The following is a 56,143-nucleotide window of genomic DNA, read 5'->3' as shown; positions in this document are numbered from 1 at the left end:
AGGAAATTCCTCTGTTTGGTTGCTGAGAAAATCTTTGCAATAAGATAAACAAAAAAATTTAATCTATTTATCCACTAAGTTTTTTAATCTATTTAATCCTACTTAAATAGGAGGAAACCGAATAGAATTGAAATCTTTGCAATAAGATAAATAAAGTTTTAGGATTTCTTTATCTTATTGTAAATAGAGGAAGTAGAATGAAATTGAAATATTTGTTTGCATTAATTATATATATATATATATATATATATATATATATATATATGGTATCGTTATTGTAATATACGGGAATTTACTTTTTCTCTGGTTTTGGCTGAGAGAGAATGTTTGCAAAGAAAAGAAATTAAGTACAATTTTGATATATAGTATGTGAATCTCAAATTGACCCTTGACATTGACATAGTATATGTAACACATTGCCAAAGACATGCACTCTAATGATTGGAACATATATACATATGCAAGGTTTTTGTTTGTGTGTGTGAGAGAGAGAGAAAGTGAGTTTACATATGACCCACTGTGCCTAAATGAGATTCAAACCCTTAACCTCCACGTGGGAAGGATGAGGAGATACAACTTGAGCTTAAGACTCAATGGTGTGTTTATATTTACATTTTTAATGTTAATGAACTCAGTAACTTGGTTGGAGAAAATTTGATGTGAGAGCGAAGTGAGAAGAAAGAGAAAACAGAGTATGATATCGAATGCTTACACGTCAGTTGTTAAATCTGCTAGTGTATACCCATTATTGGGAAATTGGAAAGAGTTATAGATGGGTTTGGTAACTAATAGATTAAATAACAATGGTGTTTAATGTATTAAACAACAAAGAAAACCGATAAGTATAATACAAATTACATAAAAACATCTAATGTGAAGAGCTTCCCTAAAAGCTTATTTCAAGGTGTAATTGAATTTCTTAAGTGAAGCATGCTTAAAGATAATTCTCATAGTGTCATTGTTGTTCGGTTGCCTTCATATCAAAAATTATTATACTGAAAATTTGTTATACAGAAGTCAAAATAATGCCATCTTTGCTACAAAATAGATTTAATGTTTTTTTCTATCAGAAACTCCATGGCTCTATTCTTATTTAGGAATTTCACGTCTTCAGAGTGAATTAAGGTCCAATAATTCTCTTGATCTTAGTCTGAAGACATTAGACAAAATGAGAAATTTAGAAGCACTAATACTTAATTTTTTTGCTAATTTGGAAATTATTTATATGAATTGTGTAGTGTAATCGAGGTAGATTTAGTGGGATAATTCACCATTTTTGGGTGCTATCGAATGGCTCTATTAGCAGGTTTGAAGAGTAATTGGGGTAGATTAAAAAACTTGTTCCTTTTGAAATTTTATTATTATTATGAACAGATTAAAGATCTAACAAAAGAGGTGTAAGATTAGGAATCATGGCATGGACCGCATAGCCAAGGTAATAAAGGGACAACACTGTGTACTAATGGAGACAAATTGAGGGCCTGTTTGAATGCCATGTAAAATATGATTGTGGCCATCCAAATTCAAGGGACAGTCAATCAGATTACCTATTGGTTCTAAGGTTGCCTTATGGGGATTTTCATTTTTGATCTTTTAATACTTGGGGAATATATTGTCATTAGTTTCATCATTCCACCTCTAACATTATGATTTTATTCATTAATTATTTATACTTGTTCAAATTTTATGTGATTCACACATATTTAATGGCAATTTTCAAATGTTTCATAACCAATGAAAATGGAAGAGAATATTACAAAATGGTGGCATTTATCATACTTGGTATAATTCATTGTTGTCATAACTTTATGTGGACAATTGGGTAATATTGTTGTACTCCTCTTTTGCATATGGTTGTTGCAATGTAATGAGGATGCTATGATCAAATTCATTTTGAGGTCATCTTCTCAAAATACTGAGAAAGCTTCCATACTGCAAGTTTCTAAAGATAGATGATGCATTTTGGTTGAAGAAAAGTCTTTGCTATTGTTGTGCATCAAGGATGCTATCTTAAGTTTTTCATCCTGGCATTTCCATAGCTAAAGACCTCATAAGTGGCATTCTGGATGCTGCTCAGTTGTATCATCCTTGTAATCTTCATTCTGTATTTCTAGCGTCATCCTTGTAATCAATGAGGCTAGCTCACTTGTATCACCTTTGTAATCTTCAAAAATGGCATTCTGCATTATGTATTTTCACTACTCAGTTGTATCATCTTTGTAATATTCATTTGTATAACTCACTAGATTATGCATTTTGCTCTCTCACACAATGTTTGTAAGTGATTATTTACCTTGAGAGCTTTGTTGCCAGTATATATATTAGAATAGATGGTTATTATTTACCTTCATAGCATAGATGTTATTACCTTGGTATAATTGTAAAACAAGTGGTCGCAAATTAGTGTTTCAAATACTGTCTTTGTATATTTTAACTTGTATTAATTATTGTACTTCATCACTTTAAGAAGGCTAAAAAAACAGTAAATGACTTGCAAGTTTAATAAATTTGTTGGTTGAATATTTAAGCACTTGTAAATGGCATACCCTCTATTCGACTTATGCTTGCAGTCGAGTTTTGTTTTTATTTTTAATATTGTGTCCGACTGTATAAGTAATAGGATAACAAAATTGAAGCAAGTTATTGCAAACAACTTGTAAATAGGTTATTGCAAAAATTAATATATATGTGTGTGTGTGTGTGTTTGTGTGTTCAAATTTCTCCACATCTATTAAAAATATGATGACTATTTATATAGAAATAAATTTATAAATATACTTAAATTTATAAAAACAAATTAAAAACAATGATAACCAAACATGTTTTTCTTGTTTCGGTTTTTTTTTTTTTGGTAATAATTGGAGTGATCAAACATGTTTTGTTTTCAAAATTCTGGAAACCCGTGGCCTACCAAACATGTTTTGCGTGTTTCTGTTTTTGATATTTTCACAGCAAAAAATCGTTCCCAAACATGCTTCTGATTTTTTTCCAAAACACCATAAAGCAAAAACATTGTTTCTGTTTTAGCCAAAAACAAAACACCTAAAACAAAACGGACCCTTATTCAAATCCACCCAATTTAATATATGTTAATGAACATATCAAGGCTTAATTTAATAGCATGCCACAATTTGATTCCAAGCTATAGACAATGTGATACCCCTCGAATCCGAGACACCGGTTGATCAGGCCCGGGCCCAAAACCCGAGGGTATCAAACAATTAATATGTAATTAAACACAGAATACAAGATGAAATAAATAATAATAATAGTAAACTGAAAGAATGCTAATTGAAAATCCTTAAAATAATATAATTATTAAAAACTGTTCAATCCCAAACTCCATAGGTTTACAACTCGGGAATCCATCCATTAGACCCCTTATTAAAATTCTCCAAAAAATACTGAAAAATAATCAAAATAAAATCCAAAACTAACATGGAGAAGATTCCTACATAATCGGAGGAATGAATAGTTGTATCTGCTTTGCACGTTCAAACTCTAACCCTAGAACTGACGAGCACCTGAAAAATAAAGAAGTGGGTCAAGCCCACATGCAAGTCCTGATCTACTACAATCCAAACAGTAATTTGATACGCAGATACATCCTAGGAAGACTCAACAATATCTAGAATAGTCCATATATGTATATAGTACACACTATAGGATGTTCACTTGTCCAAAAAGGATTGTCTCAGCCTGAATAGAGATACCATGCAAATCGCATATACTGTGGTCATGTGTATCTAGACCTACCAGGGAACAACACCTCTGTCCAGCTATCCATCCTAGGCGATATACGCACCCTAACCATGGTCATGAGACTCAAGCTCATACCACGGTACCATATAATATATATATAAAGTCCATACTCCTCCTAATACAAAATACTATCCATCTGTGTAGTGGTCTGATATATGTATAACCAAGCCATTCTGAAACCAAAGTAGGTCATTCAATTCTCAATTGATATGACACAAGTAGGTGATGGACTTAACCTATATGATTAATCCATATCTTAATCCATGTTGGATGGGACTTAGTATTTAATCTAGTCCATATCTAGTATGTCACCGTCCCATACCGGTACATACCATCCTCCAGTTAATACGGTTGATAATACAGTATTAAATAGTCATCAACCAATCCCAAAGCAAGCACAAATACAGTTTAACGTATATATAACCAATTTATGCATCCAATATAAGTATTTGAATCCCAATTACAGTCCATTAGTATGGCAAAGTAAAACTATACACTTAACTCCTCCGAATAGTGTCATAATCGATACAATTGATAACATATTTAATCATCAGTTAATCCCCACTAAGCATGCATATTATTAAACAACAGTATGCTTATAACACAGCTACAAAACATGATTTATAATTCTAAGACATGCAGAGAAACCAACTTACTAAAACAATGAGCAATTACCAATTTATGTTTAACCTTACTCCATACAGGTTTACTTTGAAACCTAGGCTAATTCCATCCCAAATTCCTAATTATAAGCTTGCTTCTCAATTCATATATAAGTCTTAAGCAGTGTATTACATCATTCAGTAGCCTTGAAACAGTTTCAGAAACTCAGTCTCAGCCAAACAGTCCATTCAAACTCAGTATGCGAAAAAACAAAAGAGAGAGAAGGCTCTGAAACTTTGAGAGCCTTCTCCATTAAAGGGGAGCCGGCTCCCCACCCTTGGGAGCCGGCTCTAGGCTATTGAGAGCCGGCTCTCAACCCTAGAGAGCCGGCTCTAGCTTTGTGGGAGGCGGTTCCCTCCTTTTGGGAGCCGTCTCTCACACCCTTAAGAGCCGTTTCCCCTTGTACTACTTTTCTTCTCCGACCCCGGTGGTTTCCCGACACTGAATACAGTTTTAATAAATGTATTAAGGTTCCATCCTCATCCCAGATTGATCATAAGGCAGAATTATACAACTTAGAATTGAATTAAACATCAATTTTTAAAGCAACGATAACAAAATTCAATACTGAACTGTTAAAACAATTGAAACCGGATTTATTCAATGCTTCAATATTCTGATTAAACATGTTTAAAAGATGTAATTACAACTTAGTTTAATCCTTGGAGTCTTCCTAAGCATGCACAGAACACAAATGAAAGGGATAGAGAAGAACAGAGACTTGCCTTGAATTTCAGACTTTGAAACTCTAATTCCACAGTTTCTGTAGTCTTCCTTGAACTGCTTTGCCAATTCCCCAAGTTCACGCTCTGTTTCTTAGCAGCCCTTGGTGATACAGACGTAGCTTTATGTTTTCTAAAACCATAAACCCTAGTATGTACATGTATATATAGGCTTCAATTTACCAAACCCTATTCCAACTCTGACTATAAGTCGGCCTACGATAAATCCTAAAACCCTAAATTTAAATAAATAAAATAATTACCCCGTGAAAAATTAAACATTTAAATTAAACCAATTAAGTTAAATAAATTAAATTAAGTCAATTTAAAACAACCCATTAACATAAAAATGAAAATACTCAATTAATCAATTAAATAACAATTAAATAAAATCACAATTAATTCAAACATTCCAGCAAGCAAATAATCAATAAAATAAAATAAAATGCAATTAAACAAATAAATAAATACCAGGACTATCCTTTAAAAATTGGGGGTATCACAGACAATCATCTGAATTGAATCTTATACAAAGAAATAATTAAATTAAATTTATAGATTTAATATAAAGGCATGTATACAAGTTATATAAGTATCAATAGCATATAAGACAACAAAAATATGAACCTATAGCATCCCCTACCTCAATTTGAGATGAAAATCTCAAAAGCCACCAAACGGAAACCGCCCCGAATCCGACGATACTTTGGGGTTTTGTCAGGGATAACAAGGTGAACATTAAACACTAAAAAGGTCATACCAAAATCCAAACTTGGCTTTAAACCCGAACTCGAAAAATGGCCAAAACGGAATTCCAATCGGTTTGAATCGAAGGCCTCACCAAGGCAAAAATTAAACACTAAGGCACTACGGTGTTTCACTAAAGGGATGAGGTTCAAAAGAGGAGAGAGAAGGTGGCAACCCAATGGAATCCGGTCAAGAAAGGGGAGAGAGATAAAGAAATATGACTTTTTCATTTTAGACCCCATATTTAGAGAAAAACTCAAAAAGTGTCCCGAACGGGCCCCGCCGGGTCTGAAAAAATAGAATTTGCGCAGACGCTTTCAAACGGTAAAACACTGTGAACGAAAAAGAACCGCAATGAGAAAAAATGAACAACGAAAGAAACGGCATCAAAAACTGAGTCCCAAGCAAGAGTACGTGACTCGATGAAAAGTGAAAATGAATCCCATACAAGGATCCAGGTTCAAAACGAGGCATTTTGTAACAATACTGCAAAACTGGCCCAGAATGAAAATATCTTTTAGAAGATATTTTCTTAAAAACCCCTGAAATAAATATCTTCAAAAGATATTTATGAAAAACACCCCAAGAAACAAAAATGTTTCTGATTTCATCCACGCCCCTGCAGAAAAGGAAACAACCGGCGAGCTTTTCTTCAAAAGTAAAGCTACGCGTCTCGAGGAAATCAACTGGAATGAAAACTCATGAAGTCAAAACTTAACTCCAAACATGAAAAGTAAGGTTGTTCCAACAAAGTGACAAATGAGAAAAAGACGAAAAGTGAATAGTGTCCAAAAAAATGAAAATGTGGAAATGACTCGGTTCTTAACGGAAATTGTCAATCCAAAGGAAAGAGTCTCGGAAACCATTCCCAAGCTCTCAAGTCAACACTAAGTGACAAGAAACTGAACTCAGAAAAGAAAAGATCAACGGAAAAAAAAAAATATCCGTAAAAATCTGAGAAAAAGGAAAGGAATGAAAATGACTAGGTTATTACAACCTTCCCACCTTAAAGGGATTTAGTCCCCGAAATCCGACCCAGACAAAACAAAAGGCGAAACCAAGATAACTATGGAGTACATCTTCGAGTATCCCACACAACATGCTACGAAAGCAATCTCAGAACTAAAAGACAACATACAAACCTATTCGCACCCACGTGCTCATGACAGGATAACCTCTCAAAAGAAAAGTGACCACATAGCCACACGACAAGTCGAAACTCATACATAGAACCCAAGGTCTGACAAAGGAACAGAAGACAACAACCGTAGGCATCCCTCTTGATGAACCATCATAAGGAACCAAAAATAACTACCAAAAGAACTCCAAAATAACCACGTATCAAATTAGGGTACTGGATAAAGACGACGTGGCAGTACGAATAGCAACTAGAACCCGCCCACGACGTACTCAAATATGTGGTAGCAAAGACAGTACCTAGTGTCCGCCCATACTTACTCGTCAGTAAGGTAACATCGACGGCAACTAGCACTCACTCACAACACACAACTTTGTACGGTATCATGACAGTATAAGGCACTAATTCATAATCCACCCCGACTAGGTCTACCCATGAAACCTTTTGATACAAATGACATTAATGTCGCAAAACGATCATGGTTAAAAGCAATGTGGGAACCAGGCATCTATGAGAGTTGGAATATGGTCCAAAGACGTTCCAAACCATCCCGACCAATCCCAAACTCTGACAACAATGTCATAGGCACCATTATGCTTAAGGCCCCAAATCCTCAATATAACAAAACCAACAACTCTAACATCTCAAAATACTCCTATTAACAACATCAATCAAGAATCCAAAGCCTAACAAGCAAATCAGCACCTCCAAAAATCAAAATGAACCTCACAACAAGGCATTTCATCGAAAGTCCCTCATATCTCCCTGAAACATATCAACTACCAGACCATACCATAATCAAACATCGGATCCACATCCCTATCATCGATAACTAAATCCTCGAAAAATAAGTCCACAACGTGGCACATACATCAAAATCCAAACAACTAAGGTTACAAAACGAATTTGTCGAAACCGCACTTAGCATCACCAAGCTAAATCAAAATTTCTCAATTTCCATCCATAAACAACCACTGGAATTACGATTTCTCAAAACTATGCCTAGTCATAACTAGGACGAAAAAACTCCATAAACAAGCCATATCCAACAACAATCCTCTAAAACTCCTCATCAGTGTCAACCACATCTAGGTCTCCAAAACTAAAACAAGTCTCTAAAAAATATCTTAAAACAGCGTCAAACTCACACAATAAATCAACCAAATCCTCAATTAAATAGACACAAGTCCCCGTAAAACGATCTCACACTAATCCACTTACATCGAGCATAACAAACTCATTCAACAACCATAACAAAAACTCCCCGAGGAAAGACACAAAGGAAAGAAACCATCAGTCCTAAGAAGGACAACTCCACGACTCCATCTCTGAATGAAAGACAATAAGGTCAAAGACTTCACCCCCTACATAGAAGTAAATCGACCAAAATCCATCAAATCCTCACCGAGGACTTAAGACAACAATGGTGATCCTCACGGACCGACTGATAAGCGCCAAATATTGCATATTCAAGCGCCCTTAATTGCATTATTTAAGTCCATTGTTTGTTTAATTATGTAGATTACCTTCATATGCACGTTTTTGCATATTTTCAGGTTCATTGGCGAAGGATGCTTTGTGGAGTTTTGAACATCAAAGGTCATAATGCTGAATTTCTGGCAGCAGTGGAACCTGGATTTTGCTCGCCATTTTGACCTACCAAACTCGAGAACTGGACTTCCCTCATAACATGAAACATTTAGAGCTCTGAATCAGATTTCCAAATCTTCAAGCGGTTTGTCATTCAGAGTTCGGAGCAAAGAGTTATGATCTTCTTATTAGAGGTGCTTAGAACTGCCTGGCAGTATTTGAAAGTCTTCTTTGTTCTTCAATTTCGACCAACCAGACTTGAGAATTGGATCTCCACCAAAACATAAAGTTTTTAGAGCTATGAATTAGCTTTCCAAATCTTCAAACGGTTTATCATTTAGAGTTCAGAGCACAAAGTTATAGCCATTTTACCAAAGTATGTCCGGGCAAAGCAAAGCAAGCATGGAGCAATCTGCTCCAATTTCGAGTGCTCAAGGCCTTGCTTCGAGTGCTCGAAATTCAGGCAGAATTGCCTTCAGGAATTCTCAGTTTGGCAGCCACTTGTGCATTGGTTTCCTCATTTCTACTTACTTCTTTATGAGGTGGTTGGGGATGTTTTTGGAAGGGAGAGAGAAGCCTTACCTATACAAAAGAAGAGAAGAGAGGCCACACAAGATATATCTCACTTTTGGATCAGATTTTTGGGAGAGAAGAGAACAAAGAGGAGGAGTTCTTGAAGAGAGCAAAGAGGAGGAGTTCTTGAAGCTTCAAGGAGGAAGCTCGAAAATGGAGGGGAAAGCCTTGCTTCTTCCTTCATCTAGGGCCACTCATGGGTAACTAAACCTCATCTAAGGAGGTGATGAAGCCTCCCCTTTTGCTTATGTTCTAGATTAGGTTCTATTTTGGGGATTATGATGTATCATTTTTGGTCTTTTCATAATCTAGAGTATATTACTTCTTGTAATGAATTCTAATGTTTATAAATGATTGTTGTAAGTGATTTATCTTGTCTTAGATGGTTTCTTGTAGTAATCATAATGCTTGCTTCTTCATGGTGACAATGGAGATAGGATTATGAATAATTTTCAAGGCATGTTGATAGAGAAAATGGATAGTCCATTGCTTAGGAACTTCCTTTGATGGGTTATGCTAGTTTCCTACCTCATGTGCTTTATCATTTGATTACAAACTTGATAGTTCTGGGTTGGTGTTGTTTGGAGTGGTTGCGGTCGGAGCCCTACGAGAATTGTGTTGAAGTGAATTTTCACTCAAATTCTCAAGTAAGGTCCAAGCCTCATCCGCATTCTTGGACATGAACATCCCACCACAAGAAGAATCAACCATGAATCTATGGGTTTCGGTCAAGCCGGCATAGAAAGCTTGCACTAATTGCCATTTTGGGATCAAATGATGAGGACACTTCCGAAGAAGATCTTGTAACCTTTCCCAAGTCTCGTGGAGTTGTTCTCCATCAACTTGAGAAAAGCTTAGAATGGAACGCCTCATTTGGTTGGTTTTACTCACCGGATAATACTTCTTAAGAAATTCTTGTTGCAATTGAGCCCAAGAAGTAATAGAGTTGGGAGCGAGGGAGTTCAACCAATATTTTGCCCTATCCTTTAGGGAGAATGGGAAGAGATGGAGATGAAGTGCATTGTCCGGAAAACCTCTCAACCGGATGGTTGAACAGATTTCAAGGAACTCATCAAGATGCTTGTATGGATCTTCATTATCAAAGCCATGAAATGATGGAAGCATTTGAATGGTACTAGACTTGATCTCATATTGAGCTGCATCGATGTTTGGCATCACTATGCAAGATGGAGAAGCATAGGTGGTAGGGATGAAATGATCTCTAAGAGTCATTGGCTCGATATTAGGAATTTCAGCCCTTTCATTCCCCGGATTTCCTACGTTATCCCCCATTATATTGAATTCAGTTTCAAGGTCCCTTGTAAGAGTGGGTTCCCTAAGGTTCCGTCTAAGAGTTCTTTCAAGAGAATTGATATCAATGGGCGAATCGATTGTGGGTAAGGAAAGTGACCTACGACCGAACATCAACAATAAAGCATATACTCAACAAAGCAATTCATCAACCACAACTCCACATACGATGTTCCCTTTCTCCTCAATTATCAAGACGGAAAATGTAAATGGCCACGACAAGGACCGATGCTTTAACACAAAATTTAAACAGGATAAGAGCCTCAACAAGGGCTTCACAACTAAACTAAAACTAAATTTAACACATGCACAATATTCACAACTCGAAACTAGAAGTCACGAGACTTACCTGGGGTCCTCTAGACTTACAATTTGCTAGCATTCCCACGGCGAGCTTCGAGTCCCTAGAATCTTACAACACTTAAAACACAAAGGTGGTCAAAACACACAAGGAATATTCACAAGACACAATATTCACAATCAAACTAAATTTAACCCTAGAAACTTCGGTTGCTAAACCGTTTGCAGTCCCCGGCAACGGCGCCAAAAATTGATCGGTTGGTCAATTAACATCAACCTTCGCAATAGCACGAATCATTGTAAAATAGGGCTATTGGTCGGGTAAGTCGAACCACAGGGACTACGCTAGTCTAATACAACCTAAATGTCTATAATCATTCTTAGAATGATGAAGGGTGTATAGAGGTTTTGTTGGATGTCACTTAAGCTAGGAAATTAAAAGTGCATAAAACAGTAAATTGCAAGAATTCAAGGGAGTTTCAGGAATGATAGTGAGGAGGCCCCGGATGACATGGGCCAGATCCGACTCGCAAACATAGCATTCAGTCCGTACAGCTGGGCCAGCCCATAGAAGGACACTGCCATATGGGCCGAACGAGAGTAAGCCCATCAAAGGTGACCAAGGCTTACGAAGGAATAGGCCCAGATCCAGCAATTACGTTGATAGGTCATTCTGATCCATGAAGACCAGATTTAGGTTCCTCGTGAATGGTGTGGGACTCAGCATGTGAGAGAGGATAAATGGACACCACCATTGAACAAAAAAAGAAAAAAGAAAAAAGAATATAAAATAAAATTATTACTCAAAATTTGTCGCCCTAGCCGACTAGTTTGAGTCGTTTCATGTGTTCACTTCAGCCAGAACAGTACATAGTCAGTCAATTTGGATCATCTCTGACCATGAACCAATAATAGATCATCCTCCATGCCAATGTCATCAATGCAGCCAATTCTCAAAGGAGGATGGACTCAAACAAAACCTTATACTTTACAATACAATTTGGGCCTAAAAGATATCCTAGAAACCCTAAAGATGGTCTATGATATCCTAATTTTTTAACTCTTTGTTGTCAAAAGACAATTTTTCCCCTTTGTGATTTCTGCTTGTCCGTTGGCCTGAGGATAACTTACTGCAGCCAACTTCTGGTTGATTCCATACTCCTCCAGCAGCTTTCTTACTTGCCTGCTGTCGAGGTTTGTGCCATTGTCCATGACTATTGTTCTGGGAACACCGAAGCGGCAGATAATGTTGTTCCAGATAAATCGTCTCACTTGAGTCTGAGTCACGCTAGGATACGGTTCTGCCTCCACCCATTTAGTGAAATAATCCGTGGCCAGTAACACATACTTGTTCTGAGCTCTTGCAGTTGGCAGAGGACCGACCACATCCATCCCCCATTGCGCGAAAGGCCACGGCGAGGCCATTACGTGCAATTCCTCAGGTGGTTGGTGGATCAATGGTCCATATCGTTGGCACTTATCGCACCTTCGAGAGAACTCCTCCGCATCTCTTGACATGTTTGGCCAGAAATACCCTTGTGTCATTGCTTTATGCGCTAACGATCTTCCCCCAGAATGATTGCCACACACACCCTCATGAATAGCTCGCAATACCTGCTGCGACTCCGCGGGGGTGACACATTTCAAGTACGGGCCAGAATAGGACCTTCTGTACAGCTGGTTCCGCACGATGGCGTACTTGGCAGCATTCTTTTTGAGTTTCCTAGCTTCATCCCTTTGCATAGGCAAAACGCCATCTCGAATATAGGTAATGATTGGGTCAATCCAACTCGGTTCATACGGTATGACGTTGACTTGCCAAGGGTCAGAGTCCATCGGTTCTTCGAAAATGGATGGCTGGGTCACTATTCCTACTGGAATCACCCTCGCCAATGTTTCACCGCAACTCGAAGCACTGCATGCTAAACGGTCTGCATCTGCATTCTGTTCCCTCGGTAACTGTATGAATTCAATCTTTGCAAAGTCCTTGGCTCTACGCAGAACGGCAGAACGATATGCCCCCATCATGTCATCCTTGGTTGCGTACTCACCATTTACCTGCCGAACAATCAGCTGCGAGTCACTATACACTGTCAAACTTTTGATCTGTAGCTCTCTGGCCAACTTTAATCCATTTAGCAACGCCTCGTATTCCGCTTCATTATTGGTGGCTCGGAACTCAAGTCTGAGTGCTTGGCTCAAGGAAGTACCCTCTGGGGTTTGCAGTTTGATCCCAATCCCAGCCCCCATCTGGTTAGAGGAGCCATCCACAAAAAGTTTCCAAGAGCCGCTTCTAAGGTCCTCTTCCGTATCTTCGGCATCACATTCTAGTAGGAAATCGGCTACCGCTTGCCCTTTAACAGCTGTTCTCGGCTCATACATTATGTCAAATGAACTCAACTCTATGGCCCACTTTGTCATTCTGCCCGAGAGCTCTGGCTTGTGCATGAGCGTTCTGATTGGGAAAGTTGTTAGAACAGCTATGGGGTGGGATTCGAAATAATGCCTCAACTTTCTTTTTGCATTTACAAGTGCAAGTACCACCCGTTCGGCCTTTGAGTATCTTTTTTCTGCCTCCATCAGTGTTTTGCTTACATAAAATACCGGGTATTGCACCCCTTCCTTGCAACGAATCAGAACGGCACTCGTCGCGACACCAGATACTCCAAGATATAGAAATAACTTTTCTTCTGGTTCTGGGGCTGACAGGACTGGTGGATTCTGCATATATTGCTTCAAATGAGTCAATGCCTGTCGTTGCTCATCCCCCCAGACCTGCCTTCCATGGCTCCGAATCGTGTCAAAGAATGGTTTGCAGTGGTCTGACAATTTTGAAATAAATCGACTTAATGCAGCTATTCGTCCTGTTAGGGCTTGCACCTCTCTGATCGTCTTTGGCTCGGCATTCTTAATCAAAGCCTCTGCTTGAGCGGGGCTAACTTCGATGCCCCTGCGGTTGACCACGTGTCCCAGAAACTGCCCGGAACTCACACCGAACGAGCACTTGGTCGGATTGAGCCTCATCCCATATCGCTTTAGTACATCAAATACCTCTTGCAGATGCTTCAGATGATCATCCTTTTTCCTACTCTTTACCACCATATCATCAATATAGGCTTCGACAATCTTACCCATTTGATTCTTAAAAACTTTGCTAACAAGTCGTTGATAAGTTGCTCCCACATTCTTTAGCCCGAAAGGCATAACTTTGTAGCAGTATGTTCCTCGCTCGGTGACAAAAGAAGTTTTTTCTTCATCTGCGGGGTCCATAGGAATCTGATTATAACCTGAATATGCGTCCAGAAAGGTTAAACGCTCATACCCAGTGGTGGCATCCACCATTTGATCAATCTTAGGCAACGGGAAGCTGTCCTTCGGACAGGCTTTGTTCAAATTGGTGAAATCAATGCATACTCGCCATTTCCCATTTTTCTTCTGCACCACAACGACGTTGGACAACCACTCAGGGTAGTGCACTTCTCTGATAAATCCCGCATCAAGCAGCCTATCGACTTCTTCCGCTATGATCTGATTACGTTCTGGAGCAAATCTTCGCTGCTTCTGTTTCACTGGTTTGAAATTAGGATTGACATTCAGGGAATGACAGGATACGGAAGGACTAATTCCAGGCATGTCTAGGTGACTCCATGCAAATACGTCGACATTGTGGGACAAGAAATCCACTAGCTCTTGCTGCTCTTCTCTGGTCAGTCTTATACCTACTCTGGTAGTTCGTTCTGGCCTGGACTAATCGATCTGCACATCCAGAAGGGGCTCCTCAGTCAAGTCGGCTGACTCCTCCACCCTATTCTGCTCGAGCGGAGGTTCCTGTAATTGCTATCTGGGGCTTGTCGAACGGACGGGCGCCTTTCCTTTCCCAGCATGCTTTAGTGTGACGGAATAACACTCTTTGGCTGCGACCTGATCCCCCCGAATGTCTATTACTTTATCTCCATCGGGCCCGAGGCACCTCATGACCTGATGCAGAGTTGAGGGTACACCTCGGACTCTGTGAATCCATCCTCTTCCCATCAGGAGATTATACGAGGGGTGAATTTCCACAACCACAAAAGTTTCCATAAGAGCTCGTTCTGCAGCTTGAACTTCTACTTCCACCATCCCGACGGGTTCCACCCTCTTCCCATCGAACCCTAATAAGGGATTTCCGGTGGGCTTGAGCCTCTCTGGTTTAATGTCGAGCCTGTCAAATGTGTCCCTCGGCATAACATTCGCACTGCTCCCAGGATCGATCAGAACTCTGCGCACCAAGCAATCTGCCACTGTCAAACTGACTACCAACGGGTCGTCATGAGGCAGTTGAACACGCTGCAGGTCTGTCCAGTCGAACTTTATCTGCATTGACGGGCTCTGCTGGTGTAGAGTGGTCACATTGCCGACCCTTTTCCTCATCTGCGCCTGCCGCAGGCGCACCCGGAGCAGCTCATCTGACTCTTCACTAGGCTCGGGTCGACCATGGATAGCATTGATTATACGAACTGGTTGCGAATTGTGGGAGCTTTGTTTATGACTCCTTTTTATTTGTTCCACCGGTCGATTCTGCTCCATCGCCGAGCCTTGAACATAACTCGCAAACTCCCCTCTAGCTATCAACATCTCCACTTGCCTCCTCAGGTTCCTGCATTCGTTAGTTTGATGTCCGAAATCAGAATGAAAAGCACAATGTTTAGTTTGATCCCTCTGTTCGAGCGGTTGTCTAATTGGCAGTGGTGGATGAAACTTGTCCTTGTTCTCCTGATACAGCCTCGCCAGAGTGACCTTCAGCGGAGTAATCAACTCTTCCTCCCTGGACCTTTTTTCGGCCTTCCAAGTGGTCTGACGTTGCGGCTGAGCCTGCTTCTGCCTGATCTTTGCCTTGGACTTTTCCTCGGTCGACACAAGCGACGTTGTCCGAGCATTAGCTGCCTCCTCTTCTTCGAGGCGCACAAAGCCATCGGCTCTCTCATTGAGTTCATCCATGGTAGCCGGCGTGTTCACTACCAGACTGGTGTGAAACGGAGTTCCGCGTGTCATGGCTAACTTGAAGGCTTGAACAGCCGTAGAAGGGTGGCATTCGATCACCATACTCTTAGTGAGATTAAACCTGGTAAGAAAGGCCTGGAGACGTTTATCCTTGTGCTGCCGCATCGTGAACAGGCTCGAGATGTCCTTCGGCGGGCGTTTGTTCCCATAGTACTGGCTTATGAACCGATCGCACAGGTCCCTGAAACTGCCAATGGAGCTCCTAGGCAAGTTTTTGAACCAGCTGAGCGCCGGTCCGGCCAGGCTTGTAGGGAAACATTTGCACATTAAAGAGTCGTTTTCCGTATTCAGGGCCATTTTCAACTGGATATGATACACATGATCGATCGGATCGGTCGTTCCGTCAAACAGAATAAAGACTGGCATAGCAAACTTCCTTGGATGCGGCGCATTCAAGATCTCGTCGGTGAATGGTGAATCCACCGTCCGAGCTGCGGATCAGAGAGCTTCATTCTCTCTCTGGAGTCCAGCGGTAGCTCTGTGAGTTACGGTTCTGCCCTCCGAACCGTGATGAGTGACAGTAACCATGGAGGGCCGGTAAGACGGATCGAACGACCGTTCCTCTATGAACTCTCTTTGCCAAGGCGACGCTACTCGACGGCGATCAACCTCCATCACTTCCTCTCGGTCAAACCTTTCCCGCTGCGGATCAACGTGAGTCGATCCTTCGTGATCTTCAACTCGACGAACATTTGGCGGCAAATTGTCCATCATCCTTTCATCACGGTGGTGAGCTGACTGATTGTTCTCGTTCTGATCGCCTTGATGCGCGATATTGGATTGAACACCTCCTTCTCCGACCGGAGGTGGATGCGAAACCGCAGGTATTTGCCGATGTTGCAGTCCAGCTTTCAATTCTGCATTTTCTTTTCTGAGAGCTTCAATCAAGTTCATCAACTCTTCAAACTTTGTTTGCTGGACAGCCTCCATCGGATTGGAGCTTTCACCTATCATTATTCCCGAACGGAGTAAAGGCATTAATCTCAAGCTCGCGAGTAGATCTGAGCTTCGTGAGTAGGAATTTTTTAGATCTGGCTTCTAATTCTCCGAATTATGCTCACTGTTTACGAGATCTGAATTGTCTGAACTCTAAATCCATCAGATCCTGCCACAATCAAACAACTCGTAGATCTGAAGTCACTCCAAAGCTTCAAGAATTGTAATTCCTCCAGAGCAGGTCACAATCGCTCAGCTCTGGATTCAAATCCCAAAGATCGAGTCTCGATCAACCGAATTGGTTTGAATCCATTCGATATTCCTCATTGATCAACCAAACTTCCATGCGTTTCCCACAGACGGCGCCAATTGAAGATGCAAGAAATTCCTTCTCCACTTTCTCTCTCTAGAATTCTTACACCTCAACCCAAAAAAGATCCCCCTTCATTTCATTCCATCTCCTATTTATAGATATTTACAAGATATTTACAAGATATTTACTCAGCGACGAAAATGAACACACAGGAATCTCCAGTATGCTGCTTGCAAAAAACTCCGAAGCACTCTCTCTCTCTAAGGGATATATTGTTTTTTAAGCTAGGTCATTGAACTGCGCTCCATTTGGTTGATTAATGGGTGGTAAATATATATTGCTCTCTTTTTTTCTTACAGTTATTAGAAAGTGTGGGAGATTTTTTTATTTTTTTGGTGAAGACACAACTGAAGCTACTAACCCAAATGTAAGGGTAATTTGTTTAGAAAAAATTCAGATTGTTAAACGGAGATAAGTTAAATCACCCCCTTCTCATAGTTGAGGGGAGTTTCTTGCCAAAAACATTCACAATGGGGTTTCTTACAAATGGGTAATAGTCAAGGGTTTTTTTTTGAAATTCGCCCAAAATAACATTAAAAATGGCTTTACTTAGGAGATCCAACAGAAGTCAATTTTTTCTTGATATTTCTTCTTTAATTTCCAAATATACATCGAAAATATATATTTACGTTTAATTTTCCTTCTTAAGTCATGACCAAACGAATGAATGGGTTCTCATTTCATTCCCTAGTTCATTTCATTCCTACCTTATTTCATTTCTTCATACCAAACTAGCCCTTAAACTAAGACAAATTAATAATTTTAAAAGAAAACAATACATTAATTACATATCACCTTGAAAACTTATAATTCATTAATTCTAAATTTGGACATTGAATAAATTTTTTTTTTTTTTTTTCATAAGAGCTATAGAAGTGACAAACCATGACCACCCATTAATATTGACTTGACCATTGTGTAATAATGGACACTTGATCTGGGCAAGGGTCCTCAACTCGCCGGAGATGATGGGTCACTGAAGTTCTTCATCTTTTTCTTGACGGAATTCAAAGTTCTTCATCTTCACCGTCTGGTTTGGTCACTACCATTGGGTCGTTGATGCTCGGTCTTCTCACCGGAACAAATGGTCCATGCAACTCATTGTGCTTATATGTATAACAAATTTATATAGGTTTTGGAACAGGTAATGAGAGATTATTAGACCAGCTTCAAGGATTGAAAAATCAATCTCACCAAGTTGGTTTGTTAATATTCTTCCATTTTTATCTCTAAGCACTAAGATTTCAATTATCGGTTGAGCCCCATTAGAATAAAATGTTTACAGAATCCACAGAGAACTGACGGTAATATATCCACAGAATCCACAGAATCCACATCTAACACATCAATGACCCTATAATATATTTAAAACTATTTTATAAATATATTAAATCCCACTGGAATGCCTAAAAATAAGCTTAAGTATTTAAAACTTCTTCTATCCACTAACCGTATACAATGTACATAAGTGTTATACAGTTTGATCCGTTAATTTAGAATTAACCTTAAATCATTTTAGGGTCTTAATAACATCCAGAAATTAACTATTTAATCCCTCCGTGAAGTCTCATTAAATTTCTAAAATTTAATCAAGCCATTTAGTTCCTTTCTCTGTTAGTAGCATACACCGTTGTATATTTTTACACTGCTTCATCCTTTGTCTTAGAGACTTAAACCATACAACAATAAGTTTAATAACACTTAGAATTAACAACTTAGATCCTCTGTTAAGTCCCTACAGTTCATTAGAATCACTCAGAAGCTCAAACAGTGCTCAAAACACCAAACAGAGCCCTAGAAAACACTTTCTGGACGTAAAACAAATTGGAGCCGGCTCTTGGAATAGAAGAGCTAGCTCTTCCCCTATTGGAGCCGGATCCAATTCCCTAGGAGCCGGCTCTTGCTGAAGGGGAGCCGTCTCTTGACTTTCTAGAGCCGGCTCTCTCCTTCTTGAGAGCCTCCAGTTCATCTCTACTCCGTTTTTACCTATCTGCTCGTTCTCTGGTCAGTCCCTACCCTTCTGTTTATTTCTTAAACTGATCTTAAGGGTTTATTATCACTCTATTAACATCTCCAAGGTTTGATTACAGTAATTTAAATCAATTACTAAGCTTAAGGTTGCTATCGAACTTACCAAGCTTTTAGTATCAAAACTGAAACTATATGCAGAAATAGAAACAGAACAGATTGCACACGTATTTAAAACAGAATAATAACATCCCTATGAGTTTTGTATAACCCCAGTAGAGTTCCTATATTGTGTCTACAAGAGTTGCAATCAAATACAGAAACTAAGGCTACGATAAAAACCATATGCTTAAAGTACAGAAAACTGAAACAACACTTACATACACTGTAACAGATATTGATTTCAACACATACAGACCAACAATATAACACATACTAAACATATCAATTCCAGTTTTTGCTTGATTAAACCCTAGAGATTATCTAGGTGCACAGAACACGGCCCAAAGGGAAAGAGGAAGATAGAACTTGCCTGAATAGGTTTGCAAACAAACCCTTGTTGCCGTTGGTCTCAGTTTTTTCAACATCCACTGAAACTTGTCTAACCTCCTAAAAGATCTGCTCATTCCTTCTCCTTGGTTAAACCTTGGAACCCAGTCGAAATTCTCACAAACTACTCTGTTCTCACCAAAACTCCCTCTGTAACTCTCTCTATTCGGTAGACTTTTCCGTGTAAAAGCTACGACAATATGTAACCCTAGGTTTAACATATACTGAGGTATTTATAATTGCTAGATTAAAACCCTAATCTACAGAGCCCTAACTTCGTCGGCCCACAAAGTAACCCAGTTTAGTTACATATCAGATGCTTATGAGACGGCTCCAAAAACCCTAACTAAAACGTATCTAAAACCCCAGTTAATGGGAATTACATAATTACCCTGTTCAAAAATTAAATACTTAATAAATAATTAAGTTAATAAAACCCATTAATTAAATCAAATAAGCAAGTAACGAATCACTTAAAACACATAAAATAAATAAAACAATTAATTAAAATAAACAAACAAATAAAGAATTACACCCTTAATTAAAATAAACAAACAATAAAAAAAAATAACACAATGAATTAAAATAAACAAACAATTGGACACATAAGCATATAGATACAAAATCAATTTAAAATGCACAAAAATAAAATTTAAATTCTATTTTTATCCCTTTTGAAATTAGGGGTATTACATTTCCTCACCATCTCTCTCTGTTCCCTCTCTGTTCTCTCTCCATTATATTGTACGTGTATAAGGTTTCCACCCTTTGAAGACCATAGCAGTATATATATATATATATATAAGCCCCAAGAAACCCTAAACCCAAATCCTAATCCACGATGGAAAACTAAATTCTAGTCGGCGTGAGATGTACCAAACTCAAACCCTAATTAACATTACAATTTAATTCATTTATAATTTTAACCTAATTAGCTCCTTTAATTCCATAAATAAAATCACACAACATTTAAACCGAACCTAACACAATCACAGAAAAATAAAACACAATCAAACTAAATAGAATAATTAATCCAATAAGGCAACTTCAAATACAAAATTTAAATTTAAATCAAATGGAAACAAAAAAAAAATAAAACAATTAAGCACCTAGCCACATAAATACCAAAAAATAATTAAAATAAATAATGAAAACAATAAAATAAATATTAAAATTTCAATTATAACCCTTACAAAATCAGGGGTATTACAAGTACCTAATTGACAAATAATATCAAGAATGAGAAACGAATATGCAATGGAAAATAAAATAAAAATAGAAGCAGTCTAATGAACACTATTGTCTAGTTTAATTCCAACAAAACCGTTAATCCCTGGCAAATGCGCCAAAATTTGACGAGCCTTTCTTCTATGTGTTTAGAAAACGGACTTTGTAATGTGAGAGGTCGCTTCGCAAGGTCAAAATATGAATGTGGTTTCAGAAGCCTTTCCAGTCAAATTTACATTTATAAAACCACCACTATAACTACTGAAGTATAGTGAGTAGGGATCGTCCACATAGATTATACGTGTTGGAATTTAACTTCGACTCTAATGTACCAATTGATTGCAAAGAGAGAGATCGGTTGATTAAACTAAGATGCAAGGAAATTAAAATGCAATTAAAATAAACTAAGTTGAGTTAGGGATTTAAGAGATGAGAAGTGAGGTCTTGGGGTCTATTGAAATTGCCACCAAACTTGTTCACCAAATCACACACTTTCAAATAATTTGGGAAAAACATTATTGTAAACAAAATACGTCTACTATTGCAATATTAAGCATGGACCATCAAATTCATGTATGAATTGTCTACCTAACCGATAAATAAACTAAGTGTAGCACAAAAGTACAACAAATCCTAATATGGCTCTAAGTTTTTAAGAGACGCAACGCGGAAGTCCTATAACGAAAACACTCCTAAGGACACTAGAACCTGGAGTGCTCTGATACCAACAGTGATACCCCCGAATTTCCGTATGCGGGTTGGCCAGGCCCACGCCCGATAACCCGAGGATATCAAATCAATTAGCAATAATCGAACACAGAATACAAATAAGAAAAACAAGAATAAATAAATTGCTGAAGAGAAACTAGAATAATAATCCAAAACCTTAGAATAAAATTACAGACTATCAATAACAGTACAACAATTTAATAACTAAAACCAAAAGCCAGGTAATTGCAGAATAGTTTATACAACACTACAGCAATTACAGCTCAAAACCATAATCCAATTACTTGTAAGATAATATCTAAGATCCCACAATTAACATCCAAACCATGTAAATTACAACCTATAAATAACAGTATAGCAATTTACAATCCAGAACCATCCCAAATAATTACAGAAGACTATTTATAGTTTCAGCAATTTAAATCCAAGAGTTAAACCATGTATTTGCAGGAAACGGTTTAAAGGTTCAACAACTAGCATCCATAGCATGCGTAGATCACATCTAATATATCAATGACTCTATAATGCATTAAAAATAAGTTTTTAAATCACATTATAGTCCCATAAATTGCTAGATTAATTTGAGCAACTTAATTTTCTCCATCAGGTAACCGCGTGCTAAGTTGTATACTGATATTCTGTTTAATCTGTTAGCACAGAGCCCCAATAAGCTACAAGTCTAATTGTTATTCAAAAGACTCCATCACACATTTAAACTTTAATTTAGAACTATATTATAGCCCCTTAAATTGTCAAATTAAAATTAGACAATAAATTTCCTTCCAGCCGTTACCCGTACGCACAATTGTTAAATTAGCACACTGTTAATTTCATTCACTTAGAGGTCAAGCTTACTCAATTTAAGGACTTAATAACTCTCAAATTTAACCTTCTAATCCCTCTGTAAAACCCTAAAGTCAATAGAAATGTTCCCATGCTCCAATAGTATCCAAACAGTTCGTAGAATTTTTTTCAGAAAATTACTATTTGAAAGAGCCTCTCTAAATTCCAAGAGCAGGCTCTTTTTTGAGCCTGGAGCCGGCTCTAAGAATGTAGAGCTGGCTCAATGAGTGTGGGAGCCGGCTCCCACATCCATGGAGCCGGCTCTCACCTCCTTTGAGAGCTTCCAGTCCCCGTTTGCTCCGTCCTCGTCCTTCTGCTTCTTCTCCGGCCTATTTCCACCCTTCAGTTGATTTCTAAAACTTATCCTAGGGTCTTATTAATACCAAAACAGACTCCCAGTGGTTTTAGAATAACAATTTGAAATCAAATACAGAGATTTAATTAAGCAATTTACTAGCATGCTTAATGAGCAAAACTGGAACAGATAATAACGAATTTATTTCAGACCACTTTCTCAGACAACAGATAATGAAATTTGACATATAATAATCATGCAAGATCCATTTAAGACTCAACAAATTCCCTAGAGTCTAAAATTACAACCGGACTAACAAGCTTTTCCAATAAAACTGAAAACAGATGTGTACGAATTCTGTAATAGATTCGATTACAACCCAAACAGATTATCAATATAACATACAATTAACATGTAAGTTTTAGTTTATAATTTATTTAACCCTAGAGACTACCTAGGTGCACAGAATACAAGCCAAAGGGAAGGAGAAAGTAGAAGAACTTGCCTGTAGCTTTGGTCTCAAAACTGTGTTGTCGTCTTCCTAATTTTCGGCAACCACTGACCACCTTCAAGCCTCCTATGGTTTTGGTTTAATCCACCACAACTCTCCCTTGGCCCTCTCTGTTCTCCTTCTAAGTTTTGTTCTGTTTTTACTCTCGTTCAATTCTCTCCAAACTCTCTGTATTTTCACTGTGTCGTGAATAGGGTTATCAAACCCTAGGGACGTATAAGTTACATATTTATAACTAACTCCAAATCCTAAGTCAATAAAAACCCTAGACGTAAATCCTAATTAATTATGTCGGCAAGTCCATAAAAATACTAAAACCCTAAAAGATAATTCATACACTTAATTTAATTAAACAGTTATGTCCATGCAAGAAAATAATTAATAATACACTTAAAGTAAGCATAACAACCAATAATACAATTAATTTAATTAAAATATACTTAACTAAATAAGGCAATTCAAATACAAAACTAACAGTTTAAAACAAATAAACCAATTAAACATTTAAGCAACTAGCCACATAAAAAAAAAAAAAAACAATAAAGATAATTGAAATTCCAATTTTATTCTTTTTAAAACTAGGGGGTATTACAAATTCCCCCTTTATAAAATGTCCTTGGAGTAGTGAACAAGTCAGAAAATAAACCCTTAAAATATCTAATCCCGCAACTATGTGGTGGGTAGAGTTCGGGAGCATATGAATAAAACAGTTCGCTCCCAGCACATTTTTGATCGATTAAAGAAATCTTCGATCGATCGATCCAAAATATCTTCGATTGATAGAATAAATCTTCAATCGATCCAAATTTTCAGCATTTTTAACTTTTTTTCTGGATTTTTCTGAAATATTTCTGGAACTTTTGCTTAATTCCAAAAAGGCTGTAATAGACCATTTTTAGCCCGTTTGAACCTTATTAACCTGAAATAGACAAAAACACAAATAAGTACTAAAACGGAAAAATAAAGATAGATGAATGGACTAAAATACCCTCGCTTAGGTGCTAATATGTGTCACATTTGAGCGCTCATCATCTGTTGTCCACCGCCACCTTCCACCACTGCGACCACCCGCCGCCTTCCAAACCACCACCTATACCACTACTGTATATTTTCCACCTCCACTATCATCTTCATCGCCATCCAACACCACCACCATTTCTTTTATAAAAATTATAAAAGAATGTTATTTTGTTAACTTAATTAATTGTCATTAAGAGGGGTATTTTGGAGAATTCAATTCAAATTCATTATATTCTAAATTTTAAATTTGTCCAACCAAACACTAGAATGATTATTCATATACATATCATATTTGCAACCAAATAATAGAATTAGAATGACTATTCTATTATATTCCCATGCTCATTACATACTTGCATTTCATTCCATTCCTGCAAAACAAATGCAACATAATAGCAATCATATTTGTGGAAGGAAATGAAAGGAACCATTTTATTGAATTTACAACTATACCCTTTTTATAGATTTAATTTTTTATAAAATAATGACAAATTTGATATTAACAAAGTTGCATTAGAAATATTTGTCTTTCATCCCATTTTGAAATGATAACAAAAGTTACTATTCATGCCTTATTGCATTCCACTGAATCCTTTATTTTCCTTCCAACATTTCATACTAGAAACAATCTATCATCTTTATTACCATTATTATTATTTTTTTCCTTTCATTTCCATTGTGCCAAATTGGCCCTAAAATCGCAACATAAGAGATTACGGATTATATATTAAAATTAGAGGTGCAACTTGGGTTACGTAACCCGAACCCACCCAAGCCCAACTTGATTTTTTATGGGCTTAGACAATCATTTTTATGATTAAGTTTGGGTTTTGGATGAAAAATTCTAACCCAAACTTAATTAGGGTTGAGTTTGGGTTGAGGTGCTATAAACCCGGGTCGAACCTGAACCCGGATTCTATATATTTTTTTTTCCATATATATTTTTATTTGAAATGCATTATATATACTATTCAAATTACGATCACCTTTTTTCTTTCTAACTTCATTTGGTAAATCGTAATTTATTTTATGTTAACATTTAGTAGAATTAATTTTCTAAGAGTTTGTTGGTAATTTATTTATAAATTTGCAATAAGTTTTTAAAACTTTTTTTAAGAGTAATTTAATCATAAAGTAATTCAAGCCCACATTAAATTTGCACCGTGGAGATTGGTCATATGGATAACTTGAATTAGTCTGACTTTCTAACCCGAAATTTAAGTTCGAATTGTAAACCCGAGTTCAAAAAAAAAAAAGAAAAAAAAAAAAAGAGATGAACTTGGGTTTAATAGCTAGGGTTGAATATAGAGTTAAGTTTAAGATCGGATTGAATGTAAGGTTAGGATTGGACTCGATTGAACATTTTATATATTGAGTTGCTCCAGTTCGCTTGAGTTGCAGCCTAATTTAAATCTACCGGGTCTAACAATTTTCGAGAAAAAAATGGGGAAGGGGCGGCGCAGATTAGGCTAAGTTATTATACTTACAACTCGCTCGAGTTCCACAGTTATAGGGAAAAAAAAGGAGAAAGGAAGGGCGGCGTTTGTAAGTCACAAGGCGCGTTGGAGTTTTGTATGCCTCCCACCCCAACCAAAAAAGGAAAAGAAAAACCTACACCCTTCCCATCTCTCTCACCCAAAAACTTGCAACAAAAGCTCTATACCCATTTTCTCTCACACCCGAAAGCCCTAGATGCAACAATGGCATTAAGCTACTCCCTCTCACACCGAAAAACCCTAGATGCAACAATGGCATTAAGCTACTCCCTCTCACACCGAAAAACCCTAGATGCAACAATGGCATTAAGAGCTCTCAACACAATCTACTCGAAGCTCCTCTCTCGAATGGCTGTTTGTTCCCTCCGCACATTCGCTCCCATCAACTCCAATTCCGAATCAGATATTCCAACTAATAATTCGGATTCGGACTTACGTTCAAAACAACTTCCTCATGCCGAAGGTAAGAAAAACAGAGCATTCAATCGATTTATGAAAGACGGGTCAACGTTCCCCCGCAAGGTGTTGAACGACGACGAGAAATATGCGAGGATGGACATGCCGGTGACCCGGAAGCAAGGGCTGAAACTGCTGGTTGCAGACAACTCTCTGAATGCCTTGGAAGAGGTGGATGATGATCCTCTGTCCGTGGAGGAGTACCGAATGAGTTACTTCGGCAACATCGATCTTCCTCAGAGCCTCTACAAGATGGGAAATATCGTAACGGAGCTCAAGGACATTGCGTTTAGCTTGAAAGTAAGTATTACTTTAGTAGAATCGGATATTTAAGTTGTGCTTGTAACTAATAGGTTTTTTTATTTTTTATTTTTATAAAAGAATTTGCTTTATCAATTTGGGACTACAATTGATGGGATTTCAAATACCGGGTAGATTGGAGAAGAAAAATTTAATCCTTTGAACTAATTTTTCTTTAATTAATTCCAAAGCACCAAATCCATGCAAACCCACACCGTCTATCAGGAAACAAATGTCTAAGATCTTCTTACTCTCTAGTTTATATTTATCTCTAGACTCTTGAGTGCTTTCCGTATGTCTAATGTCTTCCTACCCTGTAGTTTTTCTTTTATTTCTATATTCCATTCCATATCACATCTTCCAACTGCACTCAAGTTTAAACACTAAACTATTATATCACGCTCAATGAATTTGCGCCTACTCTTATTTATATTATAAAATTGGTTCTAGAATTATTAAAAAACATATTTTAAAGATATTTACGAGCAATCAGACAAATTTCTAGTTTAGAACATTTTGAGAAGTTAAAGTTCATTTTTTTTATATACTCATTTTACAATTTTATATCTATATATAATAATATTTTCACTTCGAATCCCATCTTACATCCAAACTAAAAACTGAATTTCTTTCTTTCTTTCGAATCCAATTGTTCCAAACATACAAATGGAATTTCATTTTAATTCCTATCTAATCCCAATTCCAACTCCTTTTTCATATTCAAATCCCAAAAGGAACTTTTTTTGGATAAGTAAGGTTTTATAAAAGGCCCTCAAAAGGGGAGCGATCCCAAAGAAGACAACGGCGGACCCACAATCGGCTCTATAGCTTTAAGCTATCCACAAAATTCAAAAGACTATCCATTGAATTACAATCCCGCCCATATACGCAAAAAAATAAAGAAGTAAGAATATTGTATTTAATAGCCCAAATGGGAGACTCCTCTCCTTTAAAGAATCTCCTATTTTTTTCGCACCACAGACCTTACCAAATACAAAGGGGAGTGGCCCTCCAAGCATCTCTGACTCGACTTTCCACTCTCCATCCTTTCTAAGTCTTTAACAAGTCGACCGTGGATTTTGGGAACACCCATGGAAGACCAAACGCAACCCAAAACATAGCCCAAACATCCCTAGCTACTGAGCAATGAATAAGGAGATGGTTGACAAATTCCCCCATCTTCTTGCACATGTAACACATGTCAACCACAATATGACTTCTTTCTCTAAGGTTATCAATAGTAAGGCTACTTCCCAAAGTGACAGTCCACGAGAATAATGCCACCTTCAGAGGAGCTTTTGTCCTCCAAATGGCTTTCCAAGGAAACATAGGGCCAGGGCGCTCCAACATGCATTTGTAGAAAGAATTGACCTCGAACACTCCTCTCGGGGTACCCACCCACAACATCTCGTCCATTCCCACCCTAACCACCACCTGTTTATAGATGAATGCTAGGAAGTCTGTAACCTCCAAAAGTTCCCAATCGTGAAACTGTCTGCGGAACTACACATCCCAAGTCACCTTCCCATTATCGAGTCGATAATAGTTAGCGACCACCGCATCTCTAGCCATAGCAATCCGATAAATGCGAGAGAATCTACTGGCTAAATCCGAATCCCCACACCATTTGTTTTCCCAAAACTTGACATTACTTCCGCTTCTAACTTTGAACCGAATACGTTTGGAGAATTCATCCCAACCTCTACGGATAAGTTTCCAAGAGCCCATACCTGCTAGGGTTCTAGGCTCCTAGCCTCCCTAGAAATCCACCCTTCATCGCCCTCCCCGTAATGACAAGCTATAACACGCCTCCAAAGCTTGAACCTTTCTCTCCCGAACCTCCACAACCACTTGCCCAACAATGCCTTATTAAACACATCTAGCCTTCGAATCCCCAAACCCCCTTTATTAATTGGAGAACACACCCTCTCCCAGTTAACCAAGTGGTACTTGAACTCACCTCCTACACCCCCCACAGAAACTTCCTTTGAATATTATCAAGTCTTCGAACAACTGTCTTAGGCATCGGAAATAGCGACATATAGTAGGTCTGAAGATTTGAAGTGTGCTTTTCATAAGTGTAACCCTCCCCTCTTTGGACAAGTATTGCTTTTTCCAACTTGCAAGCCTCTTCCCAAACCGCTCAACAATCGGATCCCACACAGAAACTCTCCTTGATGAGGCTCCCAAAGGGAGTCCCAAGTAGGAGATCGGAAAAGAGCCAACCCCACACCCCAGAGTATGCCAAGGCATGAATATCATCCACCTCTCCAACTGGTACAATCTCGCTTTTCACAGTGTTAATCTTCAACCCTGAAACAACTTGGAAGCAGGCCAGTACGCACCGTAAATACCTTAACTGAAGGTGGATAGCATCACAAAAGACAATGGTGTCATTCACAAAAAGCAGGTGGGAGATGACCAACTGATTTGGAGCTTTACCCACCGAGAATCCATGAATGAACCCAAGATCACCCGCCCTCCCCATCAGATGGCTAAAGGCCTCCATGACGATAATAAATAAGAATGGGGAAAGAGGGTCCCCCTGCCTCAATCCAAGGGAACTAGCAAAAAAACCAGCTGGGGATCCATTCACTAAAACAGAGAATCGAGCAGTCGAAATACAGAAAAAAATCCACGACCTCCACTTTTGCCCAAAGCCCATTCTCTCCCTCAGGTACATCAAAAAATTCCAGCAAATATGATCATAAGCCTTTTTGATATCCAGCTTGCAAACAACCCCCGGAATACCACTTCTCTCCCTAGCCTCAATGCATTCACTAGCAATCAAAATTGAATCCAGAATTTGACGCCCTCCACCAAATGCATTCTGGGAGTTTGAAATCACCCCTTTGAGAACTCTCCACAACTGAAGACTTTTGCAATAATTTTATACACCACCCCAACAACACTAACTCCTTCGCCTCACATGCTCCACCCTCTTTGGGAATAAGAGTGATGAAGGAAGTGTTGAGGCTCTTCTCAAAAAAACCATGCAGAAAAAAAGAATCCAATGCCCCCATCACCTCAGCCTTCACCACCTCCTAATTCTGATGAAAGAAAGCTAAAGTAAACCCCTCCGGCCCTGGAGCTTTATCCCCATCACAGCTTCTTAGAGCCGCCAACTCCTCATCTTCCCCAAACGGCATTTCAAGCCCGTTTCTATCGCCTTCCGAGATTGTTGCAAACTCAAGCTCATTTGAAAAGTTGTTCATTTGAACTAGACTTGGTTTATAGCGTGCCCCTGTAAAGAGGTGATGATATGCTGTGTTTACATTTTTCTGAAGGAAAGAGGCATTGAAGGTTACAATGACAGAGAGGGCTCTTTCTGTAGTGAGGTCCTATGTTCATATAGAGTAAATTAAATAGAGGAGTCCTCTCCTTCTGAAAGCTTCTAAGGACTAATCCATGTGAGGGAGCCTTTAGTTTCTGGGAGACATTGATTCGCAAAAGATGGAATTTTGCCAGCGGTGGGATTCATGGGCGTAATAGGAAACTATGATTTGTAGTCTCTGCCTATTTTTACATGTCAATTACCTTACTTCTGTTTTTGCTTCATGTTCTTTTTAAATATTGGAGATTATAGCAGAATAGGTGGTTTATTTTTGCAGTATTTCAATTAAGCTCAACATTTCTGGAAGGGGAATTGTAGCATCAGGCTAGATTGTTTGTCAGGAACCTTTTATTATGACCCCCATAGTAATTATTCAATTAATTTGTCAGTTCCATTGAACAAGATTATGTGCCATGTAGACCACTTTCTTGTGTATTTCTGGTATTCTCCATCCCTTAGAATGAATACTGTTGTTATAGGTGGAATATGAAGCATCCGGAGTGAGCTTTTGGTAGAAATAGCTAGGGGCACTTCCATACAGGATCTTCATGCAAGGTTAACAAATTACTTCAGAAACCCCCCCCCCCCCTCCTTTTCTTCTCTCTCTCTCTCTCTCTCTCGTGTTTTCAAAAACAAACTCATGAGATGGTGGATAACAATTAGGAAGTGCGAAAAATCGAGAGCCCACTTAGTGACACTGACAGTGCTCCCTTGGCTGTTTTTCTTTGGTAGAACACTTCCATTGATTTTAAAAGTGACATTTATATTGGGACGGAGGGAGTATTATTTATAAGTAACATATCATAAAATAGCGCTTGAAAAGGGAGCATAACCCAAATAGAAAGCTCACAGCCAAAACAATATGCTATATCCTCAAAATATCCCTAAAATTATCATATCTTCTACAAATTTACAATTTCAACCGTTTACCATAACAACTAACAAAAATAAGAATATAGAAAGAATAGAGAATTTGAGTGCCCAAGTAGGAGTCTCCTTCCCATCAAGAGATCTCCTATTACTCTCTCTACCAAATACCTGACCACGAGCAAAGAGGAGCAATTTTCCAAGCATCTCGAACTTGCTTCTATTGTACTTTCTCTTCAAGCTGTAAGCATGCTGTTTGTAGAATGAGGCATGACCAAAGAGACACCAAAGCAGGCAAGAATAAAGCCCTATCTGTCCCTAGTCACTGGGCAATGCAAGAGTAGATTGTTCACCGACTTCTCATCCATCTTACACATACAACACCAATTGACGATCAGCTACGCTGACTCTGCCTTCTCCTGAGGTTTATCAATGGTCAGAATCCTCTCTAAGGTTGTCCGCCCTAAGACCATGGTTGTTAAAATCGCGTTTCTAACTCGTATAATCGCACGATTTTACGATCCAACATGCCCAAATCGATCCGAATCGCCTAAAAATCGTTGCTTGTGTAGAATCGCTGGGAGTGTGGGTAGAATCGTGGGATCGTACGATTCTATACGATCCCAGTGATTCTAAATTACTCCATGTTTGTGGTCTTGTTTTGGGTTTAAGAGTTGTCAGAATAAGAAGAAGCCCTAGATCGATTAGCATAGTGCCACAATTCCTTCTCTTTCGCGGTCGACAAAGCAGCTCCGACGAAGAGATAAGATGCCTGAGGAAAAAAAAAAAAGGAAAAAAAGAGTCGCTGGGGTTTCGGTGAAGAAGAAGAAGAAGCGGAGGAGGAGGAGGAGAGAGAGAGAACAAGAGATTAAGAGGGCTTACCTGAGAAACACGAGAGGGGCTGCCGGCTGCCACTGATATTTGGGAAATTGCAACAGGGGAACAGGGAAATTTGCTCTCTCATCTGTTGCTATGGTTTTATCCAACCAGATTGGTCTTGTGCCTTGTTCTTTTCTTTTTTCTTTGTTCTATTGTATAGTTGGGGCTGACGGGCTTTGCAAACTTCAGGTTTTTGAAGCCCAATGTAATATTTGCATTTATATAAATTTTGTCTTACCTCCCCAAAAAAAAAAACAAAGGGAAATAGAAAATTTAAAATTTAAAAATTAAAAGATCTGTTTGAATATTTTTTTATGAACATACTCCTTAGACATTTGTTTAAGGATAGTTTTTGTTTAGAAAGTTACTTTGAGTTGTATTTTTATTAGTTTGGTATAATCTTACTATTCACAATCCGATTCTACGATTCCAATTCTGCGGAGCCCAAAACGATTGTACGTAGAATCCCGATTCTAACAACCTTGCCTAAGACAGCTACCTCTAAAGGGGTTTTTGTGTGCCCAAATAGCCTTACAAGAAAAAATGCAGCCCTTCCACATTCACTAATCACTTATAAAAGGGAGGACCTCAAATTCATCCTTCTCCTCCTCACCGATCTACAAATTATACAACAGCCCCAATAGCTCAACAAAGTCCTCAACCTTCCAATCTTGAGATGGTCTTATGAATTGTATATATCAAATCAGCCTCCTGTTTTAAGGCGATAACAATCGGTTATGGTAGGAAGTCTGTGTGCTGCAATCCGAAACAGTCTCTGAAAAACCACGAGTAATAATCTCTCTCCACACCAGTTAACCTTGCGGGGTAGCTCAGCTAGTCAGGCTTTGGGTTTTGCTCCCCAATGGTCACTAGTTCGAGACTCCGCAAGGCCATTGGAGGCTTGCGGCTTGTCCGATCGTTAACTTTAGGGCCTCATGGGATTAGTCGAGGTGCGCGCAAGCTGGCCCGGACACCCACGATTACCTTATTTATTGGTCTTTCTGTTTTACTTATCAAAAAAAAAAAATAATCTCTCTCCACACCAGTCATCTACCCAAAACCATATACTCCTCCCATTATTCACTCGAAACCTAACATGTGTTGAGAATTCATCCAACCCTTCCTGATAACTTCCTCACCCACCCCTGCCAGCGCACGCACCTCCAAGGAGCACCAACCACCCCTCCCTTTCCTGAATTATAACTAATGACCCTCCTCCATAACACTTGATCACGCATCTCCAAAGCAACTTCCCCAACAAGGTTTTGTTGAACAAGTCCAACCTTTGAATCCCGAGACCATGTACTTGAATGGGCCTCCTCCCAATTAAAAAGTTGATACTTGAACTTGTCCTCCTTACTGCCCCGCAAGAAGTTCCTTTGGAATCTCTCCATCTTCTGAACAACGATGCTGGAGTTTAAAAGAGGGAGAGAAACTAGGTTCGAAGACTCAAAAGGGTATTCTTCAAGAGTAGAAGTCGCCCCCCTTTGATACATATTGCTTTTTCCACCTTGTAAGTTTCCTCTTGAACCGATCTAACTAGTGGATCCCACGAAGCCACCCTTGTCAGTGGATCTACCAATGGTAAACCCAAATACGTTGACCAGAATGTCCCACTGCACGCCCTAGAATATCAGCTAGAAAGTCTCATTTCCCCCACCTTCGCACCGACGCACTTTTCCCTATATTGACCTTTAGGCCAGACACAACCACAAAGCACACCAAAGCACTTGAAGATACCTGAATTGAGCCTCATCTGCCTCACAGATACAACAATTTCATCAATAAACAAAACATGGGATTATCTCCACCTGCAAAGACGTATCCCTGCCCACTCTAAAACCTCTAATATTGCCCAGATCCACTGCTCTCCTCGTCAGCTTACTGAATGCCTCCCTCACATTAATAAACAACAAAGGGGACAAGGGGAACCCCCTACCTCAACCCTCTAGAGCTACCAAAGAACCCAAATGGGGCCCCATTCACCAAAATTGAAAACCTCACTATAGAGATGCAAAAATAAATCCACCTCCTCCATCTCTCCTTGAAACCCATCCTCTTTAGCATACAAAGCAGGAAAGTCCTACATCTTTAGACTTCTCTACATCACGCTTACACATCACACGGGCACGTTGCTCCTCAGCATGGAGCCACATGCTGGCAATTAGAGCAGAATCCAATATTTGCCTCCCTCTAACAAAATCATTTCGGGTCTCCCAATTACATCATTCACCGCTTTATTTAACCTCAAGGGTAGGACTTTAGCTATTAGTTTGTAAACACTACCAATTGAACTAATTGGTCTAATGTCCATGATGTCATTCGCCCCCCTTCTTTGGGATAAGTGTTAGAAAATTGGCGTTTATGCATTTCTCATACCGGTCATCCCACCTGGAAAGAGTGGACCACCCCCATTAACTCTTTCCTCACCACCTTCCAGTGCCTTATCTTTGTCACAACTCTTCAAGGTACAAACCATCGCCTTTTCCGTGAATGGTCTTTGTATCTCCTCTCTATCCTCTGCTGAGATCACATCAAACTCCAAACCATCCAGCAGTGGTTGTTGCTTGATGCTCTCCATATGCAAGTACTGTTCAAATGACATAATCTCCGTACTAACATCATCCTCCTTGCTCCACATAAGAACATTCACTAGGATTTCTCCAATATGGGTACTCCCTCGGATTGGGCTTGTCCCTTGTTTCCCTTCATTGGGCTTCTTTTGCTCCACTTAGTTGGGCTTGTACTGCCCAATATGTAATTATTTCATCATACATTTCAGTTGTTTAACCATGCGGGAAAAAAAAACCTATGAAATATTTCGTGTTTCAATCCCCTTCCTTGAGCCACAAATGTCACAATCCACCCAAAACCTGTGTAGATATTGTTACTTTTCACACTGTCCTCCGATGCTCAAAATGCGCTTACATGGTTAAGGGCGTCCACACATATAAGCATCAACAACTTCTGCTCCCACGACAATGTGGGAAGTTACAATCACTCCCTCTTAGGACCTAGCGTCATTGTTGGCCAACCTGTGCGCTTATGCACGCTCTCCCATTTTCGGCTGGGGATGGGCTCTGATACCATTTGTCATGACCTAATTAAAACCCATGTAGATATTGTCCGCTTTGCACACTCTCCTCTTGGTGCTCATGATTTTGCTCAAAACGCATCTACATGGTTAGGGGGTATCCACACATATAAATGCCAGGAACTTCTCCCCTCCAGCGATGTGGGAGAGTGTGCAAAATAGCCAATATCTACACTGGTTTTGGGCGGGTCCTTACAAAAAATCCTTGGACTTTTGCCGCCACGAAATCTCTTATAATATAGCAATCTTCCTGAGCACTATGGTTGCATTCCTCTCCCCTGCACCTCACTAACTTGTCTAAACCCCCGCTCCCTCTGTACGATCAAACACAACAATTGCTATCAATATTCTGTCCTTCCTCCAATTAGGGTTCCCAAACACCTCCTTATTCCTTTCTTAACATGCACATTTAAAAAATCTTATATTTACGAATGGTCACTAGCCTAGGTGCTATAAGCTCTCCTTCCCAAACCAGAATGGGGAAAGCTGAGTGTTCAAGTCTCAGTAGAGGCATAATATATATAGTGGGTGTGTGTGTTTGCTTGAACTTTTGAGAAAAAAGAACATCCTCTTTTAAAAGGTGAACTTTGCTAACAAGGAAAAAGCTCTATCTACCTTCTACTTCATACCTTTCTTACCAATGCTTCACTATCTCCTTGAAGCCTTCGCCTGAGGCCACATGTTTTCAAATCTGAATGTGTTTTTTTATTTATTTATTTATTTTTTCTGCCACAATCCACCACAGTCCCGCAACAAAGGGATGTGACCTGAGACTGGTCTAGCCAATGCCACCTAAATAGCGTCAGAATCATCTTCTCCCACTCCCTCGAAATAAAATCTTGTGTGCTATAAATTCTTACATTAAATGTCCTTGTCGAGTAGGACTTCATTCCTCCAGAACGTGGTAATAGCACAAAACCCAGAAAGCACAAAGCACGAGAAAGCGCCATGCTACAATAAATTGTATATCTTTAGATGAGATTGTGGACTTTTTGGGTTCTTTGGCTCCGTAGGGTTTTTGTTTGGTTCCTTGTTTATCTCTTGGGATGCGTTCTCCGTTTGAATGCTTTCTAATACATTTTATTTATTAAAAAAGAAAAATACAACTAGAATAAATAGTATAGACAAATCTGCTAAAGAAACTAATCGCTTTTCTTGGTCGTCTTTGTAGTCTAGATTATGTATACTTTTATTTTTAATTAGTATTCCATACTATTAGGGCCATTTCTAACACGAACACGAGACATTGTGTTAAATGGGTCATTTCTAACACGAACACAACATATTTATCCGACACGTTTAATTACACAGGTTAGTTATAAATGGATTTGCAAGTCAAACACGAACATGACACATTTAGTTACCATGTCAATTCGGGTCATAGTTGTTGAAGGTTCAATGTGCACTATGGTGCCAAAGGTCTTTTGGATCCTAAACACAAGGTGCAACATATGTGCATGGCTGATCAAAGGAAGGTGCGTATTTGATCATCATATATATTAGTTACTTCTTCCATCCCAAAATTCTTGTCCATTTTTCTATTTTGGATTGTCCCAAAATACATTTCCCATTCCAAAAATGGTTGTACTATTTTTTATAACATTCCCAAACTATCCTTCTGACATTGATTTAATTAAAGGAGTGCACTAATTACGGAGTACTATTTTGTCTTTTAACAATGATAAATTTGGAAATTCACTATTATCAATGCAATAAGAAAGTATTAAAAACCCACTACCATAAAAAGTTGGATTCCCTACACACCCTAAGAATTTTGGGACACATTATAAGTTTATAAAGTTTAATTAAACTATTCAACACATACTTGTCAATATTAAAATAAGAAATAACCAGTGGCCTAGCGGTATCGGCTTCTTACTTTTCAAAGGGAGGTCAGGGGTTCAAGTCTCAGAACAGACAAGTGTGTGTGAGTTCCAATTAGGGGGAAAAAAAAAAAGAAAGAAATATTTTCAACTTATCAATTCAAGAAAGGGTTAATTTCACTGACACCCTCTCAGGTTTGGCCAAACATCACCTTCAAACATCTTTCGAAAATAACTATCACTTATATTGGAAACTTTTGCTCCGTTTTTCACTCACGCCCCAATCGTTAATTGCACAGTTATGACACAATGTAAAATGACTTAAATATCCTTTGACTTTATCAAAACAACTCTTTAGCCTAAAAAATGATAAAAGACAAAAATATCCCTAAAACTATATATACATACATATATATACATACCCATTTTGTTTAAACACACACACACACACATATATATCTATAGATACCCATTTTGTTTAAACCCATAATAGGTTTATACTATATATATATATATATATATATATACATACATAATTAGTTTTAGATATGGACATACACATAATTAATTTTAAAACACCCTCTTTCTTTCTTTATTTATTTTATTATTATTATTATTTTTTCAATAATGGGTTCATACTATATACAGTCCTCACATCTTTAGTTTCCTATTATAATGTATAAATTATTTTGGAACTCCTATTAAATCTGTAACTTATTTTTAATTGTATTGAATTGAATTTGTATTTAATTATTTTTAACTGTTATTGTAACACCCCCAAATCAAATTACACAAAAATTGACAATATATATGTCATACAGTTAGCTATATATATATTGATTATATATAATTAGTTGTTGTATTAGTGAAAGAAATGTTAATGGAGTTTGAGGATCAAGAGGAAGAGGAGCAAGATGAGGAGATTGAGTTGCCACCGAGTTAGGTAACTCGTCTTGACCCTAGATGGAGCTAACACGCTGCCATATGAAGCGGCACCCAGGAAACTAGGTCCCAGGGTGGCTGAAAATCCACGTCGTCGGACTTGGTGGCCACACCGTGTACGGTTGCGGCAGAGAGTTCATGCCGGCCGGCCTGGAAGGCACCTTGGCAAATACGTTGCAAAAGAGCTCCACCCGCTGTGAACGGTGATGGTTGGTGGTACAGATCCTCCACGCCAAAGCTCTACCCAATTCAAAATTTCCAAGCCCATCCAAGGCGTCAAGACCATCGACTCCACCAGCAATCTTTGGTTCGGCGTCCCTCCCACCAAACCACCACCGTCCACGGGACCGTGAATATCCACCACCACCCATCACTGCTAACCGTCACCAATTTGTTAGTTTGTTAAAAAAATCAACGCTGCAATTTACAGCCGTTCTCCGTTGATGGCACAGAGATGTCGTCACCTACAATATATATTTGCGATTATAATATATATATATATATATATATATATATATATATATATATATTTTAAACTAGGTCTATTTCTATTTATATAACTGAAGGTATAATGTATATTTTGGAATAAATAGGATTAAAAAATAAGGGGGTATAGTTGTCTTTTTTATATTATTAACGGTGATTTTAACGGAAAAATAGAAATAGACCTAAGTGATAGTTATTTTTGAAAGATGTTTGAGAGTGATATTTGGCCAAACCTAAGGGGTTGTTTGTGAAATTAACCCTTCAATAAATTAGTTAAATCAACATACATATATCTTTTCTATTTGCATATGAATTCAATAAATGTATATTTTTTTGATAAGTAAGATTGTATTAAAGCGCCCAAAAGGGGATGCATCCCACAAAACAAACACAAGACCAAATGGGGCCTCTAAATACTCAAAGAGCCCAAAATATCAACAATTTCCTCTATAGAATTACAATTTCTCCCTAGAACCTAACAAAAAAGAGTCCTAATAATAGAGAACTTAAAGAGTCCCTATAGGAGTCTCCTTTCGTTCAAAAGATCTCCTATTCCTTTCTAGCCATAAGCACCACCAGATGCATAGATGCATAAGGGTGCAACCCTCCAATAATCCCGAGCTCATTTAATAGAGAACAAAAAAGAGTGCTAATAATAGAGAACTTAAGAGTCCCTATAGGAGTCTTCTTTCCTTCAAAAGATCTTCTATTCCTTTTTAGCCATAAGCACTACCAGACGCATAAGGGCGCAACCCTCCAATAATCCTGAGCTTGGCCCCCACTATACACCCTCTCCAAGCCTCCACCAAAGCATTAGGGAACTTTGGCATGACCTAAAGAACCTTAAAAGTAAACCCCAACAATCCAGAGCCAAAGGGCAATGCAGGAGCAGATGATCCACCGTTTCCTCATCTCTTTTGCACATGCACAACACCAATTGATGATGAATTCAATAAAATCAATGTGTAATAAGAACAATTTGAGCTATGTGCCCAAAAAATAAAAAATTCTTTAAAAATGGGATTTTGATATATCAACTAAGAGAGGATTAGGTTAATTAATGCTCATAAATAATTTCATATGCATATGTATTAACCAAATTAAATGTGATTATGAATCTGAAATAATTATAATTTTCATTATGCACTACTTTAAACATATATTATCGTAAGTATTCATAATTAAGCACTAAATGCAACTATAAAGTTATGGATTTTGTCAAATATTTCATAATGTTGAAAAATATGATCATGATATGATATCAAACATTCTTTTTTTTTTTTTTTGATAAGTAAAAAATATATTAGAAAAACGTTCAAAAGGGGAACGCGTCCCTAATTCGCAAAAACGAAAAAACAGAAGTCAAACCTATGGACCAATAGAGTCCAAGAGAATAAAAAAATCATCAATCGAGGAGCAAGCGCTGCCTCTTACATAACAGAAAAGAAAGCGAAGAATATGAGACTTTAGGTTTGCTAAAGACGATTCCTTTCCTTTAAAATTTCTGTTATTTCTCTCCCTCCAAATGCACCACCAAACACAGTGTGGGGCGACCCTCCAAAAATCATGAGCATGACGAGTAGCAGGGTATCTTCTCCAAGCATTCATTAATTGAAAAGAATGCTTAGGCATTACCCATTGAACTCCAAAAATACTGAATATGAGATTCCAACAATCAGACGCAACAGGACAATGCATAAGAAAATAGTCCACGGAAAATAGTCCACGGACTCACCATCAGTTTTACAGAGACAGCACCAGTTAACAATGGTGTTACCTCTCTTGTGCAGATTATCCAATGTTAGAATTTTTCCCCAGGTAGCAGTCCAAACAAAGAAGGCGACTCTAAGAGGAGCTTTAGAGCGCCAAATACACTTCCATGGGAAATTATGTCCAATAAATTTAGACAAACACAAAAACATGGATCGAACTCCGTATCTACCATGAAGAGAGGGGGTTCACAAAATGTCATCACAACCTCTGCCAACATCCTTTTGTCTATACAATAGGTTCAAAAAGACGCATACTTCTGCTATCTCCCAATCCTGAAAAGAATGCCTAAAACGCACATCCCACATAACTCCATTGTTATCAAGATGATAACAGTCAATTACGTAAGCATGCTTATTCTCGGTTATACAAAAGAGACGAGGAAAGGAAAGTGACAACAACTAATCACCACACCATAAGTCTTCCTAAAATCTAACATTCGTACCATTACGAACCTTGAACTGAATATGGGTGGAAAACACATCCCAACCTTTCCAAATGAACTTCCAAACGCCAACGCCTCCATTGATAGATACAAGACGAGAGGACCAACCTCCACTCTCCTCCCCAAAACGACACGAGATAACTCTTCTCCATTGTTGATGACGCTCTTTATCGAACCTCCATAACCACTTCCCCAATAAGGCTCTATTAAAAGAGACCAACTTCCGAATGCCTAAACCGCCAAACTTCAAAGGTTTGCAAACTTGCTCCCAATTAACAAGATGATACTTAAACTCCTCTCCTTTTCCACCCCAAAGAAAATCTCTCTGAATTTTTCGATCCGTTCAGCAGCAGAGCACGGGATTTGAAACAAGGATAAAAAATATGTGGGAAGGGACAAGAGGGTGCTCTTAATAAGAGTGACCTTCCTCCCTTTCGAAAGATATTGTTTTTTCCATCCCGTCAATCTTTTTTCACACGTGTTAATTATCGGATCCCAGGTCCCCACTCTTCTAGAGGATACTCTCAAAGGTAATCCCAGATAAGGGAGTGGAAAAGCACCCACTCCACACCCAAGAACTGCAGCTAAGGTGGAAATATCAAAAACATCCCCCACTGGGACAAGCACACTCGTTCCAACATTAATCTTAAGATCAGACAGCGCTTGGAAGCATGTAAGAATGCACCTCAAATACCTGAGTTGGGAAACATCAGCATCACAAAAAACCAAGGTATCATCTGCAAACAACTAATGGGATATCTCAATCTGATTAGCAACATCTCTACCAACTGTGAATCCCCCTATGTAACCCAGATCCTCTGCTTTTTTCATTAATCTGCTCAATCCCTCCATAACAATAAGTAATAGAAAAGACGACAAAGGATCTCCTTGTCTCAAACCACGCGAACTCGAGAAAAAAACAGCAGGAAAGCCGTTCACAAGCACAGAGAACATAACGGACGAGATGCAATATTCAATCCATTTTATCCATCGATCCCCGAACCCCATTCTTCGAAGCAAGTAAAGAAGAAATTTCCAAGTCACGTGATCATAAACTTTCTCGATATCAAGTTTGCATTAGACACCAGGAACTTCACTCTTCAACCTAGAGTCAACACATTCTCCTGCGATAATAACGAAATCTAAAATCTGCACCAACAAAAGCATTTTGTGACTCTGAAATAATTCCATCCAAAACATTTCGCATTCTAAGAACAAGGACCTCGGCAATAAGCTTATACATACATCCCACTAGACTGATTGGCCGGAAGACCTTAATGTCAGAGGCGTCGCCCTTCTTAGGAATAAGAGCAATGAAAGATGCATTCAATGATTTTTCAAATGTGCCATGAGAATGAAAATCCTGAAACGTGCCCATTACCATAGTTATTAAAGGCATTGGAGCCTAGGCGCGAGGTGCACGGCGAGGTGCACGCCCGAGTGATGTGAGGCGCACAAGTAAAAATTTAAAACAATAATTCTTAGCAAAAAGAACACAATTAAACAATAAACATCCAGTAATAAAAATACTAAATATATCACAATTAAACCAATAAAGCAACCAGCAAAATAGCCCAATTAAAACTATAAAGCTCCATTAAGAAAAACTGCAAATAGAAGGTATTTAGTTTCAGTTTTGAGTGATAAAACCAAACAATCTTAAACAATCTCAAAGGAAGAAGAAAAAAACAGAACAGAAAAAGAAAAAGGAAAAAAAAAAAAAAGCAGGAATGGTAAATTTATTTTATTCTTTTATTGCACAAGAAGACAAAGTTCATTGCAATAAACTACTCCCCTTTCTTTCTTTCTCTTTTTGGTCTTTCTTTATTTGTTCCACTCTCTCACGTTTCTATGTTGTATCCATTTTTATTTGATCATTGCATTTCTTTTCTTTATATTATTCTTTTATTGCACAAGAAGACAAATTTACAGCACATGGAAAAAGCTGAACAGCACATGGAAAAGTGAACAACACATGGAAAAAGCTGAATAACACATGGATAAGTAATCAGGCGCGTCCCAGGCGCTCCTAAATAAAAGCATCAAGCGCGTCCCAGGCGCGCGCCTAATGAAGGTCGCTGCGCCTAGGCTATTATGAGTGCGCCTGTAGGTGCCTAGTGCCTAGGCGCGTGCCTAGGCGTGCCTTTAATAACACTGTCCATTACCTCATTGCGCACCACCTCTCAACTCTCCTTAAGAAACCGCATAGTGAATCCGTCTGGCCCTAGAGCTTTATCACCATTACAATTGGATAACACCTTAAGAACTTCCTCTTCAGAGAACGGAACGTCAAGCCTATCACTATCCAGCATAGAAATAGCATCGAAATGCAAACCGTCAAATTTGGGTCTCCATCCCAAAGTCTCGGTATAGAGCTGCTGATAAAAAGAAACAATTCCCCCATGCACCTCATCTTCTTTCCACAATTCTGAACCATTCACATGAATGTGCCCAATGTTATTGTATCTTCTATGAGCGTTAGTAAGCCTGTGAAAGAATTTAGTATTGCGGTCGCCTTCTTTGAGCCACAGAGCTCGAGATTTATGACGCCACGAAATCTCCTCCATAGTAGCAATCTCAGCAAAAGTCGCCAGACAAGATGCTCTTCTAGAGCGCAGAGACTCTGAGCCTTGCCCTAGCTCATCAAGACGATCAAGTTCAGCAATATAAGCCAGGACTCTATTTTTCTTCCATTCAAGATTCCCAAACACCTCTTTGTTCCACTTCTTAAGCTCATATTTGAGAATCTGAAACTTCTTAGCAAGCACATAACTGGTAGAGCCTGTAAACGTTGCTTCCCCCCACCAGGACTGGACCTTCCCTTGGAAGTCCTCAGCTCTCAACCACATATTTTCGAAGCGAAATGGTGTGCGTCTAGATGTCATACCTCCACAATCAAGGACTAAGGGCTCGTGATCAGACGTGACTCTAACCAAAGCTGCCTGAGTGACATCCGGGAACTTCTCCTCCCAATCTCCAAAATTTAGGAATCTATCTAGCCTTGATAGAGTAACTGGGTCTTTGCCGCTTGACCAAGTGAAAGTTGCCCCTTCCAATGGCAAATCAATAAGAAGTTGACCATCAATAAAGTCAGAGAACTGGGTCATCTCCAGAGACCACCTCCCCCCTGTGGATCTCTCAAATGGAGATCGAACAGAATTGAGGTCCCCGCCTAAGCACCAAGGCAACGAGTTCTTGCCAAAAAACAGGTCTTTCACAATCAATAACGGGTCTATAAACTCCAGAAAAGACCCAACTGAAAGTATCATCTTCCATCTGAAACACTCATGACGAAGAAAATAGCCCTTTCCAGAAATTCGTTCCGGACATCCATTTGCGATCCCACATAATAAGAATGCCGCCCGATGTGCTGGAGGCGTTCAATGCTTCCCAATCCAAGAACCTACTTCCCCAAAGGCTTCTAACCACATCATCAGTAATAGAAGCCAACTTGGTTTCTTGCAAATATATAACATGGGCATTCCACTTCCTCACAGTGACTTTAACCACCCTTCTTTTGTCCGGATCATTTAATCCACGGACGTTCCATGTAATAATTCGTATCTTCATTGAGAACCAAAAAAAATCAATGCCCTTCCTCCCTGCTTCCCACTCCTGGTCCTTCCCCTTTCTTTATTCACTCCATCCTTCCCTTCGTAATTGACATTGGAAATAAGGTTCTTAACCTCCTGATCTCCTTTCCGATGTGCATGTTTCCTATTTTTATCAACTTTTGTGCTTTTAAAGGTCTCTGTATGGTTATTTCCTGCCACAATAACATGAAGAATGGATTGTGTTCGGTCATCATCACCTTCCGAGGAGACACCCAAAGCTTCACTGACCTCGCCAATATTATCAAACACCTAGTCCATACCCAAATCGTTTGTCGTCTCTAGGCAATCAGGGTGCACAGTTGCTAAGGGTTCCATAATGTCCACGTTAGATTGATCAATATCCCAGGCAAGAGGACAGATCTGTTGAGAAGAAAACTGATCTTCAAACTCCTCCCCTTTGCTTTCAACACTGTTCTGATACAAGTTTAATTGCAGATTCAGCTCTGTTCCATGGTCATCCGTAAAATTTGTCATCAAATCATGGGTGTAATTCGTCCCAGTCACGGAGGGTAAACCATTTAAGCCTTTTAGAGCAACAAAGAGCTTAAGTTCGTTAAGTAAAGTCATGGCTAAATCATCTGTCAGCTTGAAATGAAGGTCCCGTCCTACACATACTATGACCCCGTTGGAACAACTAACACTTCCGGACGTGATCATTGAAGACAATGACTCTTTAGCCCGTGGAACAATGGCCTCAGAAAAACCCCTCTTATGATCCAAACAATACTCCACACCACCGCCACCATTTCCCATCACCTCACAAGTAGGGGTAGAAAATGAGCTCTTAGAATGAGAAACAGAGGTCAAACCTGGAAAAGGAGAAGGAGAAGGAGAAGGAGAGCATGCTACCCATTTATGTTTTTCAGTACGAGTCCATCGAGTGCCTTGGCGACTAGCTGAAGCAACCGGCAGTCTCCACTTTTCTTTCTCAGTCCGACGCTGAAATGAAGAAGAGGAGAGAGTTTGGTTTTGGATTTGAGCTTGAACCTGGGCTTGTCTTTTAGATGGATCTGGTTCGTTGAGAAAGGAAACAGAAAGTGAGTTGGGTCCTCTAAATACCCGTCTTTTAGTGTGGGCTGTCTTAGGCCCAAAGTCAGGCTTGAACTTGAGCCCATTCCTCCCAGACCCAAAACTTAACACTTTAGCTTGCCCTGAACCCCTCCAACCTAAATCAACCTTAGGCCAATTTGTGCGGCCCTACCCAACCTCTTCACCAACCCTTGTAGATAAGGATAGGGACGAATCTGGAAGTGAGCCTCTACGAGCGCCACGTGTAATTTTATTCTTGTCAGCTGCAACGCGCTTAACCGGCGCGTCTCGGCTACTTGATTCCTCGCACAAATTTTTTGAAGTTCTCTATCTTTCAGCCATTGTTGGACCTGTTGCACCGCTTCTTTCCCTTTGTTAAGAAGCGAATTCCATCCTTCCTCAGTCATAAGATGAGACCCGTCACTGCATTCAAGACTCTCTGTCGAGGGAACCAACTCCGGCGCGACTTCTTCCCAGATCGCCACCTTGTAACTGAAGGTGTCATCATTAATAAACACGAATTGCGGACAGGTCGATCCTATTCTCACTGTAATCCGAACGCTTTCGGCGTCCCTTGTTTCATCTGCAACAACTCCCATAAATCCGCCGCACAATTCCCCTACTTCAACAAATAAAGCATGACACCATAGGTGAAGGGGCAGTCCAAACATCCGGATCTGTTTGAGACCTTTGTCTCTAAGGACGCCGCAACAACCAACCCTAAAAGACCACACATCGATCCACAAGGTTGCAGATCCGCATTGACGCCGGCCTTCCTTCAACACACGTTGAGCTTTTGCCTGAGAAGGAAACCTGAATAGGAGCAACGAATCGGATAAGGGAGTAACCCCCACTCCACAGGACGTATTCCATGCTCACACCGCCCCTTCCTCCACCCGATCACATCCCCCAACTTCCTTGTCAAAACGACCGACCAAGCAAGGTGAGAGAACTGATTTCCTCCCTCCGACGGGCTCCTCGTCGATGTACAAAGACGGCCCTCGATGTGGAACTGCTGACTTCACATCCCTTCTCAGTGAAATTCTTGGAATCCTTGCAATTTCTAAAAAAGATTTCATCGCAAACCGAAACTGAAAAACAAAATCACGATCGCCTTGAAATCGCCCCTAGTGGGGTGAAATCGCCCATAGTGACATTCTAATTTAGTAGTCATTTGATAAAAGAAAAATGATATGAATAAATTATTGAAAAATAGAGAACAAATTTCACTTACCTTAAAATATTCTGTTCATCTCTATCAGGTGTCCCAACGGCAGGGGGAATCAAGAGAGGTAAGTGGAATTTACCCAAAAATTGAAAGACACTTTTTTTTTTGGCCTGGGACATACTAAAAAGTGCATGCCAGTGAGCCTGACTAAAGGGGCTTGGCCTTTACTAGGTCAAGGCTCTCTAGCTGAGCCTCGACAAGCCTGGGACTTTTTTAGAGCCTAGGTGTGCCCTTAACAACTATGGTATGGGATGACACTATTGCAATCCAAGCACGATTAGTCAAACGTAAACACATTTATTTCATGTCGTATCAGTTATTGTCACTCCTACCTAGTATTTTTATTTCGGGTTGGATCAGTAATAGCAGGTTCATTCTTGTTTGAGGTGGTGGTCTATGTTTTCAAAATTTTAAAACCTAGACCGAATGCTTGCATTTATGATTGGATCATTAATAGCGGCACATGTCGCGTGACATCTCTCCCATTGCCATCCCCTATATGCCATGTTGCAACCGAGCTGCCTCCCACCCCTTTTTGGTTGTTAAGAAGACCCTCTCCTTTTGTTCGCCTCTTCTTTTTACGTGCTTCAGGCGCTTGCAAAGACCCTTGTCCCCAACCTCTCTTGTCCCTTTTACCTCTACTTCTCATATTTCAATTTCCGGCATACTTCCGATGCACACTTGGCTTCGTCCTTCTCTCACCACCAATCCTTCTCTTGAGTTAACAACTTCTCATGTTGATCTCTGAGCGATGCTACTGTCAGAGTCAATTCTGACATGGTTCTTCCAACACAGCCACCTGATAAAACACCTTCCCGTCCCCCGCCATCACAAAAGCGGGTTTCTCCTCTCTGTCCAGGCCTAAAATTTTATTCTTTTCATGTTTACCTTTTCATTTGCTTTTACGCCCTTAAAATCACCACACTGATCCCCAATTGCAACGAATTGTGGATGGCACCATAGATGGAGCTGCACACCATACAATAGAATTCGCCATTCCTTGCTCTTCCTCATAATGCCAGAGAATCCCACTCTGTATTTAAAAAAGCATCTCCCCACTATGGTTTTCCCTTTTTTAAAACCTTATTTGCCTCATTGCGAGAATGTAGCTTGAATAGAAGTATTGGGTCCCCGGCAATGAAGTCACACACCCCAGTCATCACCATTCAAGACTTCATAGCCCACTCTTCTGTCTTCTCGAGGCTTGCGACTTCTGTGTAGAAAAAACCAAAAAGGCACAGTTATTAAGTCTCTTTCCTTCTCTCGGCACTCCCACATCCACTTTGATGTGCCCTCCATTTGACGACAATAGCCCGAAAGTGAGAATGCGCGGTAGTCTTACTACCTCCAAAAACCTTCTCCTCTTCATACAGACTTGTCACAAACATTAGATCACGCTAAAGACAGGTCGACGCTTATCCTTGCCCTCTCTATCGCGCAAAGAATATAATGCAACTCTCTATTGCTGAAGATATCTTGAAATGCTGATGCTCAGTCTTTATAAGTAACATTACATCATCTATCAACGGAATTTTGTTTCATTACTTCTAATCCATGCCTTGGACTTGGAGTACTAATGCCCAGTTGCAAAGGTCAAATTGCAGTCTTTTATTTCTATCGTTCCAGAACATCAATTCCATGCTTGTCATTGCTAGTTTTAAAAAATGAAGACAAAAGCCCGTAATGAGAGCATGTTGTTCACAGCATGAAATGTTTCGAATATCTAATTCAATCTGAATTTTTACATTGTGTTTAGCTATAACTTCCCTCTTCTAGGGAATTTTATTATTATCATAGTTAGTAAATTACGCTAAGGAAAAAGAGAAGAAGAAGGATTTGGGAATGTATGAGTATAATTCGACTTTTTTTTTATTTTTTATTTTTTTTTATTTTTTATTTTTAATACATTGCAAAATTCGGCCAAATAAACGGAAAAGAAAAATACGAATACGGATACATACATGTATAACACGTATGAGCTGAAAATTCGGGACAAAAAATTAAGCTATACACATCTTATATATTTTCTTCTATATCATATACTTGTAAAGACAATAAAAGAAAATGTTACAATTAATAAAATAAATCCCATTTTATGCAAATTTACACCGTATGCCTCAACTTCCATCGTAGAATCTGGTATTAGCTTCGTGCATAAAGTTGAGTAAGTTGGTAATTTGTATGATTGAGTCATACAACGTAAATTCTAGGACTCAAATACAGATACACTCTTCACGAAATCAATAAAAGATCGAGTCTGAACCACATTGAATTGAATATCATTCGAAATAATATGCTTAGCAATTTTTTTATTTACCTCACTCCTATTTATTTTCTTAATTATTTCTGGCATGGTGTATTTGATGTGAACCCTTTGAAGATGAGGGGGGAAATTTAACAAGTCTACATTGTTCAACATCAGTTGAAGTAATGTAGTCTCAACTTTTTTTTTTTGTTCAGACCACCGGTTGCTAATAGTAATGTAGTGCTTGAGAAAAATATAGAATTAAAATTGAAATGTAAATAAAAATAATTGGGTTATCAGGAAACATAAAATAGATAAATAAATAAATGAATTAAAGGGCTAAACATATAAAATCGTTTCATTTGGGTTAATAGTGAAAACCGTATCTTTCAAACTTCAATTTCAAGCGGGAGCATTTCCCAAAGCATCGTACGTACACGTCTAATTCGTGAATTTACTTCCAGGATTGTCATTTCTATTTTTGTACCTGATTCTTAAAAACAATCAAGAAAGATTCTGGCTTCATGTGATTAAAATGTTTATCTTTTCGTTGTTATTTGTTACTATATTTTTGCCTTTAATGCTGTTTTTATATTTTGCCTCCTTAGGAATCCTTCATCGAATGGTGCGTGCCATTTACATCAAGGAAGGAAATTTTCCAAACATTGACAATTTTATTGCAAGTTCTGTATCTTTTATCAACGAAGGAAATTTTAAAAGCATCCACAATTGCATCCCCAATTTAGTCGTAAGTTCAATATATACATAACTTTAATTTTTAATTTTTAATTTTATTTTTTATCTAATTCAGATTTTTTTTAACAATTATATTGTTTGATCTTTAAACAACATGTTTTTTGTGGACCCCAACAACTTTTTTTCGAACAGAAGCACAACATTATATTAGAAAATTATGGGTTGTTCAAAAAGGGCAACACTGATTGGCATGTGGCTGGGGTTTCCAAGACCAGATATATCTCGATAAATGACTTCATGTGGTTGGTACTCTGGATTCCTAAAAAGTACAAAAAAAGGATTTATAATTACCTGTTTAAGCAGCAAATTTATGTTTTGGAGAGTTCTCCAATGACACTATTAAAATACTCAGTACTCTGTTCTTGGAGAGCACCATTCGATGGACAGTACAAGTTAAATGTTTCTGTGTTTTTTAAGAAAAATCTTGGTGGGACCAAGGAAGCTTGTTGTGGAGAAGTATTAAGAGATTGTAGGGGAAGGATTTTGGAAATTTTCTATAAGCCATTTCCTGATGCAACATCTAGAGATGAAGTATTATTACTTGGAGTGCTTCATGGGATAGATGAAATTCTTAAAAGGAGATTGGAAGCAAAGGATATATTATTGGAGGTTAACCATAAAAAAATTGTCAAGGTGCTAAATCGTGAGAACGATATACCAATTGAATGTCTTGGACTTTATCAGTAAGTTTTTTGTATAAAGTTCGAGTTTATTCTTAAAATTTATATTCAAGTTTCCAATTATATTGATATAAAACTATTGTGATGCAGCAAAATTTTTGGTTCGTTAGAATTTGATAAATATGAAATATCATTTCAATATTCTCAAGGAAACACGGTAGCTAATAGAGTTGCGTATATAGCTTCGCATCTGACCGTGGGACAGAGTTTTCCCATAGGCGATAGAGGTTTTGAAACAGAAGTCAGGCATGATCGATTGAATATTCCACGATATGAGATCATCCCGAAAGAATCGTCTGATGAGGAATTTGAAGTCTGGTACTTTTACTTTTCTTATAGTATTTTAAATTCCTGAAATGAGAAAGTAATTACTGTGATCTTGTGTTGCTCACCCGGCATTAAAAACAAAAATAAATAATAAGGGGAAATTTAAATTTCTCTATTTCATCAGTATTAAAGTAATCCTAGTAAGTTTGTGTTTTCTATATATTCTAGACTCCATCATGACAATCACACTTATTTCTGCTCCTATAAGCCTATTTTTACTAATACAATTTTCTTTACCTTTATTCTAGTAAATTACTCCGTATAAAGTTATCTAGGAGAAAAGAATTGTTAGCTGAATATATTTTCTGCAGATTGTTATCTGGTTCATTATGCTAGCAGCGAGTAGCTTATGAGCTGATCACAATAACAATGCCCTTTCACTGATTGTTCTACTCCAGTTTGTGCCCGCACTATATTTGATTTTCCTATTAAGTTCACTACTTATTAAAGCAACTGGTGTCGTCACAAAACCAGTTTTTAGCAAGGGATGCATATAATCTGATATTGTACATGTTTGCTTACTATGTAACTTTAAATTAAATCAATTTATGTTATTTATTTGTCACTTTATGCTTTTAACCAATTTAGTTTAAAACTTCTACCAGTGTTATGCCATTTGTGCTCATTTTTATCACTTTAATATTCCTTTTCTCAATTTTTTTTTTCCCTCTCTCTCAAGAGTTGCGTAATTGTGTTGGAATTGATGATTCAATTTTGTTCTTCCAGGTTTTAGGGGCACCATGGTATTTGCTGTCAGTGGACTGGTATGTATCGTGCTGGAAATCATATTGCAAAAAAGATTTTAGCCCTACAAAATGCCTTCTTAATTATTTGGAAAACTGGAATGTGACGCTCTTGACCATGACGAGGATTGCAAGAATTGGGCCAATAGTACAAACGTTTTTAAGAGTTGGATCCTGACAATCATGATCACTTTCAAGTATGTAATATTTTAAAAATGCAGTGACAAAAAGTGGTCTCCTCAAAGTTTCTTGAAAAGTCGGTTGGGTTTCCAAAACTTTAGGAATGTTTTCTCCAATTTTTATTACTGGTATCCACAAACAACGAGGTTGTCTTTATTTCATTATTAGCAATTAGCATCAGTTCTGTATCCATTTTGAAAGTAATAATTCTCGTTCCATAAAACTTAAATGTGGAACGTCCCAATGTAAATTTATCATATTAGGTGCATCCAGCATGAATAATCGGCTAATTATTTGTTTGTATCTTATCATCATCGAATGAAATGATTATATATGTTTGGATGTCTTTCTTTTCCTGTACAATTTAATTTTTTTTTCCCTTTATTTATTATTTTTTTCTTTGTTACTAAATCCAATGTCTATCTTTATACATCTACGGACACTGTCGATGAAATTCTTGGTCGATCATTACCTTATATATATCGAAAATGATTTCTTGTTTACTAATGAGCAAGAAATTCAATCACATTATACAGTTCCTTAGATATGATGGCTATATATCTATAGGACCCTATAGATATGCAAATTCCCTTATTATATAAAAAATATGCAAGAAACACCCCTATTAGAAAAGAAAAAAAATAAAATAAAAAATTGAATACAACTCATTGTATTATTCATCTTTTGAGCAATTTGTCCATCATTGAATGGATTCGTTGAAAAAGAGCGGCTAGTAATATTATTTTTAAAAAAAAAAATTTTAAAGTGCTATTTTTGTTTGACAATAATGTCCCTACTAATTTTGTATGTATTTGAATATTAAATGGTTTTGTTTGAATGTGTTTCAAGACCTGTCCAAGGAAAATTCTTTGTATTGTCATAGTGTCTCCTTAAAAAATATATTCTCTCTAAAATATTTTTTGTGGCCGCCGATATTATCTCTATTTCTATTTTCTTTTTCTCCTAAAATTTTTTCTATGCCAATATTATCTCCTCTCCGAATGATAGATGCACTATATTTTATTGTAAATGAATGAGCCCCCCTTAATTATATATTTATCTATATCTATAATAATAATAATATTATTATTAAATAAATGGATTTGCTTTGATGCAAATTGTTATCAGATGAACTTCAGATTTCTATCAAAATTAAAATTTTGATCTAGTTACTCTTCGGCTGAACACATACTCAAGCAACACATTTTTTTTAAAAAAAAATTGTTTATTTTATTTTATTTTATTAATGTCTATTTTTATCATATAATGTGCAAGCCAAACTTTTTGAGTTTACTATTAACTTTTTTTTTCTCTTTTTTTTTCCAAGTCCGTTTACCATTAACTTTTCAAGCACAATTTCTCAAAAATCATTAATAAGTAGGATAAAATACAGTTAAAAAAAAAAATTATAATTGATAAGTGAGATTGACGTGTAGTTAGTGGCGTATGTCTAAATTTTTTTTTTAGCAACTATAGATTTATATATAGATATTCTTGAATGTATTGGAAGGACAATGGTTGAATTTGGTAAAAGGTAATTAGACACCCACATTCCAATTTTGTTTTAAATATTGGGACACTTATTTATAATCCTTATACTGTTATGTTATGTTTTGACTTTAAAGGTAATTTTGATATTTTGCCCCCCTTTTTTTACTAATGTTAAAGTAAGGTTAATTTAGTAATTTTATCACCAAAATTATGATTTGTCATTTTTTACACTTAACCTCTATATATATATATATGCGTGTGTGTGTATTTTTGGTAAACTACTCGTGGTTCGTAATGGAAAAATGCATATAAATTGAGCACCCATTTTTGGTAAACTACTCATGGTTCGTAATGGAAAAACGCATATAAATTGAGCACCCTCTTGGATTGAAGGTATGAATTCAAATTTTAGTTTTGTTTTGTTTCTTGATTTTTTCTTTTTTAATTTTTTTTTTTTCTCAATATATATTTTTAGCTTTTGTACAAGGCATTCATTGAATAGAACATCATCAGTTAATAATCATATATAAGTCTTGTCAAATTTGGTTTTGAAGATATCCACTTTATCAATTTTGTCACCTTCGTTCCTTCCGACTCCAATTCCGAATCATATATTCCAACTAACAATTTGAATTCGGACTCGCGCTCCAAACAACAACTTCCTCACGCCCGAAATCACGAACGCAAATCCTCTGATGTAATTATTTCAGTAGTTTTCTGCAGCGGAATAATTCTTCTCCCTATATGCAAGCAAATATAATATATCTCTACTTTTATATGTGCTGAAAATAATAGAGAACAAATCAATCACAACAAGCCATAAGAACACAAGCAATTTTTTACGTGGAAAACTTTCCCAGTGTGAGGAAGAAAAACCACGAGACCTAGTCAAGTTAAAATCTCCACTATTAACCAAATAATGGGTACACAAAGTCTTCTCTAATCGCAATTAGAGGTTACAAAACGTCTCATCAAGATAACAACAATCTTGGCAAAAAGAAAGAGAATTGGAGAGAAAAATACCAAAACCCGGTTACTGTTTACGAGCACGAATCACTGTTCCCGAGTGCAAAATCCAATCTTCACCGTTCATATTTTAACTCATTGAGTCTTGAATGTCTCCTCTAAATTTCAGCTCGATCGGACCACGGACGAAGCGGGATCAGATATTTGATGAAATCTGGGCAGAATAGAAAAACCTGCGTTTTTCTACCAAAACCAGGTTACTGTTCACGAGTACGAATCACTGTTCCTGAGTTCAAAATCTGATCTCCATCGTTCAGATTGTGCGTCACTGAGTCGTGAACCTCTCCTCCAATTTTCAGCTTGATCTGACCACGGACGAAGCGGAATCGGACATTTGATCAAACCTGGGCAGAATGGAAAAACCTGTGTTTTTCTTCTCTTTGTTTTTTTCACTTGCGGCTAACCTCTCTCTCTTTTTATACTAACTTCCTTAGGGTTTTCTTTTCCCTAAAGGCTGGGCTTTGAGCTTTTAATAAAACCCACTTGGGCTTTCCTCCATATAGAAGGAAATAAACCCAACAAATCTCTCCCTTTCCGACTATGTGAAGGGAATCGCCATCCCGGCGATCGAATAACAAACTTCAAACTTCTCCCTTGGTAATATCTTTGTCAACATATCAGAGCCATTATCATCAGTGTGAACCTTCTCAAGTTCAAGTAACTTATTGTTCAACGTATCTCTGATCCAATGGTATCGTACATCAATGTGCTTAGATCTTGCATAGAAACTGGAATTCTTAGCAAGATGAATAGCACTCTGGCTATCACAAAACAACACATACCTCTGCTGCTTGAAACCAAGTTCTCTCAAGAACTTCTTTGCCTATAGGAACTCTTTAGTCGCTTCCGTTGCTGCAATAAACTCTGCGTCTGTCGTAGAAAGAGCAATACACTTCTGAAGTCTCGATTGCCAACCTACAGCCCCACCTGCAAAAGTGATCAAATAACCCGAAGTAGACCTACGAGTATCTACATCCCCTACCATATCTGCATCTGTGTAGCCAACTAACAATGGTTGTCCGTTTCCCAAACCAAGTCTTAAACTGGAAGTGCCTCGAAGATATCTCATGATCCACTTCACTGCATTCCAATGCTTTCTTCCCGGATTTGACAAGAATCGGCTAACTACACCAACTGCATGGGCTATATCTGGTCTTGTGCAAATCATTGCATATATCAAACTTCCTACTGCTGAGGCGTAAGGAACTCTTTCCATGTTTTTCTTTTCCTTATCTGTAGAAGGACATTGCTTTGTACTCAGTCTGAAGTGGGTAGCAAGAGGAAAGCTAACCACTTTAGTGTTGTCCACATTGAACCTCTGAAGCACTTTTTCAATGTACTCCTCTTGTGACAAATATAACTTCTTGGCACTCTTGTCACAACTGATTCTTATGCTAAGAATTTTCTTTGATGGCCCCAAATCCTTCATAGCAAATAACTTACTCAATTGCTTCTTCAACTGTTCAATCCTTGAAGCATTCCTGCCAACAATCAACATGTCATCCACATAAAGCAGTAGAATAATAAAATCATCATCAGAGAATTTTTGAACAAATGCACAGTGATCAGAAGTTGTCTTCTTGTAGCCTTGCTCCCCCATAATAGATTCAAACTTCTTATACCACTGTCTCGGTGCTTGTTTCAAACCATATAGGTTTTTCGTCAGCTTGCACACATAATTCTCTTTCCCTTTCACTTTGAAACCCTCTGGCTGCTTCATATAAATCTCTTCTTCCAAATCACCATGAAGGAATGCAGTTTTCACATCCATTTGCTCAACTTCTAAGTCAAGACTAGCTGCTAGGCCGAGTGCTATACGGATCGATGACATCTTTACGACTGGAGAGAAGATCTCATCAAAGTTAATACCTTTTCTCTGACCGAACCCTTTGACAACCAATCTAGCTTTGTACCGTGGCCGTGAAGATAACTCATTTTGCTTCTTCCTATAAATCCACTTGTTTTCCAAAGCTCTTTTTCCTTTAGGTAGCTTCACTAACTCAAAGGTGTGGTTATCATGCAATGACTGCATCTCATCTTGCATGGCCTCAACCCATTCTGTCTTTTGTTCATCTTCTATGGCTTCTGCAAAACACTGGGGCTCTCCCCGTCAGTCAATAACACATACTGCTCTGCTGAATACCGAGTGGAAGGACGTCGGTCTCTGGCAGACTTCCTGGATGGAATCACTGGTGGAATCTCTGGCGCTGTCAACTGCTCATCAGTCTCAATATCTCCCTGAACCTGTAAGGGAACATCCACATCACATATACACTGGTGGTCATCCTGACCATCATTCTCAACCTGAGATGGCAGATTCTTCAGAGGAGCTGGATCCATATCAGTCAAGATATCACCTTGTTGAGACATAAATTTCCCTGCTTTCTCAATATCCTGAATCATCTGATCTTCTACAAACACGACATCTCTGCTTCTCACAATTTTTTTCTCAACTGGATCATAAAGCTTGTACCCAAACTCATCTTGGCCATAGCCAAGGAATATACACTGTCGCATTTTCAAATCAAGTTTGAACCTTTCATCTTTTGGAATATGCACAAATGCTTTGCACCCAAAAACTCGCAAACGATTATAGGATACATCCTTACCTGTCTAAACTCGGTCTGGCACAGCA

General features: G+C 38.3%; 1 protein-coding gene across 4 annotated transcripts; it reads left to right on the top strand.

Moving 5' to 3' along the window:
- Positions 1-25,513: 25,513 nt before the first annotated feature.
- On the top strand, positions 25,514-51,337 carry LOC132280233 (uncharacterized). 4 transcript variants are annotated; one of them, XM_059782413.1, is made up of 3 exons: positions 25,514-26,549; positions 48,914-49,053; positions 50,795-51,337. In XM_059782413.1, the coding sequence occupies exons 1-2, from the start codon at positions 25,872-25,874 to the stop codon at positions 49,049-49,051; spliced, it is 816 nt and encodes a 271-aa protein (XP_059638396.1). In that variant the 5' UTR covers positions 25,514-25,871; the 3' UTR covers positions 49,052-49,053; positions 50,795-51,337. The 4 variants fall into 4 exon arrangements, with proteins under 4 accessions (XP_059638396.1, XP_059638394.1, XP_059638397.1 ...); XM_059782414.1 differs by lacking the exons at positions 25,514-26,549; positions 48,914-49,053 and adding exons at positions 49,067-49,744; positions 49,832-50,059; XM_059782412.1 differs by lacking the exons at positions 25,514-26,549; positions 48,914-49,053 and adding exons at positions 49,075-49,744; positions 49,832-50,054.
- The last annotated feature ends 4,806 nt before the right edge of the window (positions 51,338-56,143 follow it).

Source organism: Cornus florida, unplaced genomic scaffold (genome assembly GCF_030987335.1).
Source record: "Cornus florida cultivar Cherokee Brave unplaced genomic scaffold, ASM3098733v1 CherokeeBrave_3.0.0_Hap2_Chr10, whole genome shotgun sequence".
NCBI classification, from domain to species: domain Eukaryota; kingdom Viridiplantae; phylum Streptophyta; class Magnoliopsida; order Cornales; family Cornaceae; genus Cornus; species Cornus florida.
This window is presented reverse-complemented; position numbering and strand designations above follow the sequence as displayed.

What these genes read in the sequence shown, in the direction of transcription:
- LOC132280233 (XM_059782411.1), top strand. Translation starts at nt 25,872, where the DNA reads ATGCCTCCCACCCCAACCAAAAAAGGAAAAGAAAAACCTACACCCTTC. An exon ending in ACATTGCGTTTAGCTTGAAA is followed by an intron (nt 26,550 to 50,794) that starts GTAAGTATTACT and finishes TTGTTCTTCCAG; the next exon opens with GTTTTAGGGGCACCATGGTA.